This window comes from Oncorhynchus tshawytscha, linkage group LG11 (assembly GCF_018296145.1).
Source record: "Oncorhynchus tshawytscha isolate Ot180627B linkage group LG11, Otsh_v2.0, whole genome shotgun sequence".
NCBI lineage: Eukaryota > Metazoa > Chordata > Actinopteri > Salmoniformes > Salmonidae > Oncorhynchus > Oncorhynchus tshawytscha.
In genome coordinates, this window is record NC_056439.1 from 12942350 (window position 1) to 13014438 (window position 72089).

The following is a 72089-nucleotide window of genomic DNA, read 5'->3' on the forward strand; positions in this document are numbered from 1 at the left end:
AATAAGCTATGGTTGGGGTTGACAGGAATTTCCCCCCCCAAACACCCACACAACTGCATGGTTGGTCTATATGTGAACACACAGTCCACCTTGCATGGAGTGGAAAAAATATGGTGTCACAAATCCCTTTAGCTGAACTCAGCGACCTTTTAATAGAAACAATGGCTGACTACCTACATTTACAAATCCATGAATTTCAAGTCAGATGACGTGGCAAAACAGTTCCTGGCGCCACTAGGTTTCCATTAACCGGGTGTCTACGAGATCTGTCCAAGTCATGCATTTTTTCAGCAATGGGAAAACTTAGCCTGACACTTATCTAGACAGACTACAGAATGGATAAATGTGGCCTTTAATCTCATGTGTATCCAAAAATAATGGGAAATTCCCATAAAGGGAATTCCCAACACGTACTGTTTGCTATGCGCTCTGGTTCACTTGAAAGTGGAGCGTGGCAGCTCTATACTTGGGAGCTGTAGATCATTATTAGTTATAGGGGGGTGGAGGTTGTTGATATTATTGCCAATTTCTTTTGTTTGTTTATTTTATAAGAAAGGCCAGTTCATTGGCTTAGAGTGATTTTCCACTTGCCGGTACAAAACGCCATTGTAGAGTATAATAATGAACCCCCTCCCTACTGATTACAAGCTACAGGCAACCTTCAGGTCTGATCCCCTCTAATATCCCTATTGCCTCTCGCTCAATAGCACCATGATATTTTTTAACCCAAGCCATCACGGGCTAGGGATAGAGACCAAAGCGGAGGCCAAAGCCAAGGATTGCCAGGTTTCTTCAAAGTAATAGTGATGCAGATAGGGTTTAAAAAATTATTTTAGTTATATAAAAAATGTAGAATAATACATGTGGTCCAGTATGGCTCAGTTGTTAGAGCATGGGAATTGCACCAGGGTTCTAGCATCGATTCCTGGGACCACCCATACGCAATGTATACATTTAATTTACCTTTATTTAACTAGGCAAGTCAGTTAAGAACAAATTCTTATTTTCAATGACAGCCTAGGAACAACTACCTTGTTCAGGGGCGGAACAACAGATTTTTACCTTGTCAGCTTGGGGATTAGATCTTGCAACCTTTCGTTTACTAGTCCAATGCTCTAACCACTAGGCTACCTGCCGCCCCATGACTGTAAGTTGCTTTGGATAAAAGTGTCTGCTAAACGGCATATATTATGTATCATACATGTTCATTTTCGTGAACTTTGGACACCGAGGGATTCCTGAAAAAGGAAATAAATAATACTTTCATCAATGTATAATTTACAGTAATTTAAATTATGTTTCACAAATACCAGAGCAAATGTTAATGTCCTTGTCTAGTTCAGGTAGTCTTTCTTGTATGCCCTCGCTTACTCAAAAGCAGATGTCCGTTCTTACATCATTGGTGATTGATAGCAAACACACTGTACAGGCAGGCAGTCAGTCGGTCAGCTATTCATTACAGAAATAAACAATGACTAATTTCAGCTGTGCTGTCTCTTCAATCCATAATGTTTTTACTTCTCTCTGATGAAAATTTCCCGCATTTCTTTCATCTGACAAATGCGTATGAATAGTGACTATTCATTGTGAAACCCATCTGTGATAAGAACAGTTGATCCTTGAAAAATATGAGGAAGCAAGCAATAAGGGAGAATGTCCTACTGTTAAGGTCATTGTTATTCAATTCCTCTTCCTCTCTTGAAATGTTTGATTAAGTCACTCCAACTTGTTTTAAATTTTGGTCACTTAGCAGACGCTCTTATCCAGAGTGACTTACATTAGTGCATTAATCTTAATCTTAAACTAGGTGAGACAACATATGACAATCATTGCAAGTACATTTACCCTCAACAAAGTAGTTTTCATCAAAGTAGGAAAAGACAAGTGCTGTGGGATTTATTTAAGATACTCTTTAAAGAGGTAGGTAGTTTTAAGAATGAAGTTTATGGGGGAAAAAACTATATTTGATGAGTATGTAATGTTATGAGAACACTTTACTTACAATGCATTATAATGCGGTTATAATGCACTGTAAGACCTGTCATAAACATGTATGGCCCATTAGTCATTTGAGGCAGTTGAAAATTTGCTGCAAAGATTGACATAATATATTTTTTATCCTTATAATACATCAAAAAGGCTCATACATGCTTATAACAAGTTATAAAGCCGTATACCTGTCAGATTTAAGTAGGTGTTAGTCTGCCTCACAGGAAGTCTGCCTCACAGGAAGTACATACTGGTTATTGTGTGACTGTGACCTCATTCCTGTGTGAACCCTTAGTGCAAATGTGCAGTACCTCATACAGTAAAACAGAGCTAATCAACCTAATAACTAGTTTGTCTAGCTATTCATATGGAAATTAGCTCAGATGATCAAGCACTGTTGAACGAATCTCGCTTGGTGTCATGTGACACCAAGGGTGCTTGCTCAACCGCGCACTATGGCGCTTGGCAGGATGCTAAACAAAAAACAAAGGAAGTTCAGAAGATGACAGAGAGCCTCAAAAAGGTCCCTTTTTGTAGGTGTCATTTGAAAGAGAAAATAAAATGAATGGGGGTTGCCATTGGGGGCTAAAAATCATGTGGTTTGTCATTTCAAGAGCACATCCTCCTGGGCCCCCTATGAATGTGCACTGCATTCATTTTAGGTATGTTAAGAAAGTATTCATACCCATTGAGGTATTCCACATTTTGATGTGTGACAGTCTTAATTCAAAATTGATTAAATTGTTTTTTTTCTCCCCTATCTACACACAATACCCCATAACAACAAGGTGAAAACATGTTTTTATAAATTTTTGTAAATTAGCACACCCCTGAGTCAATAAATGTTAGAATCACCTTTGGCAGCGATTACAGCTGTTAGTCTTTTTGGATAAATCTCTAAGAGCTTTGCACACCTGGGTTGTACATTATTTACCCATTATTCTTTTCAAAATTCTTCAAGCTTCAAATTCGTCATTGCTAGATAACCATTGGCTGTTGATCATTGCTAGCCAACTATTTTCAAGTCTTGCCATGGATTTTCAAGCAGATTTAAGTTAAAACTAACTCAGGAACATTCACGGTCTTCTTGGTAAACAACTCCAGCGTAGATTTGGCCTTGTTTTTTAGGTTATTGTCCTGCTGAAAGGTGAATTCATCTCCCAGTGTCTGGTGGAAAGCAGGCTGAATCAGGTTCTCCTCTAGGATTTAGCCTGTGCTTAGCACCATTCTGTTTATTTTTTATCCTGAAGAATTCCCCAGTCCTTAACAATTACAAGCATGGCCATAACATGATGCAGCCACCACTATGCTTGAAAATATGGAATGGCACTCTGTAATGTGTTACTCCCTTCAAACACTGTATTAACAAAAAGTTAATTGCTTTGCCATTTTTTGCAGTATTACTTTAGTGCCTTGTTGATAACAGGATACATGTTTTGTAACATGTTATTCTGTACAGGCTTCCTTTTTCCTCTGTCAATTAAGTTAGTATTGTAGAGTAACTACATTGTTGTTGATCCATCCCATCTTCTATCACATCAATTAAACTCTAAATATTTTAAAGTCACCATTTGCTTCATGGTGAAATCCTTGAGCAATTAACACTTATTTTTTTAGTCCATGCAACTTAAGCACATTTTTACTCCTGAACTTTAGATTTTCTATAAAAAAGGGGTTGAATACTTGACTCAAGATATTTCAGCTATTCATTTTTAATTAATTTGTAATAAATTTAAAAAAAACTATTCCACTTTGTCATTATGGGATATTTTGTGTAGGCCAGTGACAATTTGTTTAAATTTAATCCATTTTAAATTCAGGATGAAATGTATAAAAAGTCAAGGGTGTGAATACTTTCTGAAGGCACGTTCACACAGATTACATTTAGAGTAAATATAATTTAATAAGAATATAATAAGAGGGTCAGACAACGCTAACAGTGTCATACATTAGTTTGGTATGTGGGCATCTAGGACCTTCATTTCTACCAGACTACCACGTCATTCCACAAACACACATCAACCATTTACCCTCCAAGGGAAAACCGTAAATTTTATAACACCATCATCAACCACCTTTTCCCCAGAGTCCTGTGAGTATCGAAGAGCCAGAGCGACTTATGTTCTTCTAGAGGACTGAGGGCAAATAACTCACATTTCACCACTGACTGTCATGATAGTCAAGTCAGCCCCTTACCTTTTCAGTCACTGCTACGAGAATATGGGGTCCCACAGGACTCAGTCATAGCTCCACTACCGATTGATACAATCAGTGGTAGAGATCCAGGAAAGCACACAGTGCTCCACGTGACTCACTGTCCCGTTGCCTAGTGTGGCTGCACACCCCAAATGGAGAAGCATCAGTGATGTCTTTAAATGCCAAACATTCCCTGAGAGCACAACCAGTAAATATGAATCACCTTGAGGAGGACGGTAATGGTGAACAGTTAAAGTCACTCAGTATCGAGGGGATGATCTTCTTAGCCTACAGCTCTCTAGAATCTAATTCGGTGTATAATGTGCAGATGGACATGATTTACAATCTCCACCAGAGGAGGACCATCTAGGTATGAAGGTGAGAATGGATCTCCCCTATACATTTGGGGAAAATGTAAAATTTAAAAATACTCCTAAATTAAACTATACTAAATATATACCCCCCACACACACACACACACACACACACACACTGCATTAAAGATGCACCACCAAGGAAATAAGCACAGACAAGACACACATCCTGCCATACTACTGTATTCCATCTTTCAAAAAAGAAAGATAAGATTTTAATATTACTTAACAATATGTTAAAAGGTAGCCAGTTTGGCTTCAGTGTTAATACAATATACACTATAACAGATTGATAGTGTGCATTGTTCTTTTCTTCAATTTCATTCTGAAAGTACTGTGATACAAGCTGGATACAAGTCAAAAATAGGAAAAAAGAAAAAAAACAGGTACACTTTTACTTATCGGTTTTGTTAAATGGAACTGAAAAAACAAAAAAAAGAACGTTGTCAAATAATTAAGCCAAGTTCCTCTCTGTGAAGTGAAGGTTGTAGGGGCAGGGGAGAGTGCGGCAGACCATGCCCATTCCCTTGTCAGTTAACTGAATGAGATGCCGTGCGAGGAATCGTGGGTAACAAGGGGATAGTAAGCCACAGTAACTGAATGAGAGGCTTTAGTTTAATTCATTAGATACATCTCTTTTTCTCCAATTTTTTTTCCATGTGTGTCTGATTTCAGAAAGCATACATAGTAAGCATCTTTTGACTATGAATCAGCCCAAAAAAGAAAATGAATTTCAGAACATGGCTTTAAGTCAAGAGAAATGCCCCTCAGACTAAAAGCACACAAACAAGCAATAAAAAAAAAAAACAAGTAGAAAGTAGCATTTTGTCATTTTTCTTGTGTAATTTCATTGAAAAAAACAAAAAAAAAACAATTCTCTCAAGAGTTTGAGAGGATCTGCTTGATGGGTTCATGGTAGAACCGCACAGCAACAAGGAACAAGGCAGCGTGGGTGGGCACAGCAGGGCTAGGTGATGACGGGGTCTGTGATAGCAGTCTGCATGGGGGGGGTGCTGATTGCTTCCTGCCACAGTTTCTTTTTCTTTGCCCTACGGGAGGTCCCATCAGTGGGCGGCGAACGTTGCTTTCTTCAAGCTAAAGTTGGACCAGTTGATGGACAGCCGTTGTCGGGTCTGCCTGGCGGAATCCAAGCAGAACCTGGAGTGGAGGGAGGGAGGGAGAGCGATGGGGAGTTAAAGATCTACTCTAAGCAACATTTTCCACTAGGGGCATTTGGAGGAGGGAAGTAAGCTCAAGCTAACTACCAATTATCTCTCCTTCCTCCTGAAGTGTGCATTTGTTCACTTCCCTTCACTGATTTGAAAGGACTCCACCAATCTAATGCTTTTGTATTTATGGGAAGTGGTGAAAAAGTGCACACTTTCTCTCCACGCCCACAAGCATAAGCTTAGGAATACAAGTCATTTCTTTTAACATTTTGGGGGGATTTAATGACAAATTGATTCACATAATAGATTATGCATAAACTCAGCAACAAAAAAAACATCCCCTTTTCAGGATCCTGTCTTTCAAGGATAATTCGTAAAAATCCTAAGAACTTCCCAGATCTTCATTGTAAAGGGTTTAAACACTGTTTCCCATGCTTGTTCAATGAACCATAAACAATTAATGAACATGCACCTGTGGAACTGTCGTTAAGACACTAACCACTTATAGACGGTAGGCAATTAAGGTCACAGTTATGAAAACTTAGGACACTAAAGAGGCCTTTCTACTGACTCTGAAAAACACCAAAAAGAAACATGCCCAGGGCCCCTGCTCATCTGTGTGAACGTGCCTTAGGCATGCTGCAAGGAGGCATGAGGACTGCAGATGTGGCCAGGGCAATAAATTGCAATGTCCGTACTGTGAGACGCCGAAGACAGCAATACAGAGAGACAAGACGGACAGTTGATCGTAGTGGCAGACCACGTGTAACAACACCTGCACAGGATCGGTACATCGGAACATCACACCTGCGGGACAGGTATAGGATGGCAACAACTGCCCAAATTACATCAGGAACGCACAATCCCTCTATCAGTGCTCAGACTGTCCGTAATAGGCTGTGAGAGGCTGGACTGAGGGCTTGTAGGTCTGTTGTAAGGCAGGTCCTCACCAGACATCACCGTAACAACATTGCCTATAGCCACAAACCCACCGTCGCTCAACCAGGCAGGACTGGCAAAGAGTGCTCTTCACTGACGATTTTCGTCTCACCAGAGGTGATGGTCGGATTCGTTTTTATATTCGAAGGAATGAGAGTTACACCGAGGCCTGTACTCTGGAGCAGGATTGATATAGAGGTGGAGGGTCCGTCATGGTCTGAGGCGGTGTGTCACAGCATCATCAGACTGATCTTGTCGGCATTGCAGGCAATCGCAACGCTGTGCGTTACAGGGAAGACATCCTCCTCCCTCATGTGGTACCCTTCCTGCAGGCTCATCCTGACAGCATGACAATGCCACCAGCCATACTGCTCGTTCTTGTGTGTGATTTCCTGCAAGACAGGAATGTCAGTGTTCTGCCATGGCCAGCGAATAGCCCGGATCTCAATCCCATTGAGCACGTCTGGGACCTGTTGGATTGGAGGGTGAGGGCTAGGGCCATTCCCCCCAGAAATGTCCAGGAACTTGCAGGTGCCTTGGTGGAAGAATAGGATAACATCTCACAGCAAGAACTGGTAAATCTGGTGCAGTCCACAAGGAGATGCACTGCAGTACTTAATGCAGCTGGTAGCCACACCAGATACTGACTTAATTTAGATTTTGATCCCCCCTTTGTTCAGGGACACATTATTCCATTTCTGTTAGTCACGTCTGTGGAACTTGTTCAGTTTGTCTCAGTTGTTGAATCTTATGTTCATACAACTATTTATACATGTTAAGTTTGCTGAAAATAAACACAGTTGACAGTGAGGACATTTCTTTTTTTTGCTGAGTTTATAAACCATCCAGCTTCACTTCAAGCCAGATTCAATTGCAATACTTTGCAGCTAAGCTTTCGGACGGATCATTTAAGCATTTTTATCTTTAAACAAAGCTTTATGGAGTCAATGCAAAGCAAGAGTCATTTGAGTGAATAGAATTAGGCCCGTACCTTTTGAAATACTCCACCTCCCTCTCAGTCTCGTCCATGTCAGTACTGTCCAGATCAATGTCTTTGGGCAGGAAAACATCATCTGCAATAAGAGAACACTCGGTCACAAAATGCCAAGTTAACAATTGTAAATGTATGTTTCACATTGTCCCCGTCTCAATATGTCTGGATGTTGTATGCTGCACTTCTGCAGCCCTGAAACTAACCATCCTACAGGGATAAATAAAACTGCACAACATAACCTAGCAGAGCATAGCATGCTGACCTATTGAGTTGCTCATCTTGTCAGCCTTCTTTTTCTTGTTCTTCTTGGACTTGGCCTTGGGCTGGGGGGATTCTGCGCTGAGGAGTTTGCCGTTCTGCTGGGGCTGCTCCGTCTGTGAGGCAGGGGGTAGGGAGGGCTCCTTCAAGGGTCCGCTCCTCTCCTCTTTCGCCTGGCTCGCCGACTGCTGATGGTGCTGCCTTTTCCCGTTGCTCCTCTCCTCCTTCCTGGGTCCCGGTGCCAGAGGGGCGACCGGATCTTCTGCGGGAGGCCTGGGTCGGGTCACTTTGACGTCTGGTGGTAGTTGTGGTGTACTGTTGGTGGTGGTCGCCTCTGGCATTTTCTTGACCATCATTGTCTCGCTGGCGGATTGCCCGATTGGCTGCTGCTGTTTTGGCTTGGCTTTGCCATTGGCCTCCGTCGGTTGGCGTGCGGCGGAGGAGCCGTTGAGAAGAAAGGGGGCTGGGGAGTTGGGGGCATTTTGGGTGAAAAGGGCCGGAGTAAGGGCTTTCTCCCTGCTGCTCTTTGGGCTGTGCTGTGAGGGGGGAGGCCGGGGCTGGGGTCGGTGCTCCACTCGGGGATCCTTGTGGCCAGGGAGGTGCATGAGGCTGTGCAGGAGCTGGCCCTTGCCGTTGCGGAGGTTCTCCAGGACGTTCTGGGCCGTCTGTTTGAGGGGCTGGGGGTTGTTCTGAGGTACGGGGGCAGGGAGCGGGGTGGCGAGCTCCTTGGCCTTATCCTTTTTCTTCTTGGTGGCGCGGAGGTGCTGCAACTCTTGCAGCCGGAGGAGTTCCCGTTGGAGGGCCTCCTCCTCCTCCTCCTGACGCCGCCGCTCCTGCTGCTCGCGGACCTCCGCCTCCAGACGCACCTTCTCCTCCATCTGACACACACACAGACAGACACACACACACAGTTCATATCCAGTTGGTCCTTTGCTTCATTTAATAACAAAAAAATGGTTTGAACCAACTCCCCTTTTCAACTAATTCCCTTGCACCAATGTTAAAATGAAACCTGAAGGGTTAGTTCAGCCCAAAATCAAATACTAAAACATATCATGTGTGGATTATCAGTGCAACTATAGACCACTTTTGAGGTTAAAATGCCTGGGGTGAACTATTACTTTAAAGTGACACTTTAATCACAACACTGTCGTCTAAACAACAAGGGGTAACACTTGAAACACCTTCAATATGTTGTAAAACTCTTTAAATCACTACCTTCTTCTGTTTGTGGCGGGCCCGCTTGGCAGCCTTGGAGCTGGAGGCAGGCTTGTTGTCGCTGGCACTGTTGATGAACTGCAGCAGGTCCTCCACCAGCCGATGGTCCTCCACCCGCCGGGGGTCCTCCACCCGCCGGGGGTCCTCCACCCGCCGGGGGTCCTCCACCCGCCGGGGGTCCTCCACCCGCCGGGGGTCCTCCACCCGCCGGGGGTCCTCCACCCGCCGGGGGTCCTCCATGCCGTCGGCGGCGCTGTCACGCTCCACCACGGCTGGCTGCTCCTCCCTCTTGGGCTGCTCCTCCTTCCGCTTGGTCAGACGGAGGCGCAGCTTCTCACGCATTTCCGCGTAGTTGCGGCTGGTGGGCGCCGCCGGGGGCTAGGGGAGGAAACAAGGAAATAGTGTTAGATTATTCTGGTAGTTTTGAGTTGAATTGTGTTTGAATATCAGAGCCCTCAATACTATCTGAGGTGAGTTACCCCCATACAATGTCAAATGTGTCAGGGACCTAATCAAAAGTTCTATTGAAAGTGCCAGCTCTCTAGACAGTGTCCAGCAGGCCATTCTAGTAAAGATTTACATACTGTATTCTACATAATGTCAGTCTATGTCAGTAAATACTATTACAGACTTCTGTTTCTGACTTTTCTGCAAGTTGATACATAGTAATATACTCATATTAGTACATGAGTATATGCGTATGTGTGCATGACTCACCCCGCCGTGGCCAAAGAACTCGCAGTAGCAGCAGTCACAGTACTTCCCTTCCTTCTGGTTGGTGGAGGTGGAGGTGGAGGAGCTGTGCTCCGAGCAGCTGTCCTCGTCCTGGCTCTCCTCCCCGTCGTAGCCCTGGTGGTCGTACGCCCCGTTTCCCTCACAACGGTGGCCCTCACACTCGGGGTCACTAGACGGGGTCAAACGCCAAGGTCAAAATGTCAATGTCATGCCAATATGTAGTAGTTGAAGCCCCGGTAGGTGAATTTCACCCAATAAATATCAGAACATTCTGTACTGTCAAATAAAGTGCTTCCAATTGAATGTATTTGTTTTACCAGAAGGAACCTCAGTTCTGACAAGTCGGATAAGACAAAGATCTATAGTAAACATATAACCAGCAACATTCACACACGACTGATACAAATGCTTACAAGGTACAGTGCCTTGCGAAAGTATTCGGCCCCCTTGAACTTTGCGACCTTTTGCCACATTTCAGGCTTCAAACATAAAGATATAAAACAGTATTTTTTTGTGAAGAATCAACAACAAGTGGCACACAATCATGAAGTGGAACGACATTTATTGGATATTTCAAACTTTTTTAACAACTGAAAAATTGGGCGTGCAAAATTATTCAGCCCCTTAAGTTAATAATTTGTAGCGCCACCTTTTGCTGCGATTACAGCTGTAAGTCGCTTGGGGTATGTCTCTATCAGTTTTGCACATCGAGAGACTGAAATTTTTCCCATTCCTCCTTGCAAAACAGCTCGAGCTCAGTGAGGTTGGATGGAGAGCATTTGTGAACAGCAGTTTTCAGTTCTTTCCACAGATTCTCGATTGGATTCAGGTCTGGACTTTGACTTGGCCATTCTAACACCTGGATATGTTTATTTTTGAACCATTCCATTGTAGATTTTGCTTTATGTTTTGGATCATTGTCTTGTTGGAAGACAAATCTCCGTCCCAGTCTCAGGTCTTTTGCAGACTCCATCAGGTTTTCTTCCAGAATGGTCCCGTATTTGGCTCCATCCATCTTCCCATCAATTTTAACCATCTTCCCTGTCCCTGCTGAAGAAAAGCAGGCCCAAACCATGATGCTGCCACCACCATGTTTGACAGTGGGAATGGTGTGTTCAGGGTGATGAGCTGTGTTGCTTTTACACCAAACATAATGTTTTGCATTGTTGCCAAAACGTTCAATTTTGGTTTCATTTGGTTTCACCTTCTTCCACATGTTTGGTGCGTCTCCCAGGTGGCTTGTGGCAAACTTTAAACAACACTTTTTATGGATATCTTTAAGAAATGGCTTTCTTCTTGCCACTCTTCCATAAAGGCCAGATTTGTGCAATATACGACTGATTGTTGTCCTATGGACAGAGTCTCCCACCTCAGCTGTAGATCTCTGCAGTTCATCCAGAGTGATCATGGGCCTCTTGGCTGCATCTCTGATCAGTCTTCTCCTTGTATGAGCTGAAAGTTTAGAGGGACGGCCAGGTCTTGGTAGATTTGCAGTGGTCTGATACTCCTTCCATTTCAATATTATCGCTTGCACAGTGCTCCTTGGGATGTTTAAAGCTTGGGAAATCTTTTTGTATCCAAATCCGGCTTTAAACTTCTTCACAACAGTATCTCGGACCTGCCTGGTGTGTTCCTTGTTCTTCATGATGCTCTCTGCGCTTTTAACAGACCTCTGAGACTATCACAGTGCAGGTGCATTTATACGGAGACTTGATTACACACAGGTGGATTGTATTTATCATCATTAGTCATTTAGGTCAACATTGGATCATTCAGAGATCCTCACTGAACTTCTGAGAGAGTTTGCTGCACTGAAAGTAAAAGGGGCTGAATAATTTTGCACGCCCAATTTTTCAGTTTTTGATTTGTTAAAAAAGTTTGAAATATCCAATAAATGTCGTTCCACTTCATGATTGTGTCCCATTTGTTGTTGATTCTTCACAAAAAAATACAGTTTTATATCTTTATGTTTGAAGCCTGAAATGTGGCAAAAGGTCGCAAAGTTCAAGGGGCCGAATACTTTCGCAAGGCACTGTATACGCAAGATAAATGTGGGGCACAAATATCTACTTCATTAAAGAGCTGTGCTACACAAGATAAATATACTGTAAGTCACACAAATACATTTTTCACTTAAACACCGTACTGATACCGATACAAACTGTTAGTAGCGCTCTTGGTTTTAAGAGGTAAAAGTCCTGAGCCGGTTCCCTGATGACAGTACTGCATATTGGTTGTCCAGTGGATGTGTAAGATCCAAAATAATTTCTTTACCATTCTTATGTGTGCGCTCTTTGTAAATATAGGCAAGCCTTTTGCCTTCTCCCGACAATCTTACCATTGACCTGCACAACTCTCTAGGATATTCTGACTTGCCCATGTGAGGGAGCCAAACCAGGCAACTACACTAAATGTTAAGACAGGCTCAATAAAACAATCTGTAAAAGGACAAACAGATTTACATCAGGCCTTCTAAGTTTACGAAGGAAGTACAGTCTGGATTGGTATTTAGATAACACTGTCCCAAAGTTGGCTCCTAAGTTCAGCTTGTTGTTAACTATTGTACTGATGGTGATTGACTTGGAGCTCGACGGCATGATCAGCTAGACGGCCGCCTCCTAAAGTCCATGATTAGGTCTTTGGATTTCAGCACCAGAGGTCAAACTTGTCCACTGTGGACTGAATCAGGTCATCAGAATCAGATGTGCCAAGATTAATTGTCATCTGAGTATTTTATGTACTGCATGTTCTCTCAGGGCAGGTGCTCCTACAGTCCTCCGTATAGTGTAACCAGGACAGGAGAGATGATTGAGCCCTATGCTGCACTCACAGTTGAATCTCACCAACGGTGGTCTATTTGACAAAAAATATAAAATCCACAGAATGAGTTTAGGACTTAGGTTCATATTCAAAAGTTTCTGATCCATTAGATATGGCTGTATAGTGCTAAAAACACTAGAAAAGGCCAGAAACACCGTCCAGGCATAGGACTTAGCAAGGTGTAGTACAGTAGGAACACAAGAACATCATCCACCCCATTGCTTATAGGCAAATTGAAGGGGGTTTGTATGTGGGAGAGAACCAAACACTCCAAATGTTTCATTATGACAGGTGTTGGAAATCGCTGAGGACAGCAGAGCGGATCTTCTTGGGCACTGGGAGTACGATGGATGGTTTCCACAGGGCTGGTACTGTATGCTCCCTCAGTGAGCGATTGAACAGCTCACAGAACACACCTGACAATTCCTTGTGGCAGGAATTCAGTTGCTGATGTTATCTGGGGCAGTTTTGTTTACTGACATTTGATTTAACTCCCTATCAACATATGTTTCCTCTATAACCAAATCAGCTTCCCTTGATAAAAATTCACACAACATCTCATCCTCCTCAGTACTGAAGTCCAGACTATCTAACCTAGAATAAAAAGTGTTCAGACTCTTGGAAAACTCTATGCAATGGTCTTTTGATTGGACATTGAGCTCAGTGTGGTTAGTTGGTAGTCCAGAGAGGGTTTTAGGCCCTTCCAAGTACCCCTCATCTTTCCATCTAATCTAATCCTTCACCCTTTTCTTTGTAACCCTTTTTGCTTATTTTATTGGTCTGTTCAGCTTCAGCTGAATACGCTTTGAGTCCATCCCTATTACCAGAGGAAAATGCTATTTATTTTCTAATTTAATGTAATTTCCGGTTCCTTTGTAATGCAGGAAATATTATTTGAAAACACTTTTAGAAGAGACCACTGTATCCTCACAAAAATTTATATAATCAGACAAAGCCTCTAAAGTCTCATCCAGTGTGACATTTTCTGAGAACAGTCCAAATCTGTGCTGTCAAAGCAGTCTCGCAGCACTGTCCTGGATGTTTCATTCCACTGTTTTGACTTAAAGATTTATAGACCATTCCCTCTCTGTAGTTTAGTTTGGTAGGCTGGTATGAGGTGGACTGCATTATGAGCCGCAGTGAGTAGAGGAGCCTTCTGAATAGACTGGTGTTTTACTACCCCATGTTGCACATGTAACATATTGCTGATAAGAAGGAAGAGTCTTTTTGAGAGTAGAGCTGTTGAAAACACCCAGTTTTACTAAAATCAGGGAGTCCGGGTGATTTTGACTATGCGCTGCACGCAAGAAGAGATAACGTCTGCAGTGCAAGTAACATTGGCTGTGGGTAGTACATAGACAAGAATGATAAAGAACTGATCGAATTCACAGGGCAGGTACTTTGGTCTGAAGAAGGATAGTAGCGCCACATCTGATGAGCAGTGCGATTCCAGAGTGCTACAATTTACTACAATGCAAGCTAGATCTACTCTGGCTTTTATAAAGCTAGCCAATGTCAGTTAGCTCCACACTCCAGCTGAGACTTCATTCGTACTACGACAGTGGATATGCTCGGTTGCCTGCCTCTAACTCTATGAGGGATGTAGCACGTGGCGAGTCGAACACCGAATTCGTGATCGAGACAATGCTGAAAAATCTAAAAAGCGATGGGCGATTCAGTGCCACATTTTTATTTGTGCCCAAATCAAAATTAATTTAGAGTTATCTTGCAAATTCAGCAGGCTATGGTGTGAAATAGGCCGTTAGAAGTGCGGTCTCTTTTAATCTGGCCCTCAAACCATCATGGTCACCTAATAATCCCCAGTTTACAATTGGCTCATTCATCCCCCTCATCTCCCCTGTAACTAATCCCCAGGTCGTTGCTGTAAATGAGAATGTGTTCTCAGTCAATTTACCTGGTAAAATAACGGATAAATAAAATAAAAAATATTACGTAGCTTTAATGTTGTCTTTGGTGTGCTGATCAATGCAACAGTAGCCCCCCCCACTCCTAAAATAATTGTATTAGCCTAGGTCATACAAAGGTGTGTGAAGTTTCAAAGGCATTTTGTCATTAATAAATGTATAATGTGCTAGGTATTCTAACATTACTATAGTTAAAATAATAAATACAATATTTACTCAGTCCTCTTCTTCAATTAAAGGGGATGATGACAATCTTTCAGAGAGGGAGGGATTATGATTTCATTGGTCCTCAAACCACAGCTCAGACACGTCATTCAAGGTAAATGGAGTTAGCCTGACCCGGAGCAAGTTAGTTCTGAATGACTCGTTGCCATAGAAATGTACCACCTCTGCGCTTTTCCCATGTCTAGGTCATGCCTGTATGGCGCTCCGAATCCAGCAAAGCTCAGTTCTGAGTCAATGACGTGTCATCTAACCATGTTTCATTAAGACAGATCAGGTTGGCCTCTCAGTACGCCCATTGGAACTTAACGTTGGCATGTAGCTCATACATTTTATGAAGCATAGAAGGGAGCAATGGGCTTTCAATGTTCTGGTTATGAGTAAGACCTAGCTGTGTAGAAGCCCACTCAAAGCATCAGTGGGTGGTTACAATTTAATGCTCTCCAATAGCCATGAAGCAGTAAGTAGGCAGAAGTTTTGCCTTATTATGATACAGGATCAGACTTTAATTAAATGGGCAATATTAGTCTTTGGGACTGGGGGGCAGTATTGAGTAGCTTGGATAATAATACTCAGGCCCAAAAGCTAAAATATGCATATAATTAGAGATTTGGATAGAAAACACTCTGAAGTTTCTAAAACTGTTTGAATGATGTCTGTCAGTATAACAGAACTCATATGGCAGGCAAAAACCTGAGAAAAAATCCAACCAGGAAGTGGGAAATCTGAGGTTTGTAGTTTTTCAAGTCATTGCCTATTGAATATACAGTGTCTATGGGGTCAAGTTGCACTTCCTAAGGCGTCCACTAGATGTCAGCAGTCTTTAGAACCTTGTTTCAGGCTTCTACTGTGAAGGGGGAGAGAATAAGAGCTGTTTGAGTCAGGTGTCTTGCAGAATGCCATGAGCTAAATCATGCGCTTGGCCATGAGGGGTAGCTGCGTTCCTTTTCATTTCTAAAGACAAAGGAATTGTCCGGTTGAAACATTATTGAAGATTTATGATAAAAACATCCTAAAGATTGACTCTATACATCGTTTGACATGTTTCTACGAACTGTAATATAACTTTTTTGACATTCTGTCTGAACTAAGCGATCGCGCATTGAGCATTTGGATTACTGGGCTAAACGCGCAAACAAAAAGGAGGTATTTGGACATAAACGATGGACTTTATCGAACAAAACAAACATTTATTGTCGAACTGGGATTCCTGGGAGTGCATTCCGATGAAGATCAAAAGGTTAGTGATTAATTTAAATCGCTATTTCTGATTTTTGTGAGCCCTCTCCTTGGCTGGAAAATGGCTGTATGGTTTTCTGTGACTAGGTGCTGCCCTAACAATCGTTAAGTGTGCCGTAAAGCCTATTTGAAATTGGACACTGTGGCTGGATTTACAAGAAGTGTATAATACTTGTATGTTTGAGGAATTGTAATTATGGGATTGTTTTGAATTTGGCGCCCTGCAATTTCACTGGCTGTTGGCGAGGTGGGACGCATATCCCAGAGAAGTTAATGAAGAAAAAAAAAGAAGACGGACATGCCAATGCCTAACCACTGATACAGGCTAGGGTGTCCACCTACTCTGCCCAGAGTAGGTGAAAACGCACTTTCGTGATGACATTTGCCTTCTTTACAGTTTACCAAGACAAATATGATTCTTCCTGTTCTGAATCGTTCTGTGGGTTTTTTCTCTAACATATTGTAATGAAACAGCAGGAAGCAGGTCGAGGGTTCTTGCCCGAAGTCCAGAGCGCTATCGACTGTGCCGCAAAAGCATGCTCGAGCAGCAGAGTCGATATCCACGCTTATAAACCCAGTGTCGTTACACGACTCCCTCCTTTCAAAGAGCGCATCCTCACGATAGCTTGCGACTCAACGTCTTATAGGAACGTGCTCACCGGCCAAGCACACGCAGTCGTGGATGCAAGGTCCGATCCCACTTCCGACACCAATGTAATGAAACAGCAGGGAGCAGGTCTCGAACCCTCGACCTTCTAGCCCGAAGTCCAGCGCGCTATCAACTGTGCCGCAAAAGCACGCTCGAGCAGCAGAGTCGATATCCGCGCTTATAAACCCAGGGTCATTACAATATCATTATATCCAAAACGTCAGATTTTGTAACCTAATAATTCCAATTTAAAAAGCACCGAGCTCTATTGACAGTAGCATAGCTTTCTCGCTGAAACTTTTGAGGATTATACATTTTTTGGTTATCGTCTTCCAAGTCGTTTTCTGCAGGTCGCAAAAAGCATGACACGAGCTGAATTAAAATGTAAAAGGCTTTGAAAATAAAGCTAGCGGTACGCTCAGGCCTTGATATTTTCTCATCACTCTAATGGTCAATGTTAGTATCAGGAGTAGGTTAATCTGATCTTAGATTTGTGATAAAAGGAAACTTAAACAAGGGAATGACCTGCACACGCTGGGCGGGGCGCTAATGGCCCCGTCGGCTGGGGCGGCGGCAGGCGGCTCGGCTGGGGACAGGCACATGCCCTGGTGGTAGGCCTCCATGAAGCCTGGGGCTGGGGTGGCCGTCGTTAGGAAGGGCTGCGAGCCCATGCTGGGGTAGTGGTGCTGGGCGGTGCTACCAGGCGCAGGTGGCAGGGCTGGGCCAGATGAGAGGGGAGGGAGGGAGGCCAGACCCGTGGGGCTGTTCCTAGGGACGATAGGGCCAGGTTGTTGCCTATGGTCCTCTTTACCTATATTGTGAAATACATCACCTGGCAGAGACAGAAAAAAAATGCATTTGAAATGATGCACATTCAGCAGCTGGTCAGTGAAGATCGGAGACAATTTACATGAAGTGATCTCAAATGCCTCAATGGAGGAAATACATTTACAATCTATCAACACTAAGTCACACCCATGTTTTTGTGTCATCAGGTATATTCTGACCTCTGCGTGTCTATTGTGTATTTGGAACATGTTAAATTACAATCAATACTACAAACACTTTCCCTTTCTCAAGCAGCTTTCCTGTGACATCAGTACAGATCAAGGAGATGTCAATGAGAGGAAGCTAATTCAGGCCATTGAAACGCAGCCTTGGGGCTAGTGACTGCTAGCCGTAAGCACCCCTCCCCCCACTTTGTCACATACAATGGGGCAAAAGAGTATTTAGTCAGCCACCAAATGTGCATGTTTTCCCACTTAAAAAGATGAGGCCTGTAATTTTCATCATTAGGTACACTTCAACTATGACAGACAAAATTAGAAAAAAATATATCCAGAAAATCACATTGTAGGATTTTCAATTAATTTATTTGCAAATTATGGTGGAAAATAAGTATTTGGTCAATAACAAAAGTTTCTCAATACTTTGTTATATACCCTTTGTTGGCAATGACAGGGGTCAAATGTTTTCTGTAAGTCTTCACAAGGTTTTCACACACTGTTGCTGGTATTTTGGCCCATTCCTCCATGCAGATCTCCTCTAGAGCAGTGATGTTTTGGGGCTGTGCTGGGCAACATGGACTTTCAACTCCCTCCAAAGATTTTCTATGGGGTTGAGATCTGGAGACTGGCTAGGCCACTCCAGGACCTTGAAATGCTTCTTACGAAGCCACTCCTTCGTTGCCCGGGCGGTGTGTTTGGGATCATTGTCATGCTGAAAGACCCAGCCACGTTTCATTTTCAATGCCCTTGCTGATGGAAGGAGGTTTTCACTCAAAATCTCACGATACATGGCCCCATTCATTCTTTCCTTTACACGGATCAGTCGTCCTGGTCCCTTTGCAGAAAAACAGCCCCAAAGCATGATGTTTCCACCCCCAGGTTTCACAGTAGGTATGGTGTTCTTTGGATGCAACTCAGCATTCTTTGTCCTCCAAACACGACGAGTTGAGTTTTTACCAAAAAGTTATATTTTGGTTTCATCTGACCATATGACATTCTCCCAATCTTCTTCTGGATCATCCAAATGCTCTCTAGCAAACTTCAGACGGGCCTGGACATGTACTGGCTTAAGCAAGGGGACACGTTTGGCACTGCAGGATTTGAGTCCCTGGCGGTGTAGTGTGTTACTGATGGTAGGCTTTGTTAATTTGGTCCCAGCTCTCTGCAGGTCATTCACTAGGTACCCCCGTGTGGTTCTGGGATTTTTGCTCACCGTTCTTGTGATCATTTTGACCCCACGGGGTGAGATCTTGCGTGGAGCCCCAGATCGAGGGAGATTATCAGTGGTCTTGTATGTCTTCCATTTCCTAATAATTGCTCCCACAGTTGATTTCTTCAAACCAAGCTGCTTACCTATTGCAGATTCAGTCTTCCCAGCCTGGTGCAGGTCTACAATTTTGTTTCTGGTGTCCTTTGACAGCTCTTTGGTCTTGGCCATAGTGGAGTTTGGAGTGTGACTGTTTGAGGTTGTGGACAGGTGTCTTTTATACTGATAACAAGTTCAAACAGGTGCCATTAATACAGGTAACGAGTGGAGGACAGAGGAGCCTCTTAAAGAAGAAGTTACAGGTCTGTGAGAGCCAGAAATCTTGCTTGTTTGTAGGTGACCAAATACTTATTTTCCACCATAATTTGCAAATAAATTCATTAAAAATCCTACAATGTGATTTTCATGATTTTTTTTCTCATTTTGTCTGTCATAGTTAAAGTGTACATATGATGAAAATTACAGGCCTCTCTCATCTTTTCAAGTGGGAGAACATGCACAATTGGTGGCTGACTAAATACTTTCTTGCCCCACTATGTACAGATCAACAAGACATGGAGATGAAGTAGACTATGCAGATATGGCTCTGCTCCAATACCCACACTAGCATACTTCTTAAAGCTTCTGCATGCAAGAGTGTATTATGAAGACATTGTGATATTATTGTTTGTTTTGGACTGTTTGTTCGGGCACTATTATTTTTTGTTGTTGAGGCAAAACGAAGTCGGTAGCCGAAGTCTACGCCCCTTCGTTGGTGATTGGTCAACAGTAGGTATTCTTCAAGCCTTTGTTGTCCTTCTACAACATACTTTTTAATTGAGAAATGCTGCACCAAACATCTTAGTTAAATGTAAAATTGCACGACTAAGATCGTTGTCAAAAACATCAAAATTAATGGACGGATTTCTTGAGCTCTTAGATGAATTCTGACTACAGCTTCTCAAAATGGACAAACAGTACTACTGCTGCTTTTATCAAATATTTCAAGCGAAGATCGTTTAAGGGAGTACGCGAGCACACTAGTTCGGTTATGAAGCATGCTGACGCCTTTAGAATTAACCAAACATATACATGTGGTGGTGTGTTAGTATGGATACTGGAGTGTAGCAGTGTGCCATCGGGCTAGCCCAAAGCTGCGCTCCTCCTCCTCTTCAGTTTTACCTAAGGAGTTGGGTCTTTTAGATGAAACTTGGATGTGATTATTACTTGACTGGACAGTGGTTGCCGTGCAGGAGACTGAGGCGGTGGAGGCAGAGGTGGCCATCACCACTTTGTTGGCCTCCAGGAAGGCATCTTGGAAATTGTAGAGACACTTCTTCTTGGCGGTGTTCTTCCTCTCCCTGGGCAGGGGCTGTTGCTGCTCCGACGGCAAGGGGGGTGAAGGGCGGTGGACTCGGCCGAGGCGGTGTGGGCATGGTCCCCATAGCCCGAGGAGGGGAGGGGCACACCGGGGTGGTGGGGTGATCCCAGCATGTCCCCTGGAGATGAAGGCAAACATTTTATTTGTATTTATTTCACCTTTATTTAACCAGGCAAGTAAATTAAGAACAAATTCTTATTTACAAGGATGGCCTGGCAAAAAACATGTGCAAGATCCTGTGTAAGTCTAAAGATTTAGACGGGTGAGAAAGAACATCGGACAAACAATAAGGATGGCTGTCACTGTACACAAAGTTCAAGAGTACATTGAATTCTATAGCACGAGGGTGGAACAATTCTACTATAGTAGAATGAACACTGAACCTTGTCGGGACCCATCCTTGTGTAAACTACAGAGACCAACTCAGAAGGAGGAGGAGCTGGGGGAAGGAGGCTGAAATGGGAGTGGAATGGGACTCTTACAACAAGATCAGGCATGTAGTTGCAGGCAATGGAGCTGGGAGCTGAAATAAAATAAGCCCCTCCTCCTTTAGCCTACATCAGGGATGGCAGAATCATCCTTCTCTTGGAGAACTACTTGGTATGCAGGCTTTTGCTCCACCCCCATTGTACCACACCTGATTTAGCTAATTAAGATTAATTATTCCGTGTGAGCAGCTGGTTAGTAGAATCAGGCGGGCTATATTAGGTTTTGTAGTGAAAGTCTGCAGTAGGGTAGCTAGCTCCGTGGTAAAGTTCCCACACAGATCTAGGATCAGCTTTCCCTCCCCCAATCTTAACTGTAACCATTTGTGCGGAAAATGCTAAACAGACCCAGTACCAGCGTCAAAGAGCGGTTTCACCCTACACCAGCTCTCCAGGAGGAAGGTTGATCGTCCATGGGCTAGATGAAGAGGTATGTTCTCACCTGGCAGGGGCTCCTGCAGCAGCACTGATGGGTTCCAATTCTTCATCATGGCAGCGTCGCAGATGTTCTCGAACTTGAGCGAGAGGCACTGCAGCGAGCTGTTCCAGTCGCCAGCGCCTCCGCCAAAGCAGTTCTGGTAGACGTGGTCCGGTAGGGAGGGGCTGAAGGCCTGCTGCTTGGGCCCCGTGTGGCTCGATGTGGGGGAAGGGGGGAGAGGCTAGGAACAGGATAGAATAGTTCCGTTTGATCTTACAATCTTGATGGTTGTACAGTTGTCTCATAAAACTGAAGGACCTTGGCGTTACTCTGGACCCTGACCTCTCTTCTGAAGAACATATCAATAATATTTTAAAGAAGAGCAGCTTTTCTCCATCTTAAAAAGAAAGACAACTTTTTGTCCAAAAATTATGCAGAAAGGTTCATCCATGCTTTTGTCACTTCTAGATTAGACTACTGCAATGCTCTACTCCCCGGCTACCCGGATAAAGCACTAAATAAACTTCAGTTAATGCCAAACACGGCTGCTAGAATCTTGGCTAGAATCAAAACATTTGATCATATTACTCCAGTATTGGCTTCCTGTTAAGGCTAGGGCTGATTTCAAGGTTTTACTGCTAACCTACAAAGCATTACATGGGCTCCTACCGTACGCTACAGTCACAAGACGCGAGCCTCCTTATTGTCCCTAGAATTTTTAAGCAAACAGCTGGAGGTAGGACTTTCTCCTGTAGAGCTCCATTTTATGGAATGGTCTGCCTATCCATGTAAGGACGCAGACTCGGTATCAACCTTTAAGTCTTTACTGAAGACTCATCTCTTCAGTAGGTCCTATTTTTTTATTTATTGAACTGTTATTTAACTAGGCAAGTCAGTTAAGAACACATTCTTATTTACTATGATTGAGTGTAGTCTGGCCCAGGGGTGCAAAGGTGAACGGCAAGACACTGGAGTGACGAATCGCCCTTGCCGTTTCTGCTTGGTTGGCTCCCCGCTCTCCACTGGGATTCTCTGCCTCTGCCCAAATTACGCAGGCTGAGTCACTGGCTTACTAGTGCGCCACCATGCCGGCCCTAGGACGGGTGCAGTATCTATGGTGGAATAGTCTGTGCCAGGGGGCTTGGTTCAGTTTATCCTACCTGGTGTATTTATCCTGTCTTATCAGTGGTTCTGTGTGCCTGATGACTCCAGCCTAGCTCCTCTCTAGGGTTCTGCCTATTGAGAGAGCTTTTCCTAGCCAAATAAATGTGATTGATTGATAGTCCTAGACCAATGGAAAATGCTTTTTAATCTTGCTTTTTAGTCCAGGAGTACGCTTAATCTGGGTCCGGGAAAGTGGCCCTTGGTGCTTGGACCCTCAGCCCATATTAATTCTGTGTCTGTGAAAAAAATTGCCAAAGTAATGCCAATAAATGCAATAAGGACACAGAATCAACTATATTTGCTTGGACCCTTAGGCTCACAGGATTTTTTCAATAGTGACAGCTTTTTATAACAACACTTGGCACAACCAAGCTGCAATCCCTCATAGTAGATAGAGGTCGACCGATTAATCGGAATGGCCGATTAATTAGGGCAAATTTCAAGTTTTCATAGAAATCGGTATTTCGGGACACCGATTTGGCCATTTAAAAAAATATTTTTAACACCTTTATTTATCTAGGCAAGTCAGTTAAGAACACATTCTTATTTTCAATGACTGCCTTGGAACGGTGGGTTAACTGCCTCGTTCAGGGGCAGAACGACAGATTTTTACCTTGTTAGCTCGGGGGATTCAATCTTGCAACCTTACAGTTAACTAGTCCAACGCTCTAACCACCTGCCTCTCAATGCACTCCACGAGGAGACTGCCTGTTACGCGAATGCAGTAAGCCAAGGTAAGTTGCTAGCTAGCATTAAACTTATCTTATAAAAAACAATCAATCATAATCACTAGTTAACTACTCATGGTTGATGATATTACTAGTTAATCTAGCGTGTCCTGCGTTGCATATAATCGATGAAATGCGTATCGTTGCTCCAATGTGTACCTATAACCATAAACATCAATGCCTTTCTTAAAATCAATACACAGAAGTATATACATGTATTTTTAAACCTGCATATTTAGCTAAAAGAAATCCAGGTTAGCAGGAAATATTAAATCAAATCAAATTTTATTTGTCACATACACATGGTTAGCAGATGTTAATGCAAGTGTAGCGAAATGCTTGTGCTTCTAGTTCCGACAATGCAGTAATAACCAACAAGTAATCTAACTAACAATTCCAAAACTACTGTCTTATACACACAAGTGTAGGGGGATAAAGAATATGTACATAAAGATATATGAATGAGTGATGGTACAGAGCGGCATAGGCAAGATACAGTAGATGGTATCGAGTACAGTATATACATATGAGATGAGTATGTAAACAAAGTGGCATAGTTAAAGTGGCTAGTGATACATGTATTACATAAAGATGCAGTAGATGATATAGAGTACAGTATATACGTATACATATGAGATGAATAATGTAGGGTATGTAAACATTATATTAGGTAGCATTGTTTAAAGTGGCTAGTGATATATTTTACATAATTTCCCATCAATTCCCATTATTAAAGTGGCTGGAGTTGAGTCAGTGTGTTGGCAGCAGCCACTCAATGTTAGTGGTGGCTGTTTAACAGTCTGATGGCCTTGAGATAGAAGCTGTTTTTCAGTCTCTCGGTCCCAGCTTTGATGCACCTGTACTGACCTCGCCTTCTGGATGATAGCGGGGTGAACAGGCAGTGGCTCGGGTGGTTGTTGTCCTTGATGATCTTTATGGCCTTCCTGTAACATCGGGTGGTGTAGGTGTCCTGGAGGGCAGGTAGTTTGACCCCAGTGATGCGTTGTGCAGACCTCACTACCCTCTGGAGAGCCTTACGGTTGTGGGCGGAGCAGTTGCCGTACCAGGCGGTGATACAGCCCGCCAGGATGCTCTCGATTGTGCATCTGTAGAAGTTTGTGAGTGTTTTTGGTGACAAGCCGAATTTCTTCAGGTCTCCTGAGGTTGAAGAGGCGCTGCTGCGCCTTCTTCACGATGCTGTCTGTGTGGGTGGACCAATTCAGTTTGTCTGTGATGTGTACGCCGAGGAACTTAAAACTTACTACCCTCTCCACTACTGTTCCATCGATGTGGATAGGGGGGTGTTCCCTCTGCTGTTTCCTGAAGTCCACAATCATCTCCTTAGTTTTGTTGACGTTGAGGTTATTTTCCTGACACCACACTCCGAGGGCCCTCACCTCCTCCCTGTAGGCCGTCTCGTCGTTGTTGGTAATCAAGCCTACCACTGTTGTGTCGTCCGCAAACTTGATGATTGAGTTGGAGGCGTGCGTGGCCACGCAGTCGTGGGTGAACAGGGAGTACAGGAGAGGGCTCAGAACGCACCCTTGTGGGGCCCCAGTGTTGTAATCCGTGATTGACTGTAGACCCTGCCACATACCTTGTGTCTGAGCCGTTGAATTGAGATTCTACTTTGTCTCTATACTGACGCTTAGCTTGTTTGATTGCCTTGCGGAGGGAATAGCTACACTGTTTGTATTCGGTCATGTTTCCGGTCACCTTACCCTGATTAAAAGCAGTGGTTCGCGCTTTCAGTTTCACGCAAATGCTGCCATCAATCCACGGTTTCTGGTTTGGGAATGTTTTAAATCGTTGCTATGGGAACGATATCTTCAACGCACGTTCTAATGAACTCGCACACCGAATCAGTGTATTCGTCAGTGTTGTTGTCTGACGCAATATGAAACATATCCCAGTCCACGTGATGGAAGCAGTCTGGGAGAGTGGAATCAGATTGGTCGGACCAGCGTTGGACAGACCTCAGCGTGGGAGCTTCTTGTTTTAGTTTCTGTCTGTAGGCAGGGATCAACAAAATGGAGGCGTGGTCAGCTTTTCCGAAAGGAGGGCGGGGCAGGGCCTTATATGCGTCGCGGAAGTTAGTATAGCAATGATCCAAGGTTTTTCCAGCCCTGGTTGCGCAATCGATATGCTGATACAATTTAGGGAGTCTTGTTTTCAGATTAGCCTTGTTAAAATCCCCAGCTACAATGAATGCAGCCTCAGGATGTGTGGATTCCAGTTTGCAAAGAGTCAAATAAAGTTCGTTCAGAGCCATCGATGTGTCTGCTTGGGGGGGAATATATACGGCTGTGATTATAATCGAAGAGAATTCCCTTGGTAGATAATGCGGTCGACATTTGATTGTGAGGAATTCTAAATCAGGTGAACAGAAGGACTTGAGTTCCTGTATATTGTTGTGGCCACACCACGTGTCGTTAGCCATAAGGCATACGCCCCCGCCCCTCTTCTTACCAGAAAGATGTTTGTTTCTGTCGGGGCGATGCGTGGAGAAACCAGCTGGCTGCACCGACTCCGATAGCGTCTCTCCAGTGAGCCATGTGTCCGTGAAGCAAAGAACGTTACAGTCTCTGATGTCCCTCTGGAATGCTACCCTTGCTCGAATTTCATCAACCTTGTTGTAAAGAGACTGGACATTGGCGAGAAGTATACTGGGGAGTGGTGCACGATGTGCCCGTCTCCGGAGTCTGACCAGAAGACCGCTTCGTTTCCCTCTTTTACGAAGTCGTTTTTTTGGGTCGCCGGCGGGGATCCATTCCGTTGTCCTGGGTGAAAGGCAGAACGCAGGATCCGCTTCGCGAAAGTCATATTCTTGGTCGTACTGATGGTGAGTTGACGCTGTTCTTATATTCAGTAGTTCTTCTCGACTGTATGTAATGAAACCTAAGATGACCTGGGGTACTAATGTAAGAAATAAAACGTAAAAAAACAAAAAACTGCATAGTTTCCTAGGAACGCGAAGCGAGGTGGCCATCTCTGTCGGCGCCGGAAATCAACCAGGTGAAATTGTGTTCATTGCACGCAGAGTCAGCGTATATGCAACAGTTTGGGCCGCCCAATTTGCCAGAATTGGACATAATTATGACATAACATTGAAGGTTGTGCAATGTAACAGGAATATTTAGACTTATGGATGCCACCCGTTAGATAAAATACGGAACGGTTCCGTATTTCACTGAAAGAATAAACGTCTTGTTTCCGACCATATTAATGACCTAAGGCTCGTATTTCTGTGTGTTATCATGTTATAACTAAGTCTATGATTTGATAGCGCAGTCTGACTGAGCGATGGTAGGCACCAGCAGGCTCGTAAGCATTCAATCAAACAGCACTTTTGTGTGTTTGCCAGCAGCTGTTTATGTCTTCAAGCCTATCAACTCCCGAGATTAGGCTCGTGTAACCGATGTGAAATGGCTAGCTAGTTATAGCGGGGTGTGCGCTAATAGCGTTTCAAACGTCACTCGCTCTGAGACTTGGAGTGGTTGTTCCCCTTGCTCTGCATGGGTAACGCTGCTTCTAGGGTGGCTGTTGTCGATGTGTTCCTGGTTCGAGCCCAGGTAGGGACGAGGAGAGGGACAGAAGCTATACTGTTACACTGGCAATACTAAAGTGCCTATGAGAACATCCAATAGTTAAAGGTTAATGAAACACAAATGGTATAGAGAAAAATAGTCCTATAATTCCTATAATAACTACAACCTAAAACTTCTTACCTGGGAATATTGAAGACTCATGTTAAAAGGAACCACCAGCTTTCATATGTTCTCATGTTCTGAGCAAGGAACTGAAACATTAGGTTTCTTACATGGCACATATTGCACTTCTACTTTCTTCTCCAACACTTTGTTTTTGCATCATTTAAACCAAATTGAACAGGTTTCATTATTTATTTGAAGCTAAATAGATTTTTATTGATTTATTATATTAAGTTAAAATAAAAGTGTTCATTCAGTATTGTTGTACTTGTCATTATTACAAATAAAGAAGAAATCTGCCGATCAATCGGTATCGGCTTTTTTCTGGTCCTCCAATAATCGGTATCGGCGTTGAAAAATCATAATCGGTCGACCTCTAGTAGATATGAGCTCATTTGATACCGTGCGACCTCGTGGCATATCCATGGAATTACAGTGAAAAATCCAACCAAAAAAAGGTATAACAGAGTTGAATCACTTCCTTGTGATGATGTAAATCCCCTGAAGGGAATGTATTAATGGGCAAATTTTGCATGGCCCGGTGCCCTGGTTGGGTGGAGATTTCACTTAAGGACCAATGGAATGGTCTAAAATGCAAAAACTCCACCCACCTGGGGCACCGGGCCATGCAAAACAAACTCCACCAATGAAAAGTTCCCAAGGTGAAAACACCCAAAATTACCAGTTAAGAGGGATGAGAGGTGTTACCACTCAAATCATATCCTTAAACTTAAATAATGTAAATACCCATCACTTTTCTAGACAAAGTATAGCCAATAAAGTGTCTAACTAGGGCTGTGACAATAATGGAATTTTTGGTAACAATTGTCATGCAAATGACAACTGTTACTCAATTGTCGTTTTGTTGAGTAATGTTTTGAGCTTATAATGAATCTTTGAAAATTTGCTACAACATACCTAATGAATATAACACAGCTTTGGTGACACCACTGTCTCAAAAACAAATGGTTTTGACTGATTGGAACTTTTGGAAATTCAGCTTCTCCTCCCGACCTCTCGTAAAATGATTACCAACTTTACCCAATTCATGTAAAAATTAAAAACGGCTATTTGGCAAACTACACATAGTTTAATCCCCCATTCTCCTAAAATGAATGTACTAATACGATGACGATTATCATTTTTTTGTTCATGGTCATTGTCCATAACTGATTATACAATAACTGTGCTAGCCATATCTGTATGTGACTATGGCTGTATCCCAATACCCATAAATGACTTCCATTCGTTGTCTCCTCTCCCTCAAGAGCATTGAAATGGTTTTCACCCATCAACACCCTTACAGAGCAGTGGTAAGATAAGGGACACAAGTAAAGGAAGCCTGTCAAGACTATTGGTGCACAGCCTGTATCTGTTGAGCATTCAGGAGTTAATATAAGCTGCCCCTAACCACTGACACAGGGTCAGATTTCATTCACCCCGCCCCCTCGGACTCCCAAGGTCAGTATTGGGAGTAGGGGAACATCTACCCTTAACCCTTGTTGGTGGTATGTGTGTGTTCACTCACCTTGCTGTGTGAAAGTGGGGGCTGGGGTAGAGTGTTGGGTGCAGCAGGGGCCGGGGCAGGTGGGAGAGGTTATGCAGGGGCAGGTGGCCGTGGATGTGGGGGTAGAGGTGGAGGGCAGAGTGGTTGGGGGTCTGGTTGTTGCCCTCAGTGAAGAACTGATGGTGGTGGCCGGAGGGGGGCGTGTGGATCCGGCGGGGGGAGAGAGGGGGAGCTGGGCCCAGGGGGGGGAGGGAGGAGGACAGGACCTGGTTGCACACGTGGCACTCACAGGCGTGCTGTTCCACCTGGAACGAGAGAGAAACAAGATGGCTACCGTGAGTTTTACTTCATTTGCACCAGTGTGAGCATTTTACGCTAGATGGCGACATACACAATCGGCTGTGTGGAGGCTGTGTTCCCCATGCATTGGAATCTATTCAAATTGAATAGAATCTTTCTCTAGGTATTCCATTTCTCAGTAGGTTAACCTGATTCCAATTCTACCTCGAGCCCTAGTTGTGTAGTGTGGTTGTACCTGTTGCTGTTGGTAGTAGGGCGGAGGGCTGTTGCTCTTCCCTGGGGAATGCTCCCTCCGCTGGCCCGGAGGCTCCCCGCAGCTCTCGTCAGCCTCCTCCTCGTCGCCCTCCGACGAACTACTGCTGCTCCCTCCAGGAGACTGGAGGGGGAGAGAGAAATCAGAGTAAGAGGGGATAGTGAGGGGAATGGAAAGAGAGAGATGGGAGGAAGTAGGCAGAGGATGAGAGAAAACAGAGGGAGAGAGGAGAGTGAGAAGGATAGAGATGGGAGAGAGCAAGGAAGCAGGAATAACTAAGAGTCAAAGAACATTTCCTCAATCAAATCTGTCCCAGTCCAGGAACTTGGACAGAGAAATTCAGCAGCGAAATGTGTTAAACTTGCATCAAGGGCACCATCACTCACAGTGTATGGTGAAGTTTCCCCAGATGCTGATCTTGGGCCAGTTTTGCATTTCCCCCACTAATGGTTAAGGTCAGGATTGGGGGAGGGGAAGTTGATCCTAGATCTGTACCTAGGGTAAACTACACCCCGGAGCCGTCAACCACCCACACACCTCAACTTTGAGCGCCATGTTCTCTCCGCCACCATTGAGCTCGCTGTGCAGGCCGTTCATGCCGGCCACCACCCCTGGGTCCTCATAGCTGCCCATGGGGTAGATGTCCGCAAACTTGCCCAACAGTGGAGGCACTTCATCGTCATCACTACCATTGTGAGGAGGAGGAAGGAGAGATAGGGAAAGAGAAAATAATGACGGTGAATATCAAAACAGGAGTGGCCCTGTTAACATAAAATGATTATAGGAAATTACATTACATGATTGGAGAGCACATACCTGATAACAAGGAGTTATAACTACATATACCACAAGAGTAACCATAACCATAATAAATACATTATAACAACATCAACTAGATATTGGGATAAATCCTGCTGGTAGCATGAACTAGAGCTGGGAAATCTGGACAAAAAAAATCCACATCACGATAAATTGGATGAATAATCACGATAATGATAATTGAACAATAACTTTATAACAAAGTGCAACAGTTATTTATTGTAATATTACCCATAAAACTCCTACTTTGAATATTGTAGCTATCAAATCGTCCCATTAACTACCCGTAGTAGCAAACTTATTTCATACTTCACATTTAACTTCTTTGGGGTAGGGTGTAGCTTGGTATTGTGTAGCTTGGATGAAAAACGTGCCCAAATTAAGCTGCCTGCTACTCAGCCATAAAAGCTAGAATATGCATATAATTAGTATATTTGGATAGAAAACACTGAAGTTTCTAAAACTGTTTGAATGATGTCTGTGAGTATAACAGAACTCATATGGCAGGCAAAAACCAGAGAAAAAATCCAACCGGGAAGTGGTTTTCAACTCAGCCCCCATTGATTATACAGTGGGATATTAGTTATGTTTCACTTCCTACAGCTTCCACTAGATGTCAACAGTATTTAGAACCTGTTTTGAGGATTCTACTCTAAAGGAGGGGCTCATAAGAGATCTTTGAGTGAGTGGTTTGGCAGAGTGCCACAGCCTCAGGTAGCTACGAAAGGAATTGTCCGGTTGGAACATTAATTAAGTTTCATGTTTAAAAACATCCTAAAGATTGATTTCATACTTAGGATGGCATGTTTCTATGGGCTGTAACGGAACTTTTTGAACTTTTCGTCCGACGTTCGGCGCGACCTGAACGCGCTTTTGGATTTGTTTACCAAACGCCCTAACAAAATAAGACATTCTGCTTTTTGTGACTCCTCTCTTTGGCTGGAAAAATGGCTGTGTTTTTCTGTGGCTTGGTGGTGACCTAACAATCGTTTGTGGTGCTTTCGCTGTAAATCCTTTTCGAAATCAGACACTGTGGCTGGATTAACGAGAATTTTATCTTCAAAATGGTGTAAAATACTTGTATGCTTGAGGAATTTTAATTATGAGATTTTTGTTGTTTTGAACTTGGCGCCCTGCACATTCACTGGTTGTTGCGGGGTCCAGTCCTAGACAGGTTAAGGGCTCCTGAGTGGCGCAGTGGTCTAAGGCACTGCAGTCCCAGGTTCGAATCCAGGATGCATCACATCCGGCTGCGATTGGCCCAGCGTCGTCCGGGTTTGTCCAGGATAGGCCATCATTGTAAATAAGAATTTGTTCTGAAATAACTTGCCTAGTTAAATAAAGGTTAAATAATTCTCTAGAGAAAGGGGGATACCTAGTCAGTTGTCCGAATGAATATATTCAACTGAAATGCATCTTCCACATTTAACCCAATGCCTTAGATCGACATCCATGTCTTCAGCACCTGGAGAACAGTGGGTTAACTGCCTTGCTCAGGGGCAGAACGACAGATTTTTACCTTGTCAGCTCAGGGATTCCTTCCGGTTGACCAATGCTCTAAACTTTAGGCTACTTGTCGCGCCTAGTAGGGCCCTATATGTTATTTATCGTAATGAACGATATCAGCATAATGTCCACGTTAAGTGTTGATAATTTTCGGTGATATTTTATTGCTTTACATGATACACTAAGGTCTTGTTTTGAAAATAAATTTGCTATAATCTGCTGAATAAATAAATACATATTTTTACAACAAAGAACACGCCACCCCTGGTGGACTTACAAGGTGGTGGCAACCCCTTCTGGCAGGATGAGGCGTGAGTGCTGCTGTATGGTGATGGGCGAGCTGGAGGCCGAAGCGGAGGCTGAGCTGCCCCCGGAGGAGAGACTGGGGGGGTGCACCTCGGCCAGGTAGTCCTGGTGCTGTGGGGGCTCCGTGGCCTGAAGCGGAAGCTTGATGTGGAGATCCTCGGCAATGGGCGAGTCCATGATGCCGCACGTCAGGATGTGGGAGAGGCTGCAGTCGTCGCAGGTGCATCTGGGAGAGGAGCAATGGTTGTTAATTTAAAAAAAAGGTGGTCGCAGGTGGCCAGTGGTGGTGTTCCAGGTCATCGTTTTTGTGGTTGATATATTATATTGATGTGGTTCATGAGATGCTAAACACTTTTATACCCCATTTCCTTTCAGGTCACTGAATAACACTGGGTACTGGTTGAAACATTAGTTTGTTTTACTTTGGGTTAATAAATGATGATTAAAAACATACTCGCACACACTCGCACACAAGTTTGAATGTCTCATTGGACTTGTGTCATACAATACCCACATAGGTAAAAAAAGAAATATATATATATATTCATATTCTTTACATGCTACAAAGAAACAAACACACCCATCTGTAAATCGCAAGCAAAATTAATCCTCTAAACTCACCGTCTTCGATAATTGCAATTTGGACAGTCTGGAATGCTGAGACGAGAGGAGAGCATTCTCATCGTGTCTGTAAAGTTACTGTCACCAGCTAAAGACTTCTTACTGCTGGTTAACTACAAAGAGAAAAATAATCAAATTCACGTACAGCAGATTTAAAAATGTACACGGTCAAAATCTGTCCGACCAGTTTCACAAAAAACAAATCTACTATTTCTATAGACTGTTTGTTCATCATACCTGTTCTTCTATAAACCTCCTCTGCTTAAAGAACTCCCAGTCTTCCTTCAGCATCCGTTGTTTTGTTTTCAAAGTCTGGAAATAGGTAGACATTAATTATGCGCTTTGACAGATGGAGGTCGAAATGTGTCGGCTTTTTAATAATTTAGAGCACCTATTCACCTTTTCTCTGTTGGACTATATAAATAATATGACATACATAAAATGGGTAAGGATTAGGGAGTGAAAAGATAGTTACTCTAGGTATCAGCATTGGCTGTCTTAATACTTGAAATTGAGTTGCATGATAAACCACTTACATTTTTGCTAATTAAAGACTTATGTGGTTCTGTCCGTTGATTTGTGAGATTCTGGCCCTCCACCTTAAAAAGCAGCTGCCAGAAAGAGAAAACTAGTTGTTAAGCATCAGAAAAAAACAAAAGAAAACCATTCAAAAGAAACCATTCAAAGGAGACATTTGTTAAAAACCTTCAGGACATCACAATATGTAAATTACACTTAAGTTCCATTGTCACACACAAGGAACAGCCCGTGGAAAGTAGCAGAGACAGGCATATTGTGTGTGTATTTGATGTGTTTCTCTCGGTCTGTGTGTGTGTACCTGTTCGTCGACGTAGTCGTCAATCCTCTTCTCACACTCCTGCCACTCGGCCGCCACGGCGGCCATCTCCTGCTCCAGCTGCTGGTAGCTCTCCAGCAGGGTCCTGTACATGTCCTCGTTGTACGAGTCGAGGGAGGACGTGCCGTGCCTAATCAGACATTGCATAATTTTTTAAAGAAAACATTGGAAACACAGCTAGGCCAGTTTATCATACCAATGTCCTATTTAGGTTTGAGGATAGACCAGGTTTAATGATGTTGCTATACTAAGACAAACAAAACAAAAGGGATTATATAGGGAGACTATAATAATAATTTAAAAAAAATGTTATTCTCACAGAAGCACACACTTTAATAACACCTCTTCTTAATGGCTGTTTTGTCATTCGACTCAGTCTTACCTCAGCTGTGCAACCAGTGCAGGTAAACTGCTGTGCAGGATGGGCTCAGAGAACACCAGGTTCTCAAAAAGGTGCTTGTTGTGCAGCTCCCACGTCACCTGGAACTTTTGTAAGTGTTCGTTCTCCTGTGGAAGCCAGACAAGAAAAGAATAAGGAAACCAAGTTAATGCGGCCTGGCGGTAATGAAGCAGCCTCAGGCACACGTCAACTGTGTTCGCATAGGGTCGTATCTGGCCGTTTGACACAACCTCCCTGTCTCTCCCCATTATCATCCTCTTTCACTATCTGTTAATTAACTTTTTTTTTAAAAATAATTCGGAAAAGTCTTCAATATACAGTGCGGTCCAAAATTGACACCCTTGATAAAGATAAGCAAAAATGACTGTATAAAATAATTCAAATACTGTGCTATATTGTATGCTCAAGCACACATCAAAATCCACAAAGAAATGCTTAATTGGTCACAAAATCTACATTTTGCAATGGCCATCTCAGCTCAGTGCTGTTATCCTCAAAAGGTGAAATATTGAAACATTAATTATTTTGACCCCTACCTTTGAGAGAAGAAATTATATTACTTGGTAAACAAAATCGCTTTCTCTGAGCAATTCTATTAGTATAAAATAATTTACCAAATCTCTTTGAGCATAAAATATAGCTCAGTATTTAAATCATCTGTATCAAGGGTGTCAATAATTTGGACCTCACTGTGTGTGTATGTATGTATGTATGTATAACTTAACTGGAGCGACACCATTGTCAGGTGGCTAAATGGCTGCTACCCCGTATTCCAGAACCACAGCAGCGGCAGCTGTCTAGGCTGATGACTATTGTCCCTAATCTAAGGTGACAACTTTCAGACAAACATCTGTGCTGCTTCCGAAAAGTATGAGTCATTCTGTGACACCGTCTTTGGCTTGTCCCAGAGTTCTGTGGAGATTCTAAAGCCCATGTTAATCCTGTGCGAGTTACTGAGGCAACGTTACTCATTAGCCTTCACGTACTGGGGGCAAGTCTAGTATAACTCATGTTGTCACCAGAATTCAGGCTAAACCGCTAAAGAGACACTGAGCAGCACCAAGCATTGTCCCTCTGTGCTAGTCCGATGCTAACAAAATGGCTAACACAAAGGCAACCGTAACGGTAGTGTGCTCCAGGCATGTGCTGACAAACTGGCAGGTGTCTTCAGACATTTTCAACATGTCCCTGATTCAGTCTGTAATACCAACATGTTTCAAGACCACCATAGTCCCTGTGCCCAAGAATACAAAGGCAACCTGCCTAAATGACTACGTCCGTAGCCATGAAGTGCTTTGAAAGGCTGGTAATGGCTCACATCAACAACATTATCACATAAACCCTAGACCACTGACGTGGAGCAGGTTGAGAGCTTTAAGTTCCAACAAACTAGAACGGTCCAAACACACCAAGACAGTCGTGAAGAGGGCACGACAAAGCCTATTCCCCCTCAGGAAACTAAAAAGATTTGGCATGGGTCCTGAGAACCTTAAAAGGTTCTACAGCTGCAACATCGAGAGCATCCTAACTGGTTGCATCCCTGCCTGGTACGGCAATTGCTCGGCCTCCGAACGCAAGGCACATCAGTGGGTAGTGTGCACGGCCCAGTACATCACTGGGGCTAAACTGCCTGCCATCCAGGACCTCTACAACAGGCGGTGTCAGAGGAAGACCCTAAAAATTGTCAAAGACCCCAGCCACCCCAGTCATAGACTGTTCTCTCTACTACCGCATGGCAAGCGGTACCGGAGTGCCAAGTTTAGGACAAAAAGACTTCAACAGTTTTTACCCCCAAGCCATAAGACTCCTGAACAGGTAATCAAATGGCTACCCGGACTATCTGAATTGTGTGCCCCCCCCAACCCCTCTTTTACGCTACTGCTACTCTTCTGTTTATCATATATGCATATTCACTTTAACTATACATTCATGTGCATTGTGTCCCGCCACCCGCCAGCCCCTCTTTTACGCTACTGCTACTCTCTGTTCATCATATATGCATAGTCACTTTAACCATATCTACATACTACCTCAATTAGCCTGACTAACCAGTGTCTGTATGTAGCGTCACTACTTTTTATAGCCTCGCTACTGTATATAGCCTCGCTTCTGTTTTTTCACTGTCTTTTTACTGTTGTTTTTATTTCTTGCACTATTGGTTAGAGCCTGTAAGTAAGCATTTCACTGTAACCTGTTGTATTCGGCACACGTGTCAAATAAACTTAGATTTTATTTGATAAAGGCTAACGCACAAGCTAACACTAAGGTTAACACTAAGGAAAACCCTGAAAGTTACTGAAAAAACTGTTTAAAAGCCCACTGGTCTAAGACTATGCTATTGCTAACGTGATGCTATTGCTAACAGCGGAAGACTCACCAGGGTGAGGAGGAAGCTGCTGATGGTGCGCGCAGCCTGGCAGAGGGCGCTGTACTCCTCCAGGAGCAGCGAGATGAACTGGTGGGCCTGCGGGGGGCCCTGGGCGGCGGCTGCCGCAGCCTTAGAGCCGGTCGACAGGTGCTTGAGCAGGCGCACCTTCATTTCTAGGACGTACTCGCGGGCCTGCTGCTCCAGCCTCTGGTAGAGCTGATACGGGTCCTTCTCGCACAGCCTGAACAGGAGGTGAGAAAGATGGATATCATAAGACCCAGTATACAATATGCGAATACTTGAAGTGATTATCTATGGTGGTCAGACCTGGGTCAAATGCATCTCCAACACTTTCAAATGACTTCAGTTTGATTTAGTTTTCCTGGAATGACGTAACAAATGACCTAGCCCCAAGTAGTAGCAGAGGAAGGTTTAGCCTCTGAAATGACTTAACATTTTCTGAAGGTAATCTCTTATCTGGCAAAATTGAATAAGGGAAAGTGAGGTAACCACTCAATGATTACTCTGGTACTCTTGTCAGATAACTGATCACCTTGAAGATGGAAGTGAAAAGAGGATGGTAGGGATGGGAGCGAGCATGGAGGGCAAAAGGAAAGAAAGGAATGAGGTAGGAAGCAGCGAGAGATGGAGGGTAGAAATGAGAGAGTGTAAAGGAAAGTAGGAGGGAAGGAAAGATGGAAGGAATAGAAAGAGGGGAGAAAGGAAGAAGGCAGACTGAGGGAAAGAGGGTAGAAGACATGCTGCCTTTTCTCTAGCTGGGTCTTCTTACCTGTCCACCAGCTCCTTCATGCCCTCCTTGTCACGGTCCAGGGGATGGTCGTGGTCGTCGGCCAGCGGCGTGCCTGTCTGGCGGTAGATGCACCGCACTAGGTAGCGTACCTCCGACCAGTGGTTCTGCAGCAGCTGGGACTCGCGCTCTGACTCGGCCGAAATCTCCCTGGAGGGGGTGAAGGTCAAAGAGGTAATTGTGATGCATCAGTGAGAGGACACTGGGTGCTCTTAGACAAGGGACCCAGGGTCATGTTCATTAGGGCAACCAACAGTTAAACATTTTGCAACAGAAAACAAAAATAAGCATTTCCTACTTCATTTACTATATGAATGAAGAAGTATTAGTGATTCTGTGCATCCATGTTCCTCTTTTAAAGGGCTGATATCCAGTCCCTCCAGGATTCCACTATTCTGTGATTGTATAATTCAACACAAAAATCAACGAATCCACTCATTTATGCGTGAGCTCGCAATTTTGACCAATCTCCGCACATTTACCGCATAAGTGTCCAATCAAAAGAGGGTTCGCACCTAGGATCACTGTTACCATGAAAAACAGCCCAATCAAACAACAAACGTTTCCCCCCGTAAGCCGATGGTTGATTACTGGCAGACAATGACTGACAGGCAGAACAATGAACAGGAAACCATCTCATTTACCAACAAAAATCATAGTTAAAGGCCGTGCAAAACTATTTCCAAATGTTTTACATGAAAGTGGGGGCAAATTGTTTTGCACTCTGTGCAGCGTGGTGCTGGAACACCAGAGCCAGCGAAGCATGTGAAAAGAAGGTCCGAACCACAGCATGTGAGCAAAGCTGAGCGATTTCCTACCGCTCATCTAAAAACCTCAAAATTCACTCTATTCTTTAAAATCACAATTTAACCAACAACCAACTATTTTTGTGACTACCTGGACCAAGCAATTTGTTAAGCATTAAAACAAAACCATATGGATTTGAATGAAAACTATTTTCAGAAACATGAAGATTAATGTGAGACGCAAGCATCATTTCAAATATGTTACATGTCATATTAAACAGCATAGAAACACGCCAGACAGGGAGCCTAAGAAAGAACGAAAATGAATTATTTAGGCTACGTTATTCCAATTATTTCAAGCCTATCAAGAAATATATAGTGAAGCATTTGTGAGTGCAACACAGTAGTCTGGTAGGGACATAAAGCCCTCATCATTTAAACACTCCGTTGTATCAAACCATTAGTTTATAATTTGTGCATATACATTTGAAGTCGGAAGTTTACATACACTTAGGTTGGAGTCATTAAAACTAATTTTTCAACCGCCACACATTTCTTGTTAACCTCTCTGAGTAAGGAACCCGGTAGCCGGCTGAAATTCCACAACATACGGTGATCGCTACATAAATAGTCATATTAAACATTCATGAAAATACAAGTGTCTCACATGTATCGAAAGACTATAATGTTGCTAATCCAACTGCATTGTCAGATTTGAAAAAGGATTTACTGCGAAAGAATACGATGCGATTATCTGAGGATAGAGCTCCATAAATAAATAAAATAAATAAAAAACAACTATTTCAACCAGCACAGGCGTAACAAAATCACATACTGTATTAAAATAAATCGTTTACCTTTGACGATCTTCATCTGTTTGCAATCCCAATGCTCATTGTTACACAATGAATGATCTTATGTTTGATAAAATCAGTTTTTATAGCCTAACACGAAACATTTTGTGAACCGCTTGTGTCGTGAACTTCGTCTCATTCCATTTTCGACAACACATTCCAGGTAAATAAACCACACAGAACGTGACTTTTCCAGTCATGTTTGGTTTCATTGCAATCAACTGGTTTGTTTGTAACACAACCAAACCTGATGGGCCATTTCGCGGGACGTACTAACTGAAAGAAACCGATTTGAAGACAACAAGTAATGACATCACTGTGCACCAATGAAATGACCAATGTTTCGTTGATTGACTGCATTTTAACCCAATGACCACTGATCGTCTTGAAATCTAGCTGGGTAGATAGTAAATGAGCTGAGGTAAACGGCAATATGCAATGGTTGTGTGTTGGAAGACCAACCCATGTCGTAAACTCCGGAGTAAAGAGAGTCATTCGCTATTGAAGTTTTATTCCGGAAGAAGCTACGTATTTTACGCACAGCGTTGTTTTGGTAAACGCGCAGATTCAGCTGTTTATATATCCATCAGTATGGCGACCATGTCAGGGAAAGATAAATCTAAGTCTAGATATACAGATGTACACACAATTTTAGAAGAAATTGATCAGAAAAGTGAGACAGAGATTGTTGTAGGACGATTAATTTAGCGATTCCCAAGTGGAGGAATATTTTTTTAACAGAGGGGACACCGTAGCCACTGTGTATAATCCGTAACGGTGCCTGCAGAAGAGGAACACAGTCACCGTTTTGGACTGGTAAGTTCTTCTCATGCTAATGCCCTTGTTTGAAATTAATAATTTAAAATATTATTTGTGATTTTTTTTAATTTTAGAAGCAATATATAAAAATGTCATGAAATGATGTAAGGAAAAGTGATGCAATGTGTCTGCCGCCCCACCCCAACCCACATGAAATAGCCTATTTGAGGCTGTTGAGGGGAGGGCAGGCCCAAAACAATGGCCAAAGTGAAATGGACACAGTAGATACAGCTGGTCTGTTGTAATATAAGAGACAGTAGATCTTGCAGGTCTATAATAATATATAGATATATATATTTATTATAACTCAGCAGCACAATATTGTGTAGAGCTTTGGCAAAGTGGGTGATGTTATATCCTTCCTGTTTGGCCCTGCCCGGGGGTATCATCAGATGGGGCCACAGGGTCTCCTGACCCCTCCTGTCTCAGCCTCCAGTATTTATGCTGCAGTAGCTTAAGTGTCGGGGGGCTAGGGTCAGTTATATCTGGAGTACTTCTCCTGTCTTATCCGGTGTCCTGTGTGAATTTTAGTATACTCTCTTTAATTCTCTCTCTCAGAGGACCTGAGCCCTAGGACCATGCGTCAGGACTACCTGGCATGATGACTGCTTCTACACCTGCATTGCTTGCTGTTTGGGGTTTTAGGCTGGGTTTCTGTACAGCACTGAGATATCAGCTGATGTACGAAAAGGCTATATAAATACATTTGATTTGACTCCTTGCTGTCCCCAGTCCACCTGGCCTTGCTGCTGTTCCAGTCTCAACTGTTCTGCCTGCGGCTATGGAACCCTAAACTGTTCATATTTACTCGAGGTGCTGTCCTGTTGCATCCTCTACATCTACTGTGATTATTATTATTTGACCCTGCTGGTCAGCTATGAATGTTTGAAAATCTCGGCCATGTTCTGTTATAATCTCCACCCGGCACAGCCACCCCTCATAGCCTGGTTCCTCTCTAGGTTTCTTCCTAGGTTTTGGCCTTTCTAGAGAGTTTTTCCTAGCCACCGTGCTTCTACACCTGCATTGCTTGCTGTTTGGGGTTTTAGGCTGGGTTTCTATACAGCACTTTGAGATATCAGTTGATGTACGAAGGGCTATATAAATACATTTGATTTGATAGAGGACTGAGGGTCTTCCAAATATTGAAAGTGTGTAAATAGTTACCCATGTTATTTTGTAAATGTATATATTTTTTTCTTCATTTTTTGAAGGGGGGTGTTAGAATACCATTTTGGCATTTTGTATATAGTTATTTGTTTCAAAATTTATACCTTCACCAATTTGGCCACTTGAGTACATTTGGGCTACTTGTGTGGGACACCTGGGTGACTTCATGATAAATGTCTGTTGCTACTGTTGCTCTCTTATATTTTTCACAGAAATTGTCCCCATCATCCTATCTGAATGTTTGTTTAATCTTGTTCATTTTAAAGATACAACAATAAAAAGAAAAAACAGATGTTTTTTTTTCATTGTATTATCTAAACCAGATCTATTGTGTTATATTCTCCTACATTCAATTCACATTTACACAAGTGGTACCAATAATATGCATATCCTTGCTTCTGGGCCAGAGCTACAGGCAGTTAGATTTGGGTATGTCTTCAGGCGGAACTTGAAAAAAGTAGGGGGGTAGTAGCTCTAAGAGGTTTTTAACAAACTATAGTTATGGCAAGTCGGTTAGGACACCTACTGTCTGCATGACACAAGTATTGTTTACAGACAGATTATTTAACTTATAATTCACTGTATCACAACTCCAGTGGGTCAGAAGTTTACATACACTGCTGTTGACTGTGCCTTTAAAAAAGCTTGGAAAATTCTAGAAAATGATGTCATGGCTTCTGAGTCAATTGGAGGTGTACCTGTGGATGTATTTCAAAGCCTACCTTCAAACTCAGTGCTCTTTGCTTGAATTCATGGGGCGAAAAAAAAAAAATGTAGACCTCCACAAGGCTGGTTCATCCTTGGGAGCAATTTCCAAACGCCTGAAGGTACCACGTTCATCTGTACAAACAATAGTATGCAAGTATAAACACCATGAGACCACGCAGCCATCATACCACTCAGGAAGAAGATGCATTCCGTCTCCTTGAGATGAACATACTTTGGTGCGAAAAGTGCAAATCAATCCCAGAACAACAGCAAAGGACCTTGTGAAGATGTTGGAGGAAACAGGTACAAATGTATTCATATCCACAGTAAAACGAGTCAGCAGGAGGGACTGGTGTTTGAATCGCCGCGTCTCCAGCTCGCCTAGCTACTCACTGGACCCTATGATCACTCGGTTACACATGCCTCTCCCTAATGTTAATATGCCTTGTCTATTGCTGTTTTAGTAATTTTTGTCTTATTTCACTGTAGAGCCTCCAGCACTGCTCAATATGCCTTAGCTAGCCCTTATGTTCCACCCACCACACATGAAGTGACCGCACCTGGCTTAAATGGTACCTCTAGAGACAAAACCGCTCTCAGTCACTCAATGCCTAGGCTTACCTCCACTGTACTCACATCCTACCATACCCTTGTCTGTACGTTATGCCTCAAATCTATTTTTCCGTGCCCAGAAACCTGCCCCCTTTACTCTCTGTTCTAAACGCACTAGACGACCAGATCTTTTAGCCTTTAGCCGTACTCTCATCCTACTGCTCCTCTGTTCCTCTAGTGATGTAGATGTTAACCCAGGCCCTGCAGCCCCCAGCATCACTCCCATTCCCCAGGCGCTCTCATTTGTTGACTTATGTAACCGTAAAAGCATTGGTTTCATGCATGTTAACATAAGAAGCATCCTCCCTAAGATTGTTTTATTCACTGCTTTAGCACACAGTCCTGAAATTTCCATCCCTAACTATAACTTTTTCAGACAAGATGGAACTGCCAAAGGGGGCGGAATTGCAATCTACTGCAGAGATAGCCTGCAGAGTTCTGTCCTACTATCCAGGCCTGTGCCTAAACAATTCAAGCTTCCACTTTTAAAAATTCACCTTTCCAGAAACAAGTCTATCAGTTGCCGCTTGTTATAGACTCCGCTCAGCCCCCAGCTGTGCCCTGACCACCATATGTGAATTGATCGCCCCCCATCTATCTTCTGTTAGGTGACCTAAACTAGGACATGTTTAACACCCCGACCGTCCTACAAATCTAAGCTCAATGCCCTCAATCTCACACAAATCATCAAGGAACCTACCAGGTACAACACTAAATCCGTAACCATGGGCACCCTCTTAGATATCATCCTGACCAACTTTCCCTCTAAATAAACCTCTACTGTATTCAACCAGGATTTTAGCGATCACAGCCTCATTGCCTGCGTGTGTAATGGGTCAGCAGTCAAACGACCACCCCTAATCACTGTAAAACGCTCCCTAAAACACTTCAGCGAGCAGGCCTTACTAATCGACCTGGCCCGGGTATCCTGGAAGGATATTGACCTCATCCCGTCAGTAGAGGATGCCTGGTTATTCTTTAAAAGTGCTTTCCTCATCAACTTAAATAAGCATGCCCATTCAAAAAACGTAGAACTAAGAACAAATATAGCCCTTGGTTCACTCCAGACCGGTCTGCCCTTGACCAGCACAAAAACATCCTGTGGCGTTCTGCACTAGCTTCGAATAGCCCCAGAGATATGCAACCTTTCAGGGAAGTCAGGAACCAATATACTCAGTCAGTTAGGAAAGCTAAGGCTAGCTTTTTCAAGCAGAAATTTGCTTCACTAATTCCAAAAGGTTTTGGGACTTGGAGAATAAGAGCACCTCCTCCCAGCTGCATTGAGGATAGGAAACACTGTCAGTACGGACAAATCTACGATAATCGATAATTTCAAGAATAATTTTTCCAAGGCTTTCCGTGCTTTCCACCTGGCTACCCCTACCCCGGACAACATCTCAGCACCCCCTGCACCAACTTGTCCAAACTCCACCCGCTTCTCCTTAACCCAAATCCAGACAGCTGATGTTCTGAAAGAACTGCAAAATCTGGATCCCAACAAATCAGCTGGGCTAGATAATCTGGACCCTCTCTTTTTAAAATTATCCACCGAAATTGTTGCAATCCCTATTACTAGCCTACTCAACCGCTCTTTCATATCGTCTGAGATCCACAAATATTGGAACGCTGCCGGGGTCATCCCCCTCTTCAAAAAGGGAGACACTCTAGACCCAAACTGCTACAGACCTATATCCATCCTGCTCTGCCTTTCTAAAATCTTCGAACGCCAAGTTAACAAACAGATCACCGACTATTTCGAATCCCACCGTACCTTCTCCACTATGCAATCTGGTTTCTGAGCTGGTCATAGGTGCACCTCAGCCACGGTCAAGGTCTTAAACAACAACATAACCGCCATTGAAAAAAGACAATACTGTGCAGCCGTCTTCAACCTGGCCAAAGCTTTTGACTGTCAATCACTGCATTCTTAATGGCAAACTCAATAGCCCTGGCTTCTCTAATGACTGCCTCACCTGGTCCACCAACTACTTCTCTGATAGAGCTCAGTGTGTCAAATCGGAGAGCCTGTTGTCTGGACCTCTGGCAGTCTTTATGGGGTGCCACAGGGTTCAATTCTCGGGCCGACTCTTTTCTCTGTATATAGCAAAGATGTCGCTCTTGCTGCTGGTGATTCTCTGATCCACCTCTATGCAGACAACACCATTCTGTATACATCTGGCGCTTCCTTGGACACTGTGCTAACAAACCTCCAAACGAGCTTCAACACTCTTCCGTAGGCTCCAATTGATTTTAACTGCTAGTAAAACTAAATGCATGCTCTTCAACTGATTGCTGCCCGTACCCTCCCGCCCGACTAGCAACACTACTCCGGACGGTTCTGACCTAGAATATGTGGAAAACTACAAATACCTAGGTGTCTGGTTAGACTGTAAACTCATATTAAGCATCTCCAAACCAAAATTAAAATCGGCATCCTATTTCGCAACAAAGCCTCCTTCACTCATGCCGCCAAACATACCCTCGTAAAACTTACTAGCCTACCGATCCTTGACTTCGGTGATGTAATTTACAAAATAGCCCCCAACACTCTACTCAGCAAACTGGATGTAGTCCATCACAATGCCATCCGTTTTGTCACCAAAGCCCCATATACTACCCACCACTGAGACCTGTACACTCTCGTTGGCTGGCCCTCACTACATATTAGGCACCAAACACACTGGCTCCAGGCCATCGATAAGTCTTTGCTAGGTAAAGCCCCACCTTATCTCAGCTCCCTGGTCACCCTAGCAACACCCACCCGTAGCACACGCTCCAGCAGGTATATTGCACTGGTCATCCCCAAAGCCTACACTTCCTTTGGCCGCCTTTCCTTACAGTTCTCTGCTGCCAATGACTGGAACGAATTGCAAAAATCTCTGAAGCTGGAGTCTCCCTCTCTACCTTTAAGCATCAGCTGTCAGAGCAGCTTACCGATCACTGTACTTGTACACAGCCAATCTGTAAATAGCATACCCGACTACCTCATACCCATATTGTTACTTACCCTTTTGCACCCCAGTATCTCTACTTGCACATCACCATCGGCACATCCATCACTCCAGTATTAATGCTAAATTGTAATTATTTTCGCAACTAGGGCCTATTTATTGCCTACCTCCCTACTTGTCTACATTTGCAAACTACATAGATTTTTCTATTATTGACTGTACGTTTGTTTGTGTGTAACTGTTGTTTTTGTCGCACTATCTAGGCCAGGTGGCAGTTACAAATGGGTCTTCCAAATGGACAATGACCCCAAGCATACTTCCAAAGTTGTGGCAAAATGACTTAAGGACAACCAAGTCACGGTATTGGAGTGGCCCTCACAAAGCCCTGAGCTCAATCCTATAGAATATTTGTGAGCAGAACTGAAAAAGCTTTTGCGAGCAAGGCGGCCTACAAACCTGACTCAGTTACACCAGTTCTGTCAGGAGGAATGGGCCAAAATTCACCCAACTTATTGTGGGAAGCTGTTGGAAGGCTACCCGAAACATTTGACCCAAGTTAAACAATTTAAAATCAATGCTACCAAATACTACTTGTGTGTTTTTATCTACTGACCTACTGGGAATGTGATGAAAGAAATACAAGAGAGAGAAGGCTGGAGAGAAGGCTGGAGAGAAGGCCGACGCTCCAGCCTTTGGGAATCTTGCGCCAGTCAAACTGGGCACACTCCACATCTGCTTCAGCTTCGCTCACATACTCTGGTCCGAACAACCACCACAGCAGAGCCAGATCACTGTGACCGAAGAGATAACAGGGTAATATGTGGTAGTTATCTGCAGTTTGCGAACGAGTCGTTCTTTTTTAAATGACTTGACTGATTTGAGAATAATTTATTTTGTTTGAACTGCTGGCCGCAATAAATCAATGAATTGCAGTGAAGGATTGATACATGCTCCTCTGTCTCAGTGGCTCCAGAGACATGTTCAGACCAACAATTGTCTATCATATGTGCGCAATAGAAAACAGATTATGCTGCAGCATAGAAAACTATTCGGCTTAAAAACTTACTAGTACTGAGCACATATGACTTTTTACTGCTTTCTATGAAACGAACATGACCAATAACAACAATTCAACAACAGAAACTGAACAAGTTCCACAGACATGCGACTAACAGAAATTGAATAATGTGTCCTTGAACAAAGGGGGGGTCAAAATCAAAAGTCAATGCTGCTGGTGGCCACACCAGATACTAAGTACTGCAGTGCATCTCCTCCTCATGGACTCCACCAGATTTGCCAGTTCTTGCTGTGAGATGTTACCCCCCTCTTCCACCAAGGAACCTGCAAGTTCCCAGACATTTCTGGGGGAAATAGCCCCTAGCCCTCAACCTCCGATCCAACAGGTCATCACGCACAGAACGAGCAGTATGGCTGGTGGCATTGTCATGCTGAAGGGTCATGTCAGGATGAGCCTGCAGGAAGGGTACCACATGACGGAGGAGGATGTCTTCCCTGTCTTCCCAAGCTCAGTCCAATGATGCTGTGACACTCTGCCCCAGACCATGACGGACCCTCCACCTCCATATCAATCCTGGTCCAGAGTACAGGCCTCGGTGTAACGCTCATTCCGTCGACGATAAACCTGAATCCGACCATCATCCCTGGTGAGACAAAACCGCGACTTGTCAGTAAAGAGCACTTTTTGCCAGTCCTTTCTGGTCGCAGCTGTGATGTTCAGATGTACCAATCCTGTGCAGGTGTTGTTTACACATGGTCTGCCACTGTGAGGACGATCAGCTGTCCGTCCTGTCTCCCTGTAGCGCTATCTTAGGCATCTCACAGTACGGATATTGCAATTTATTGCCCTCGCCACATCCGCAGTCCTCATGCCTCCTTGGAGCATGCCTAAGGCCCGTTCACACAGATGAGCAGGGACCCTGGGCAACTTTCTTTTGGTGTTTTTCAGAGACAGTAAAAAGGCCTCTTTAGTGTCCTAAGTTTTCATAACTGTGACTTGAATTACCTACCACAGGTGCATGTTCATTAATTGTTTATGGTTCATTGAACAAGCATGGGAAACAGTGTTTAACCCGTTTACAATTACGATCTGTGAAAGATATTTACTAATTATCTTTGAAAGACAAGAGTCCTGAAAAATGACAAGTTTAGCTTATGGCTAAGTTTAGCTTATTTTGTCACAAACTGAAATTAGGTGACCTATTAGAGTTTTAGCAAACATGTAATCAATCAAGTGAGTTAAAGTATTTGAAAGAATAAGAAAACAAGATGCTGATGGACAGAGATCAGCCAATAAAACCAGCGGATTGGTCGTCCACTCCACACTGTTCGACAGAGAGAGAGCCGGCTGGTGGACTAGATTAGTCATTATCTGACAATGCTAGAAAGGATGGCAGCACAGGTGGCGGCTTCTTGAAACTCCCTGAACACATAGCTGATATACTAGGCTAGCTCAATATGTAAAACGATAAGACACTTTCGTCCTTTCTAGTGTGGTTGTCTAGTGACCACCACAAATGTGTCCATCCAGCTCACCGTCTCTCGTTGCAGGCCTCACAACTGCACACGGTGTCAGCGGTCATAGGGGTGGTGAGGTCTGGGACGGGGAGAGTGGGGAGGGTTGGGGGTGTGCCACCATTGGTCAGTCTGCCGCCTGTGGCAGGCAGCTCTTGGCCCAAGCCTCCATTACCCACAGGCATTTGCAACAGGAAGTCTTGGCTCTGGGGGAATGAGAAATTACAGAGCATCAGAAAGTGCAAAACAGCAGTGATAATGCAACCAAGCGTGACCATAATAGTGACATAACTTTACCAACTGTCACCTTAGGTTTGTATTCTGAAGTATTTCATTGCAGCAAAGTGCACATAGAAGTCGATGCTCGTTATACTTGACTAGAGACAAAATTCCAGAACAGGAGGGAAATTAGAGAACGTAATCAAGCAAATAGCAGAAAAAGAGATGGAAAGAAAAATAAGCGCATTCCAGGCCAGAGGGGCACTCCAGGAATTGTCGGGCTCTCCTCAACTTCAGAATTCAATTAGCCGCTAGACGTCGCCAACAGAGTGGCTCTTGCGAGTGAGGCAAGACAGTGTACGCGGAACAGCCATTAACATGAAGTCATTAGCAAGAGAGACATCTAAACACTGGTGTGGCTTTCAGTCTTAGGTCATTATCTCCCGCTGAAAGGAAAGGAGGAGCCAAAGACTATAATGCTGAGTCATCAGACAGAGGGAAACTGTAACGTTATACAATGTGTGCGTTTGTTCAGGACTCAGGTGTTTCTGCTCCTTGTTACACCTCCACCTGTCGCTTGCCTGTTTCTCCCACTTTCTCTGCGTGTTTGTGTGTGTGTGTGTGTGTGTGTGGTACGGGTCGGTGTCTCTCTCTCTTTGGTCGTTTTCGACATCATCAAATCTGTCATGCATTTGGGTAAATGTTGACTGACTAATCTACAAATAATAATGAGTAGTAATTTATGGCAAGGTAATTTGTAGATTAGTCAGTCGGCTGCAAGCCCCCTGTCTCCTTACCTATTTATTCCTTGTTGTGCTCTACCTTTAGTATGCCTGTCGCCACCACGCTTCTGCGCCGACTCTATGGATGTGTTTGAGCAGTAACGCTAACAAAGCCGACAGTAGACGAAAGTCAGCGAGTAAAGTCGGGGAAGGTATCTGCGATAGCAAGGCTCAGATCAACATGGAACTGTCCGCTATTGTTAATAAAAGTTTATCTTTATAAAAATGTCTATACCCCCATATCACACTCACAACATGAAAACATAACGTGTGTAAAATGTATTGATTAGAGTTCTCAAATATCACTTTCGTTTGTATCTCCTGTTTCTGTAGAATAGCAGTAAAGCTGGTTCAAATTTCAGTCATGTAGTTGGTCACGTTCGCACGGGTCAACCAAAAACACCCTAATGATCGGTTGACAAATAGTGCCTCCCACAATGCAGGTGATGGCTGCATGGTGGAGTTGGTGAGAATCAACTGCAGCGAATTGAAGGCGAATTCATTAAAAAAAAACTGCATGACCTTTGATCACATGGTTTTGGGAAAGTTCCTGCAGTCGACCTGGAGGTGCAAGTCAGAAAATGTTCATCCCCATAATGCAACACACTTTGAAAGGCCTAGACAAAATGTTTATGTTATGATGTTACACCAATGCCTGCCTGCATCTATCTGGCGCTTGGCTATCCACTTGGCTATGCACACAAATATCCATTTAAACAGCCTTTGTCATTCAGTTCATTGGTCCAGCATCACCTTTTTACCACCCTACTTCTCCCTCCCTCCACCCACACCCCTCCACCAGCCCGTGGTGACTCACCACCAGCGACTGCTCCAGGGAGGAGTGGCGGTCCTCCTTCTCTACCGTGCGCCGGCAGTCGGAGCACACCCACAGGGGCAGATGCAGTGCGCTGGGGGACTGTGCCATACCATTCTGCCCTGCCCCGGGGAGCCCCGTGTCAGGATGGAGGGTGCTGTCTGGCTTGCGCTCACTCCGGCACAGGAGGCAGCGGTCACCGGTAGTGGAGTATGGGGCCCTCTGACTCAGGCCAAATGTGAACGGGGTCTGGTGGTTGGAGACGGAGTGGATGTCAGTTAGACGAGTGTGTAGCACTACTGTAGTGGCAGTAACCAGTAGCTACTAACTAGTCCTCCAATATGAAGCCTACACAGGCAGGTTCTAAAGTTAATTAAGACAATGTCACAAGCAGTAAGCACAAACAGGTAGAACAAATGTTTAATTGGAAACTGAATGGTAGAGTTATTGGTCCTAAAGTTTAGGATGGGCTATTTCCATTTTTTTCATACATTTTGTGCCTACTGAACGCCACCCCGGGGCTTTTCAGTTCACACAGACAGTGATACTCACAGCAGATAAACTGATGCTGATCTATGTTACCGTAGGCCTAACAGGAGTAGCTGCAGAGACAGTGAGTGATGTATTACCTGAAGGACTCCAGAGAAGTCGGAATTCACCGGCCCCTCCGAAAATTGTGGTGTAACGTTACCGTTCATAGGGACCTGGAGGACACAAAGGGCCCGACATGAACCAACACCTCCGGAGTCACCCCTCTCATTAGCACCGATGCCAAGCGTCAATTACAAGGCTACCTGGCTGGGGGCTACTTGGCCACACACAATTAAGGTTTGTCTCCGAATTATGTTATTTGAATTACAAATAAAACACAAAGCAGTTGATGTGTCCTGGCGATATTGCAAGGAACATATGCTGATATTACGTTTCATATTAATGCTCAGCGCAGCAGTATATTGACAAGGCCAGCAAGTTCACCTGCTGTTTCTGTCTTCAACAGCTGATCTTTACATATGCGGAGTGTAGTCTTGATTTGGAGTTGATAGATCAAATGCAGTGTATGTATGCACTATGCAAAGATTGTGTAAACATCTGAAGAATTAATCAAAACACATTGATGAGGTAAACAAAAGGTTATGAGGAAAATTATTACTTCTTAGATGAAAATAATAGTCCTGACTAGTGTAAATGCTGAGCAGATCTATGCAAATTCCTTCCACAATAAGTAGCCTGGCCTAGCTGCTTTGTTTGTCTTGAATGGGACTGACCCCAAATCTTCCCAAGACAGGTAGCAGATGCCATGTAAAGTAAGTACACTAGCCAGCATCTCTTGGCAGCTGACGTTCTCTTTCCTTGAGTACACAACCAACAAGATTAATCATTTGACCAATAACTGGTCCTGCAAGAGATGGGGCCTACCGAATGTATATGATGGAGAGAATGACTGGCATATAGGCTAGTTATTCTAATGAAACTCAATCTTTGAATGAGTGAGTGCAATACGTTGCATTTAGCTCAAATCAGACTTTCCTTTGGATTTGCTTAGACAGACAACGTCGCAAACAAGTTATTAACAAGTCTGCATTATGGACTTGTTTGAGAATATTGGCTCATCATATGAGAAAGTCCTTCAGCCCTAAAGATGGTAAACCTAGTAGTAGCCAGTAGTACACATGATAGGCCTAGTCTTTGGTGATTAGTGGATGTTGTTTCTCTGGCTACTGTTGTGATATAGAGAGACCTACAAGGCATAGCTACAATATATGGAGAGGTAAGAAACCTAGAGTAAAACAAGACACTCAATATGCCATTTCACAGTAAAGCATGTAATGTTGTTATGTTAGCTATGCCATTGGTACATTGCAGGATCGTGGTTGTGGAAGTTATTTGGCTGGCTTGGCTGTGTGACAGTAGTCTTGCAGTTGTCTTACACGTTATTCTTGTGTCTGTAAACGCAGCAGACGACCTAACTACTAATGACCTACCTATGAAATAATTGGTTCGAGTAAACAAACTATAGGCCTACTGTTACTTAGCAGGCAAATCCGAAGACACTGACAAGACTCGACTGAGACTTCCTGTAACGTTAGTCTGGTGAGCCACTACTCCTGCTAAAATTGTGAATATGAAAACATCAGACAAGAAATGGAAGGCCAACTGGCTGTACAAATTGATGCGAAATTGTTAGCTAGCTGCATTCTGTAACTAGTTGCTAGTCAGTTACAAGAGACAATTCAGTTTAAGGACACAATGCAGTGTCGATGGTCAGCTTGGTCATAGCTAACGTTAGCTAACTATCTAGCGTGTAAACTAAGTTATCCATCTAGCAAGTAACAAACATCCACTCACACAACGTCGCGAACAGTTAGCTAATAAGATAACGACTGTGGAGTAAGCAAATTATGCTATTTTCGGGCTGTCAACATTGTGGTTGTCGAGTAGCTAGAACAAGATGGCTAGAAACGTCAGCCAGGCTAGTTTATGTTCAAGTTGAGCAAGTAGCTAACGTTATAACTAACACGTTACCTTATCTGGAAAGTTTACTAACGTGGTTAGCCAGCTAAACGAACGTGTTGGCTGTTGTCAACGTCAGGTTGCCATTTCCCGAGTTAACGTTAACTAACTAGCTACCTCAGTGGCTAAGCTAACGTTACTGAAGAATGTCAGGCCTCAAATGTTTCGATTATGTGTAAACGCGATCTCTAACGTTAGTGTTGAATACGTCGACTGTATATTCTCACCTCTCCGTTCAGGCCTGTTATAGAGACCATGTTCCCATTTCCAGAGCTCCCTGGTGTCAGAAAGCCCATGGTAGACACGGGTGTTGCCGTGGCTTGAGGACTCAGGGCCGTGGATGAAACCCCGGCCTTGCCACTGGTACTGCAGACAGTGCTACTGCTGCCACCGCCCCGCTTGTTCTTCCTGCGTTTAGCTCCTCGTTTAGCATCGGTTGGACTCATTTTCCCACAAAAGTCAGAGACAACTTGCCGTTCAGTACAGGCAGAGTCTCAGGTGGAATGTCTGGCTCAAATCCCTCTGTTATAAAAATACGATATTTTAAAGACTTCCAGTTAGACAGCCAACCCAGTACCTTTAGAGTCCTGATAGACTTGAGATTTCAATATGGCCACTGGACAGGAATTGGCTGCTCGAGCTTGCGTTGCAACAGTACGTTCCCCCCTCTGTCTTTGAGGATTCATGGGAAATGATGTTTTTTTCCCGTTAGTGCTGGTGAGATGGATAATGACAGACTGGTTTTCTGACTGCATCCCCAAAATTGGAAGAAACACCAGAAGTGACCATTCATGATCCCATTCATAACCACTCCTGTTCATCAATACAAGTGGCTATTTGTATGCTACAGGTATATGCAATTATGTGTCCTCAAGGGGGAGTGGGCAAGTATTTATCATTTCAGTCAAGTGATCTGTACTAGGTCCTGACAGATTGTGCATTGCATTAACTTGGCTTCACCGTTTATATCCTTGTTCATCTTCTTTAAGTGTGTGAATAATTTCCTGGAGGGTAGCTTTCTCCGTCTCTGCCCTTGCGTTCTCAGCCTTGGTCTGCTTGGAGACGCACCTAAGATCTTCTGCATCCTAAAGCTCTTACCTACATCTCAGCTTTCTCTTTCTACACTTTCTCATGAGGATCCTGGATATCTCTGGTGGTGAGCACTGAGCAGTAGATCTTCCTCGTCATCTCTCCCCGCCCCCTCTTTCAGACCCTCTCCTGCTGGGCCCACTGGTCTGTAAGTCCACCTGTGGTAAATTAAATTGATTGGACATGATTTGGAATGACCCGAAACAAACAGCCAAGACAACGCAAGAGTGGCTTCGGGACAAGTCTCTGTATGTTCTTGAGTGGCCCAGCCAGAGCCCGAACTTGAGCCCAATCTAACATCTCTGGAGAGACCTGAGAATAGCTGTGCAGCTACGCTCCCAATCCACCCTGACAGAGCTTGAGAGGATCTGCAGAGAAGAATGGGAGAAACTCCCCAAATACAGGTGTGCCAAACTTGTAGCGTCATACCCAAGAAGACTTAAGGCTGTAATCGCTGTCAAAGGCACTTCAACAAAGTACTGAGTAACGGGTCTGAATACTTATGTAAATGTTATATTTCTTATTTTTTTAATGAATTAGCAAAAATTCTAAAACATGTTTTTGCTTTGCCATTATGGGGTCTTGTGTGTAGATTGATGAGGGAAAAAACGATTTAATACATTGTAGAATAAGGCTGTAACCTAACAAAATTTGGAAAAAGTCAAGGGGGCTGAATACTTTCCGATGGCACTATATGTCCTGCATCCATTCAAAACCTTGATTTGAGTATTTTCCAGCAGTTGGTGCAGCTTCAGCAGCAGCCTGCTCTTCACCGCTGCCTTAGCTTGACAGGGGTGTGTCCTTCCATCTTACAGACCTGTAGAAAGAGAGAGAGAGACAATTCAATAGCTCTTAGCTTTCTTTCCTTGGGTGCACATATACTTTGAAATATGCATTTGGTGGTGGACTATATTGATATTATATATGACTTAATAAAAGTTAACAATGTTATTTGGGTAAGAGTCAATTCAACAGAATAAAAAAATACAAATATTAGATTTTAATTGGACAGTTACTTATTGTTACATATTGTGAAACAGACAGACATGCAGACATTTTAGGTGTGTATTTTTGGATTTCAGTTTCCTCACTGACATGACAATGACTTACAGAGGGGTTGGGGTCCACCAGCCTGGCCTTAACTTTTATTAAGTCATATATAATATCAATATAGTCCATCTCTTTCTGTCCATCCCTGTGTAGAGGCTTTCTTGTGCTGCTCACTGGAAAAACACATTTTATACAGACGTCCCTCTCAAAAGCAATTTATACATGCAATTTCTGATATGTAGCCTGAAGGTCAAAGGTCAAAAGGTTAGTTGCCACGAACATAAGCTTTCCTATGATATATGATGAATGAATGTGTAATAACTTGTTCTCTACTGCCATCATTTGTCCTAGTGTAAAATCCTATGTGAAAAATGAATGGGATGGAGGGATGAAAGAAAGAGTGATAACACACAGAGAGCTACCACTGCTGAAATACTAGGACACATTTTCTATTTATAGGGACATAGACCTTCAAAAGAATCACTATGAGACATTGCTCCAGATGGTACTGATGGTAATAGGTTAGTGGTAAGTTAGTAGTCTGTTGATATCCCTTTGGTGGTGTGGGGGCTGTGCTTTGGCGAAGTGGGTGGGGTTATAATCCTTCCTGGTTGGCCCTATCCGAGGGTAACTTTGGACGGGGTCACAGTGTCCTTTTCTGGGTCTGGTCTGAGCTCAAACAGGGTTGACACTAGCTTCTATTGCCACAAAGTCATAAAACCCGCCAATTTCTACAATTTATCTTCTTAAAATGTGATTTTAACCCTAACCCTAACCGTAACTATAACCACACTGCTAACCTTATGCCTTAACCTTAAATTAAGTCCAAAAAGCACATTTCTGTTGCCAATTTTGACATTGTGACTTTGTGCCAACATAAAAGCTAATGAAGAAACACCTGTGTGAAACTAGCCACAACAAGGATGATCCACAATAGTGGAATTTGCAGGACAACTTAAAAATAAAAGTTGCCAAATGAAACTCATCTAAACGGATACAAATAGTGGAATAATGCCATATTTGGACTAGATAATGCCATGCAAGGTTGGAATGTCGTTATGTAAATTGTTCTAATCCCACTGTGGATGTATTAGACTGCATAATTGCATTGGGAACATAAAGATCCAGTGCATTTGGAAGGTATTCAGACCCCTTCACTTTTTCCAAAAACAGGTTTTTAGAAATGTTTTGCTTAAGTATAAAAAAAAACTGAAATATCAGGGATGGTATTGACCAGGTGATGAACAGTGCCTGGTTTCATCCACACGTGACCCATGACATTCAGGCCAAAGAGCTCAATCTCTAATTTCATCAGACCAGGGAATCTTGTTTCTCATGGTCTAGTTTTGGCAAACTCCAAGCGGGCTGTCATGTGCCTTGTATTGAGGAGAGGCTTCTGTTTGACCACTCTACCATAAAGGCCTGATTGGTGGAGTGCCGCAGAGATGGTTGTCCTTTTGGAAGTTTCTCCCATCTCCACAGAGGAACTCTGGAGCTCTGTCAGAGTGAACATTGGGTTCTCGGTCACCACAACGGCTTGGTTTTTGCTCTGTCATGCACAGTCAACTGTGGGACCTAATATAGACAGGTGATAAATAGCCATCACTAGCACATAGAGGCTGCTGCCTATATACATAGACTGGCCACTTTAATAAATGGAACACTAGTCACTTTAATGTTTAATGTTTACATATCTTGCATTACTCATCTCATATGTATATAGTGTATTCTATACTATTCTACTCTATGCCGCTCTGACATTGCTCGTTCATTTATGTATATATTATTCATTCCATTCCTTCCTTAGATTTGTGTGTATTGGGTATATGTTGGGAAATTGTTAGATATTACTGCACTGTCGTTGCTAGAAACACAAGCATTTCGCTACACCCACAATAACATCTGCTAATCACGTGTATGTGACCAATAACATTTTATTTTGATTTGATTTGTGTGCCTTTCCAAATCATGTCCAATCAATTGAATTTACCACAAATGGACTCCAATCAAGTTGTTGAAACATCTCAAGGATGATCAATGGAAACAGTATTCACCTGAGCTCAATTTGGAGTCTCATAGCAAAGGGTCTGAATACTTATGTACTGTAAATAAGGTGTTTCTGCTTTTTTACTTTTAATAGTTTTGCAACATTTCTAAAATCCTGTTTTCACTTTGTAATTATGGGGTGTTGTGTGAAGATAGATTAGGATTTTTTTTTAGAATAAGGCTGTAAAATTTTTTTAAAGTTTGGAAAAGTTAATGGAGTCTGAATACTTTCCGAATGCACTGTATTGGGTATCAGCCTACACAAATATTATCATCATAGCTCTTATTGCAGGACTTTGACTGTGGGAAATCACCTCACCAGTCATTCAATTGTGTGTATTGGATAACAATTGAAACATGGATTGTGTATGTGTGCCATTCAGAGGGGTGAATGGGAAAGACAAAATATTTAAGTGCCTTTGAAATGGATATGGTAGTAGGTGCCAGGTGCACCGGCTTGAGTGTGTCAAAAACTGCAATGCTGCTGGGTTTTTCACGCTCAACAGTTTCCTGTGTGAATCAAGAATGGTCCACCACCAAAAGGACAATCAAACAACTTGACACAACTGTGGGAAGCATTGGAATCAACATGGGTCAGCATCCCCATGGAACACTATTGGCACGCTGTAGAGTCCATTCCTGATGAATTGAAGCTGTTCTGAGAGCAAAAGGGGATGGAACTCAATATTAGGAAGGTGCTCCTAATGTTTTATACACTTAGTGTATGTACACCCCTAATGCAAGTATGCAGTCTAATACATACACAGTGCTATTTGAACTGTTGTTTTTTTTGTTTACTGTTTGTCAAATTAATTATGTATTGTATTTATTTGTTAAGTTATATAACAACATTCCAACCTTGTTTAGCATGATCTAGTAATATTCCACTATTTGTATCCGTTTGGATCAGTTCCAATGGGGAACTTTTATTTTGAATACGAACCGCAAATTCCACTGAGGTCCTTATTATGGGTAGCTTCACACAGGCCAGGGGCACCAGGGAACCAATGGGCGCTGATTTACATTTTATACAGTGAGTAAGTAGTAAACTAGCTGTATTTTCTTCACAAATCCCGGGAGTGGAACCTTTTGCACCAAGAAACACAGAGATTAAGGTCCGGACAAAAGCTGCAGGTACATTATCAGTTGCATATTTGAGTTTTTCAGCACAACAACAAGCAGTCAAGCTAGCTAACTAGCTTTAGCGAGCAGTGACGGTCTATGACCGTGTCATGTGACTTAACTAGCTTTTTTATTTATTTTATTTAACTAGGCAAGTCAGTTAAGAACAATTGTTCTTTACAATGACGGCCTACCTGGCCAAACCCTCCCTTAACTCGGACGACCCTGGGCCAATTGTGCGCCGTCCTATGGGACTACCAATGACATTTGTGTGTAGAAAGCTAGTAACGTTAGGTAGGTAACGTTACCGTGACTAGTTCTAAAAAGTTAGCTCTCGTGTCACCGCTAGTTTCCGCGTTTGGTGATTGTACTCAGCTGGACAAATGCTGAAAGTGGCACCGCCAACGTAAGCAACATGTTAGTTACGTTCTTCTGACTGACCGTGTCGACATTGTCATTCATAGTTAACAGTAACGTTACAGCTAACAGGCAACTGTTTCTGTACCTGCTATCTAGCCAGCTACGTTTAATGTTTCTAGTTAACTAAGAAATATTATAGTTATAATAGTTACTATTTTAAATCCAAAGTGAGTGTTGCTTTGTAAGAATGGAACGCTAGGGTAAGCAGTGAAGCCAGACACTTTTTCAGGGTTTAGCTCGCAATCAATTAAAAGTTAGCCAATAGTTTTATTTTCATTCGATAAATTGGAACGTTATAGATGGCTACTAATTAGCATGTCCTCTTTTTTTTTTTAAGATGACAAACTACTGACCATGTCTACCGTTTACGTGTCCATTATGACATTTTTTAAATTTATTTTTAATTTTTATGTTACCTTTTTATTTAACTAGGCAAGTCAGTTAAGAACAGATTATTATTTTCAATGACGGCCTAGGAACAGTGGGTTAACTCCCTGTTCAGGAGCAGAACGACAGTTTTGTACCTTGTCAGCTCGGGGATACTCAAATACCTTTCGGTTACTAGTCCAATGCTCTAACCACTAGGCTACCCTGCTGCACCGAGTCGGACAGGTTTTGCATGGCCCAGTTTGTATGTTTTTAGACACTGCATTGGAGATTCCCAAAAATCTCCACCCACCCGGGGAAACGGGCCATGCCAAACGACATTTCCCTGTTGCTTTCATTATTCTCTATATAGGCCTTCATATACCACTATAGTCAGACGTTTAGGTCAACAACGCCCCCTGTTATGGAATAAAGTGTTCAACATGAAATGTCATTTACATCAATTCTGGTTGATTTAAATAGCCAAATAACAACTACATCTGTGCTTCTACACCTTCATTGTTTGGGGTTTTAGGCTGGGTTTCTGTACAACACTTTGTGACATCAGCTGATGTAAGAAGGGCTTTATAAATACATTTGACTGATTGATATTGATAGCCTTCCTCTTGACTGAAGAGAGACATTTTAGTTTTAAAAGTTCGTGACCTGCCATTCTACACATTTTGCCATTCGGCGTAGAGAAAAACTTGCAGTTGTAAAACAATGTTTCTGTAATTCTACACATTTTGCGATGGGGTCCGGTGGAGAGAACATTGCAATTTTATAACCAGTTTAGCATTTGCTGTTCTACAGCTAATTTTCTGCAATTCTGCCACTTTTTCCAATGGGGTGGAAAAGACATTTTTGCATTTTTAAAGGTAATTTCCTACAATTATACACATTTTGTAATGACTTATGCCATGTTGTGATATCTGAGTGAAAATGACTAACAAAATCAATCTGGGCCCACTGGCAGCTGGGGGCCCTAAGCGACCACTTATGTCGCTTTTGCCTGGAATCGCCCCTGCAGACATTGGTCAAGATCCCTGCACAAACAATGATTGTGTGGTGATGAACTAGCCTATCCAGCAGCATAGCTATTCACCTAATTTGTTAATTGCCATTGAATGCAAGAATGTGCATTGACATTTGTCTCTTTGGAATAGTGGCCCAGGTTCTTTATGCCACTCTTTGCAGTTGAATTTAAAATAGTCCTAGTATTTCTTCTAAACAATAGTCAGCCTGTGTAATATCGTCACACTTATTTACTCCTTGTTAAGTCTTAGTAAAACAGAATCACCGGACAAGCAAGTGTGCCATGAGTTTAGGCTACATTCTTTCCCCCAGCAAATCAATAACTTGAAAGGACGGTTATCTTGCGTCGTGAGGTGTTTGCCTGCAATGCAGCTGCCTGGATCGATGCCCTCTACGTTATTAAATGTGGTGGCTGGCAGGGACCTATTCATGCCCTCCTGTGTTTGTTTTCAGGAATGTCCGAAGTCAGTGTTGAGGCTGAGTCCAGGAAGGCTCCAGCCCAGGACATGCAAATGGGTTCATCTTTGGAGGCTGAGAATACTGAGGACTTTCGAAGAGAGAGCAAGGAGGATGCTCACAGCTTTGATTGTACTGACTATGTACTGAACAATGATGAAGTGCCTCATGATGACAGAGCAGAAAACGACAGTGATGTTCAAAATGACAACAATAATGCTGAAGACAGCGATGGTGCTCAAAATGATAATATTCAGAGCAACAAATTTACACAAACCAGTGTGAATGCTGAGCATGATGATGTTGTTCCAAACACTAGTGGCAATGCACATTCTGACAATGCCGGTGCTAAAAGGGGAAATTGCCATACAGTGACTACTGATAATGATACACCAAAGGAACAAAAGAAAAATGAAGATGCTCATACAAAGGTTAAAATTTATCTTCAATGCAGAGAACAACTCTGGGAATCATTAATTCCAGCACTCTGGTTCATGTTGCTATATGTCACAAAAACATGGATAGCATTACACCATAGTTCAGGATATCGTTATTTTTATGATATCCAATGCTGATATAGCTTATGAACCATTTCTTTAAAAAATACAACATGAACTTGAGTTATTTATTGTATTTTAATTGATTCACTTTAATTGAGTTGTGTTTACAGGTACATGCCATGATGTTATGCTTGCCTTCGACTCTCAGCATATCAGCAGCCACCTTTATGCAGTAGTGACACTATTGTCCCATCCTAGCCATGGTGTGGCCTGTACGTGTGACTGATCCCAGCAATTGTAACACGGAACCCAAACCGGCTGCGCGCGTACGCCATCGTGCATACATTTATTTTGTCCCCCTACACCAAACGTGATGACGACACGCAGGTCAAAATATCAAAACAATCTCTGAACCAATTACATTAATTTGGGAACAGGTCGAAAAGCATTAAACCTTTATGGCAATTTAGCATGTTAGCTTGCACTTGCTAGCTAATTTGTCCTATTTAGCTAGCTTGCTATTGCTAGCTAATTTGTCCTGGGATAGAAACATTGAGTTGTTAGTTGTTATTTTACCTGAAATGCACAAGGACCTCTACTCCGACAATTAATCCACAGATAAAATGGTCAACCGAATCGTTTCTAGTCATCTCTCCTCCTTCCAGGCTTTTTCATCTTTGAACATATATGGTGATTGGCATCTAAACATTCATAGTATTACTACACCGACTGGCAACACAGTTCGTCTTTCAATCACCCACTTGGTTATAACCAATGAGGAGATGGGAGAGGCAGGACTTGCAGTGTGATCTGTGCCAGAAATATAAAGGAGTTCTATTTTAGCCCGTGGCAACACAAGACGCTCATTGGCGTGCGGGAGCAGTGTGGGTGCAATAATTGAATAACATAGATTTCTAAATTTATTTTGCAACGCACTCGGCGCGAGCGGTGTATAAGAATCCCACCCAGTGTTTCCTGTGTGTGTGGATATAGCACCCTGAATTGAATAGGCCTGTCAAATGGCTGGGTAATTGCTGTAGGCAGAGTGATTTGCACGGCTACCTCGATGTTCCCAGTCAATGTCAGATCCCCTGCTGCTGTATTCAACCACTCCGAGCTGTTAGTTCGATGCAGATTCACTTGGGTCGTTGCCAACGTCAAATGAGTAATTGTGCATCATAGTGGAGTGTGCTTCAGGTGGTGATGCCCTCCGGAAGTGTCGTGGCTTCATAATAACTGCCTCTTTTTTTGATAGAAAGGCTATAGTTTATGCACTCGATTTCTGTAATGGGCTGCGTGAAGTCGTCACATACTATGCAATCACTTTACCCGTCTCGCTAGTAAGCCCCGGTTGCCTTACGTTCTGCCCTGCTCTTTAAGAAGCGAGCCTTGGTTTCCTCCCTCAGTTCAGCTGATCAGGAGGCTGATGTTGTTATCCTTCCCTCCCCCCAACTTGTCAGCTAGTTTCCAGGCTACTGAACTCCAGGGGCCTGAGCTCTGTCTCTCTGATATGCCAAACCTTGCCCCCATGTTCACCCTTTCAGTACCGTAGAAGCAGTTTTTGTTCTTCGGGAATTGGTACTGCTATATTGGCTTGTTAAAACTCGTACTCTGGGAAGACGAGATGGATGGGAGTCTGTCTTATCTACCTCAACAGTTAGACAAGCCTTCCTGTGGATGTCTCTGTTGCCTGCCTGAATGTGGGCGTCTTGTGGCCTTTTTAAATATTCACGTTGTGTGTTATCTGATACCTGGTTCTCTCTGCACCTTTGGCACACTCCGCTGCCAAAGCAGTCCAAATAATTTCATGAAGCTCATTGCTAAAAACCAGCTCCATAAGAAACAATGTTTAAAACAAGTCCAATGACAGAGAATATCTTCATACACTGAATCATATTGAACTGTTGGAAATGCATTAGGACCTATGCTTTGTCCTAATGCAACGGAATAAGGAGAAAGTATACTGGCTTACTTCTTCCCCGGATGAGCTTCCAAAATATTATTTGTCTTTATTAGGTTTTGTCTTCTTGAGCGGTTCAAGTACTCATGCACATACCAAATGACAAACACATAAACAAAGCAGTGCTCTGTGTTTGTGCTTGTTTATAGTGTATTTTCCCATTTGAGTGGTGTGTGAAATAATAGTCATATTTAGGCAGCAACAAATTGTATGTGTATCCTCCAGATAGCCTACTCTTGGTTCATGAACTTGATCTCATCTGGTTCCAATGAAGCAGACCTGTCCCTTTCACGGGTTGATTTTGGCTCACTCTGATGCCATTTTAAATCTTCTTAAGGGCTTGTCTCATCCTCTCATTTTGATGTTAGCATTAGCACTGCTTGATCTTGTTAGCATGGTCTGTGAATGGAGCATTTACTCTTACCTGCACTTCACACAAGCATTTATGCTAGTGCTAGCCTTTCTTGGCTAGTTATCTAGTGGCGGCTATCTGCATTATTTAGACAAAAGTCCAAGGCAACTGAGGGGCGGAGTTCATGTTCGACTTTGGTATTTCCAAGTAATAATAAACCCTTGACAATGGCAGGGGACCATGCCAAGTGCCAACCTCCTACCACATTGGTTTCAGAAATGCAGATAATATAGCTGCTATGACTTAGCTTTATACTGACTGGGTGTTGTAAAAGTGTTAGCCTTCCACCGTAGCTATGCCAAGTTGGGTATCCTGGCCCTAAAAATGCTACGTTTTTGTCATCCAGTCTTTTGTTTAAGTGTGATGCGTGAACACCATTCTACTGTGTCCAACTTGCAAGAGGAAGTTATGGTCGTGTTTTAAGTCAATGTGTCAACGCCTGACTTACTGAGGTAATACAGCTGCCTATGCTATTAACATTTATAGCCGGCATCAAATTATTAACCACCGTTCCAGTAATTCCTTATGGGTCAATGATGACAATGTCACACGGTTTTCTACCTACAGACTATAGCCTAATAATACTTTTTTTATTTCCTAATAGAGAATTTGGAATTGATGAATCTTTGAAGTGTTTCAATGAATAGTTATTTAAAATTGTAGCTGTCCTTGACCCATGCTTTAAGCAAATCCTTTAAACACACAGATTCATGCTTAATTGACCAACACAATTCCTGCTGCATGAACAGGGTTGGTGTTGCTGCTTTAGCAAGTACGCCCATCTGTATTTTTAGCCTTTTCAGACAGTGACTCAGACAGTCAGTGTGGTTCTGTGGGAAAAGGTGTGAATGTGCTGCTTTTCACAGTCCTACATATTCTCCCTATGGGTGACGACGTGTGACTGAAGTATCTAAATGGCTTGAAGGGGTGCCTTTGACTCTCTTAACAATATCATATCAGACATTTAGCCCTATCTGTTTTGACAACCGGAACTTTTGTTTGGTCAGGTATGTGGACATTTTTTTTGTATATTTACTGACAGCTGCTTCACCCTTGTGTTTGTTGAATTTGCCTTGCCCAGATTCCATGGTGTCATGAAGCAGTACAATAACTCTGCTTGACCCAGATAGTTCTGCTTTGTCTGAGATAATGAGGCAATTTGAGAATCTTCCTCAGTCATTACACAACGTCTAACCCTAAAGGACTAAGGAGATTTAAAAAAACTCAGACGTTTAATCACGCTCAAACCAAGTTTATTCACCCATTGGGTCATACAGCTGCATAAGACAAACCTGTGTGTGTTTGTGTGTGTATGTACATATACATACACATATTACACCCCAATTTGGGTGGAGTCTCCTTCTCTCGAAACATTACATCTTTATTGCTAGGCAGGAAATTAAGGGATGTGGGCCATAAACTGTTCCTTCTCCTCTAACCTGACCTCGGCCCCCTTCCTCACTAAACCACATCTCTCCATCCTTCTCAGTGCTCTAAAAAACATTTGATGTTTTCCTATTATTCTTGCTCTATGAAGTGGTCAGGTGAGCTTGCATGTGAGGTAACTTGTGTAATTCTCTGAAGGTTGACTGATCTCCTTTTATGCAATAACCCAGCTTGAGACTGTTTTAAAAACCATCCTAATACATTGAGATAACATCCTGCAGTATTGTTCATCACTTCTGGTAGCAGTGACCACAAGATGGCAGCCCATATAGTTATCAAATTCTTTTGAAAGCCCTCTACTTACTCTTATAGACAAACTTTAGGTTAAAAGCATAGGCCTACAGCTTCACTCGTGCACACTTGGAAGAGGAAATTGAGCTAAGTCTCATGCAATGTATGAAACACTGTTTAATATCTTACCATATCTGTTTGTGATTGCAGGACAGCACTATGGATGAGGAGGTCCACAGGAGCCCTGCGGCAGAGATATCGGTCACCAGCAATGGAGACTTGGAGGAGAGCCACGAGGATGTGTTCAGGGTAAAGGCTGGAAAGAGCATCCCCTTTGGCACTGCACTCACTCACCACACTACACATAATTACATGCATGCACTGCTTCTCAAAACTGAGTTTGCGCTTGAGTTTTTTTATTTGGAAGGGAACCACATTATTGCGACATAATAAGGAGGACCGAATTAATAGCTAGGCTTAAGCAACTTTGCAATCAGCCAGTGGGACAATGCACTGCTTGATTGGGCAAGTGGATACACAACGCTACTAGAGCTTTACAGCCAAGCTTTACTAAAGGAGTGTATTTTACTTCCTGGAACATGTCGAAATCAGCAGTTTGCCCAAGTCAGAGCCACACCAGCCTCCACATAATGAATAGCCCTGCACTGACTGGCATAATTTCTATAGTCATTCGTAAGGCACGGATGGCTTGGCTTCCATTGCTCTTGTTAAAAATTTAAAATCCACAAATGTAATGATGGATAAATTGGGCAAGAAATACCTTGACACCCAGCGCCATAGTCATATGTTCATAACGCATATATTTGGACCTGCTGTGACATGGTATATTGTGTTATTTTATTGCTGGTTATGACGCCTACATGAGTGTCAAAACCCACAAAAGCTACCATTCAAGGCAAACCATTACATTACACCATAGCCTAAGTATCAACAGTACGTACAGTCGTGGCCAAAAGTTTTGAGAATGACACAAATATAAATCTGCTGCCTCAGATTGTATGATGGCAATTTGCATATACTCCAGAATGTTATGAAGAATGATCAGATTAATTTCAAAGTCCCTCTTTGCCATGCACATGAACTGAAACCCCAAAAAACATTTCCACTGCATTTCAGCCCTGCCACAAAAGGACCAGCTGACATGTCAGTGATTCTCAGTACAGAGCTTGCTCAGGAATGGCAGCAGGCAGGTGTGAGTGCGTCTGCACGCACAGTGAGGCGAAGACTTTTGGAGGATGGCCTGGTGTCAAGAAGGGCAGCAAAGAAGCCACTTCTCTCCAGGAAAAACATCAGGGACAGACCTGATATTCTGCAAAGGGTACAGGGATTGGACTGCTGAGGACTGGAGTAAAGTATCTTTCCGATTGTTATGGGCTTCCGGAAAAAAGCTTGTCCGGAGACGACGAGGTGAGTGCTACCATCAGTCCGGTGTCATGCCAACAGTAAAGCATCCTGAGACCGTTCATGTGTGGGGTTGCTTCTCAGCCAAGGGAGTGGGCTCACTCACAATTTTGCCTAAGAACACAGCCATGAAAAAAGAATGGTACTAACACATCCTCCGAGAGCAACTTCTCCCAACCATCCTGGAACAGTTTGGTGACGAACAATGCCTTTTCCAGCATGATGGAGCACCTTGCCATAAGGCAAAAGTGACAACTAAGTGGCTCGGGGAACAAAACATCGATATTTTAGGTCCATGGCCAGGAAGCTCCCTAGACCTTAATCCCAATGAGAACTTGTGGTCAATCCTCAAGAGACGGGTAGACAAACAAAACCCCACAAATTCTGACAAACTCCAAGCATTGATTATGCAAGAATGGGCTGCCATCAGTCAGGATGTGGCCCAAAAGTTAATTGACAGCATGCCAGGGCGGATTGCAGAGGTCTTGAAAAAGAAGGATCAACACTGCAAATATTGACTCTTTGCATCAACTTCATGTAATTGTTAATAAAAGCCTTTGAAACGTATGAAATGCTTGTAATTATACTTCAGTATTCCATTGTAACATCTGACAAATATCTATAGACACTGAAGCAGCAAACTTTGGAAATTAATATTTGTGTCATTCTCAAAACTTTTGGCATGACTGTATGTTTATGTTGTAAAATTATCAATGATATTGCGCACACATTGATGTCAGACATGCACCTACCCCAATGCGCTGTTGCTGACGAATGCAAGAGCAGATTTCAGGAGCAGGACAAGACGCCCTCTTTTTGACTAATGACGGATTTAAAGACATGTATGTGATAGGCTTATCTGGCTTATATGATTGATTGGTCATAATGTTTCTTGACATTGTTAGGGTATTTTCTTAGTTCAAGTAAAATGACAGGATGGTCATAATGCTTCATGACCGTATCATAAAGTATATCTTCTGTAAGTTATTTAAAAAATGAGGAAATAACATGACCGTAAAAGAGTTCATTACAACAACAAAGGATTTAAAATATAAACTTTCAAACCAAAGGAAACTTCTTGGCTGAAAAAATATATAATTTGAATAAATGTGTGGTTTGACACTTATGCAGGTGTCATAACCCACCATAAAATAACACAATATATGTCACAACACTAAATATAGGGGTCATGACCGTATAACTTGTCATAACCTGTCATAATATCAGCTGTCATGACATGGTTATGACCATGACACTGGGTGTCAAGTAAAGGGTTACCAAATTATCTCCCCAGCAATGATAGTCTAGGCCTATTCCTAGTGCCATACAATTATTCAATAAAGGATTTAATGTCATATAGCTTGCCACTGTAGCTACATGATTGTAGTTGTAATCATTAGGATCAGGCAGCAGGTATTCTCCTCCACTCTCTGAGGAGGATAATTGGTTGTCAGTTGTGTTGCATCGACATGACTATTCTGCCCTTGAGTTGCGTTCCCATGCAAATCTAGACAGATAGCTAACAACTAAGTCTTCACTAAAACTCCCACGGCGTGAGTTTTCTTGAATGAATATATTGAAAACGTTTGTTGTGAAACTGCAAAATACAGAAAAGAATATACTTTAGTATTCAATTCACACCGACATACTGTAGCTGCACATTATACATTTGAAGTTGCATAAATACAAAGCACGTGCCAAGGGACCATGCATCTGGCATGATGCCACACCATACAGCTAATTGTTACTCATATGGTAATTGGCTCCTTTCATTACTCTAATAATGTACAACCATTTATGTAGAATAACAAAGCATATTACACTAGGAACAGTAACAAAACTACAGTATTGTATATTTTACAATTTGTTTGCATGACGCACGAGCAAAGTAATACAGCTAACGACATACATGAAAGGCATTGCAATTTGTGAGTAAATGCAACCAACATTGATATGTAAGCAACTCTATCAATAACAAGATTATCATCATTAGCTAAATGCTTGAATCGAACTTACAAACAAATATTTTCCAAGGCTGAAGCGTGACAAGGAATAACTACATTGAAAGACCTGCACCGTAGAGTTGTTAGTAGCTGCTTCTATGCGTGCAGAACAAATTCTCTACTTCCTGTTTGCGTAGTCTTTCTAAGTACCAGAAACATCCACTAGGGGGCGAATAACACCATTGAACACAATGAAAATCCAATTTAACCATTGTAATAAAATAATCTGTTACCTTCTAACAGGATGGCAGCACACTCCCCGCCTGGTATAATGAAATTGTGCCGCTATGAAAAAAAACATATCAAGAAACAAATAATGTCCTTTCTATTTTTATCTTTTGTCTCTAGGATGCTTCAGAAAGAACAACAACAATCTCTGAGATTGGTCTCAGAAACACCTTAGCAGCTCCTTGCTTGACAATTTTTAGTTCTACTTTCCTAACCTTTTTGTCAGTACTGGGAAAGGTTTTTACCACAAGCCCGACTGGCCAGTCATTTCTGTGTGCCTGACTGTCTTTCAATTAGACAACATCTCCCACTTTTACATTGGGCTTTTCTGCTGTCCATTTTCTGCGTCTCTGCAGCGTTGTCAGGTACTGCTGTCTCCACCTTTTCCAAAAGGTGTCAGCGAGACACTGAACTTGCTTCCACTTTTTCCATTTCTCTTCTTTTTCTGTGGGAAGAGGGGCATCCCACTCACTCTGATCAGAAGAGAGTTCTCTGATTAAGGCTTTACCTTGCATTGTTATTGGAGCCACGAACCCAAGGGGGTCATAAAGACTATTCACTGTGGACAGGATGCCTCTCTGTGTAAAAGGCTTCTCATTGTGGGACACCTGGAATGAGAAGCTGTCTGTTTCCAGGTTCCAGGAAAGTCCCAGACTCCGTTGAAAGGGGAGAGGATCCACTCCTAGGTCCAGATCTTTTAAGTCTTTCGCACGGTCCTCCATAGGGAAGGCTTCCATAACTGTTTTGCTATTGGATGCAATCTTGTGTAGTTTCATGTTGGACTCCGCCAACATTGCTTGTGTTTTTCTTCGAATGTTGATAGCTTCTTCTGTAGTAGCTACTGATGTCAGACCATCATCGACGTAGAAGTTCCTCACTACATATTGCTTGGGGTCTGACCCGTGTTCACGAGCGCTGCTCGTCTCATGCAGTAGATGGCTATGGCTGGTGAAGGGCTGTTCCCAAATACATGGACTTTCAACCTGAAAACAAGACTCCCTAAATTGTATCAGCATATCAATTGCGCAACCAGGGCTGGAAAAACCTTGGATCATTGCTATTCTAACTTCCGCGACGTGTATAAGGCCCTGCCCCGCTCTCCTTTTGGAAAAGCTGACCACGACTCCATTTTGTTGATCCCTGCCTACAGACCGAAACTAAAACAAGAAGCTCCCGCGCTGAGGTCTGTTCAACGCTGGTCCGACCAATCTGATTCCACACTCCAAGACTGCTTCCATCACGTGGACTGGGATATGTTTCGTACTGCATCAAACAACAACATTGACGAATACGCTGATTCGGTGAGCGAGTTCATTAGAACGTGCGTTGTAGATGTCGTTCCCATAGCAACGATTAAAACATTCCCAAACCAGAAACCGTGGATTGATGGCAGCATTCACGTGAAACTGAAAGCGCGAACCACTGCTTTTAATCAGGGCAAGGTGACCGGAAACATGACCGAATACAAACAGTGTAGCTATTCCCTCCGCAAGGCAATCAAACAAGCTAAGCGTCAGTATAGAGACAAAGCAGAATCTCAATTCAACGGCTCAGACACGAGGTATGTGGCAGGGTCTACAGTCAATCACAGATTACAAAAAGAAAACCAGCCCCGTCACACACCAGGATGTCTTGCTCCCAGGCAGACTAAATAACTTTTTTGCCCGCTTTGAGGACAATACACTGCCACTGACACGGCCCGCAACCAAAACATGTGGACTCTCCTTCACTGCAGCTGACGTGAGGAAAACATTTAAACGTGTCAACCCTCGCAAGGCTGCAGGCCCAGATGGCATCCCCAGCCGCGCCCTCAGAGCATGCGCAGACCAGCTGGCTGGTGTGTTTACGGACATATTCAATCAATCCCTATCCCAGTCTGCTGTTCCCACATGCTTCAAGAGGGCCACCATTGTTCCTGTTCCCAAGAAAGCTAAGGTAACTGAGCTAAACGACTACCGCCCCGTAGCACTCACTTCCGTCATCATGAAGTGCTTTGAGAGACTAGTCAAGGACCATATCACCTCCACCCTACCTGACACCCTAGACCCACTTCAATTTGCTTACCGCCCAAATAGGTCCACAGACGATGCAATCTCAACCACACTGCACACTGCCCTAACCCATCTGGACAAGAGGAATACCTATGTGAGAATGCTGTTCAAGCTCGTCTCGACCCTGGGTCTCGACCCCGCCCTGTGCAACTGGGTACTGGACTTTCTGACGGGCCGCCCCCAGGTGGTGAGGGTAGGCAACAACATCTCCACCCCGCTGATCCTCAACACTGGGGCCCCACAAGGGTGCGTTCTGAGCCCTCTCCTGTACTCCCTGTTCACCTACGACTGCGTGGCCACGCACGCCTCCAACTCAATCATCAAGTTTGCGGACGACACAACAGTGGTAGGCTTGATTACCAACAACGACGAGATGGCCTACAGGGAGGAGGTGAGGGGCCCTCGGAGTGTGGTGTCAGGAAAATAACCTCACACTCAACGTCAACAAAACTAAGGAGATGATTGTGGACTTCAGGAAACAGCAGAGGGAACACCCCCCTATCCACATCGATGGAACAGTAGTGGAGAGGGTAGTAAGTTTTAAGTTCCTCGGCATACACATCACAGACAAACTGAATTGATCCACCCACACAGACAGCATCGTGAAGAAGGCGCAGCAGCGCCTCTTCAACCTCAGGAGGCTGAAGAAATTTTGCTTGTCACCAAAAGCACTCACAAACTTCTACAGATGCACAATCGAGAGCATCCTGTCGGGCTGTATCACCGCCTGGTACGGCAACTGCTCCGCCCACAACCGTAAGGCTCTCCAGAGGGTAGTGCGGTCTGCACAACGCATCACCGGGGGCAAACTACCTGCCCTCCAGGACACCTACACCTCCCGATGTCACAGGAAGGCCATAAAGATCATCAAGGACAACAACCACCCGAGCCACTGCCTGTTCACCCCGCCATCATCCAGAAGGCGAGGTCAGTACAGGTGCATCAAAGCTGGGACCGAGAGACTGAAAAACAGCTTCTATCTCGGAAGGCTGTTAAACAGCCTCCACTAACATTGAGTGGCTGCTGCGAACACACTGACTCAAATCCAGCCACTTTAATAATGGAAATTTATGGGAACTGATGTAAAATATATCACTAGCCACTTTAAACAATGCTACCTAATATAATGTTTACATACTCTATATCATCTACTGCATCTTTATGTAATACATGTATCACTAGCCACTAACTATGCCACTTTGTTTACATACTCATCTCATATGTATATACTGTACTCAATACCATCTACTGTATCTTGCCTATGCCGCTCTGTACCATCACTCATTCATATATCTTTATGTACATATTCTTTATCCCCTTACACTAGTGTCTATAAGGTAGTAGTTTTGGAATTGTTAGCTAGATTACTTTTTGGTTATTACTGCATTGTCGGAACTAGAAGCACAAGCATTTCGCTACACTCGCATTAACATCTGCTAACCATGTGTATGTGACAAATAAAATTTGATTTGATTTGTACTCAGTTATGTTTCTATCTGGGTTGTTATCTTCATACCAGAGAAACCTTAAGTAATCTCTGTGATCCTCACGTGCAACAAATGTTTTACTGTTTTGGTGTACATCTGCTGTTAGTACAATGCAATCCTTGCGGAAACGCATTAGGACACCCAAGAGTGTGTTGTTTAAGTCTGGACCACTGATCAGAGCAATGGTGCTGACTAGGGAAACCTTCCCACTGTTCTTTGTGCCAGTCTGCACATTCAAACTAAAACAATGTAACTAATAATGGCATCTTTATGCTTTCTTAATAAAATAATGTTAAAAATACTCTTTCAAAATGCCTATGTTTATTTAGTTATGGATCCATAACGAATTACTATGGGAATAAATATCACTGAATTGCAGAAATATTGGAACAAAGTTGTCTAATAAAGGTGAACAAATGGTTGCTTACTGGAAAATACTCTTTCACGTTGTACAGTGCCATTAAGACTATTAGCAGGTAGCTGGACAGTAGACTTGCCTAAGAGGGTAGGGGGAGAATTCAAAGTTAGGTTGGCTGTATCACAACCAGCCGTGATTGGTTGCAATTTCAGTTTAATCCACCAAAGAAGACAAAACAAATAATACAACAAATATTTGTAGGAACATAAGATTCAACAACTGAGACAAACTGAACAAGTTCCACAGAAATTGAATAATGTGTCCCTGAACAAAGAGGGGGGGGTTCAAATGTAACAGTATCAGTAGCTGGATTAAGTACTGCAGTGCATCCTCCTCATGGACTGCACCATATTTGCCAGTTCTTGCTGTGAGATGTTACCCCACTCTTCCACCAAGGCACCTGCAAGTGGATAGCATCGAGATCCAGGACTTGTGCTTGGCGCAGCCTCCCTCCGACTCTGAGATGGCGTAGCAGTCAGACGTCTTGTCGTGTCCCTTGTATATATTGTTTTTTTAAACATATTTTTCTTCGCATTTCTTTTAAAACATTTTGCTAAACTTCAACATCTAAATACTCTCCTTGCAACCCGCCTCACCCAATGTAGCGTGGTTCTTCTATACTTTTTTCTAAAGTATTTATATTTACTTCGGATCCGGAACTCCTCAACTGAAGCTAGCCAGCTAACTACCAGCTATCAGTCAGCAAACCATTGCTAGCAGTCATCAGCTAACCTTTAGCTCGGAAAGCTCTCGCCAGTTCGAACAACGCGACTCTAACCAGAGCATAACGGACCTATTATTTTTATCCCCGGATTCCCACCGCAAACGGAACATTTTCATCTGGATCTTCACAACTAGCTAACTAGCTAACCGCAACCCCGGATGACTACTCCTGGCTAGCGTTTCCATCCACTTAGCTTGAAGCTCGCCTGGCCAGAGCTCCTGTGCTACCACCGAAGCATACTCCTGGGCTACAATATCCGGACCCACGACCGGTCTATCGATGTCACCGCATGAAGAGG

The 72089-nt window shown here is 43.2% G+C and overlaps 2 protein-coding genes across 6 annotated transcripts in view; one reads left to right on the plus strand and one right to left on the minus strand.

Annotated features, from left to right (window-relative positions):
- Positions 1-4726: 4726 nt before the first annotated feature.
- On the minus strand, positions 4727-52010 carry LOC112234392 (protein FAM193A-like). Its single transcript, XM_042329790.1, is given in 24 exon segments — positions 4727-5717; positions 7659-7740; positions 7924-8797; positions 9138-9515; positions 9855-10041; positions 17253-17559; positions 20163-20406; positions 21281-21505; positions 28395-28417; positions 28420-28678; positions 28909-29049; positions 29464-29611; positions 31529-31783; positions 32179-32291; positions 32416-32490; positions 32715-32789; positions 33017-33164; positions 33417-33541; positions 35812-36043; positions 36593-36760; positions 47021-47205; positions 48818-49063; positions 49444-49518; positions 51553-52010. Coding segments are annotated over 24 exon segments (4878 nt in total). The 5' UTR covers positions 51772-52010; the 3' UTR covers positions 4727-5623.
- Positions 52011-56491: 4481 nt separating this feature from the next.
- Positions 56492-72089, plus strand: part of LOC112234391 (arfaptin-1-like) — a 45862-nt gene continuing 30264 nt past the window's right edge. The window contains exons 1-3 of one of the 5 annotated variants that reach the window (XM_024402475.2): positions 56492-56644; positions 58907-59340; positions 63669-63767. In XM_024402475.2, coding sequence (XP_024258243.1) covers positions 58909-59340; positions 63669-63767 — 531 coding nt within the window. In that variant the 5' untranslated portion in view covers positions 56492-56644; positions 58907-58908. Of the gene's footprint in view, positions 56645-58906; positions 59341-62050; positions 62234-62658; positions 62789-63668; positions 63768-72089 lie in introns of those variants that run through there. The other 4 variants (XM_024402477.1, XM_024402479.2, XM_024402478.2 and 1 more) reach the window with 4 other exon arrangements.